This window comes from Salvelinus sp. IW2-2015, linkage group LG11 (assembly GCF_002910315.2).
Source record: "Salvelinus sp. IW2-2015 linkage group LG11, ASM291031v2, whole genome shotgun sequence".
Classification (NCBI taxonomy): Eukaryota; Metazoa; Chordata; class Actinopteri; order Salmoniformes; family Salmonidae; genus Salvelinus; species Salvelinus sp. IW2-2015.
The window spans coordinates 17,364,139-17,436,227 of NC_036851.1; the positions used below are offsets into that span (position 1 = coordinate 17,364,139).

At 40.5% G+C, this 72,089-nt stretch overlaps 1 protein-coding gene across 4 annotated transcripts; it reads left to right on the plus strand.

The window, feature by feature from the left end:
• Positions 1 to 23,802: 23,802 nt before the first annotated feature.
• LOC111969932 (NEDD8-activating enzyme E1 catalytic subunit) lies at positions 23,803 to 47,490 on the plus strand. Of its 4 annotated transcripts, XM_023996328.2 has the most exons (18): positions 23,830 to 23,885; positions 24,016 to 24,054; positions 24,709 to 24,829; positions 25,011 to 25,091; positions 25,368 to 25,450; positions 27,059 to 27,139; positions 27,480 to 27,523; positions 27,643 to 27,707; positions 27,918 to 28,073; positions 28,175 to 28,277; positions 30,255 to 30,368; positions 45,520 to 45,573; positions 45,733 to 45,769; positions 45,871 to 45,952; positions 46,071 to 46,171; positions 46,287 to 46,350; positions 46,474 to 46,528; positions 46,685 to 47,490. In XM_023996328.2, the coding sequence occupies exons 1-18, from the start codon at positions 23,866 to 23,868 to the stop codon at positions 46,771 to 46,773; spliced, it is 1,389 nt and encodes a 462-aa protein (XP_023852096.1). In that variant the 5' UTR covers positions 23,830 to 23,865; the 3' UTR covers positions 46,774 to 47,490. The 4 variants fall into 4 exon arrangements, with proteins under 4 accessions (XP_023852097.1, XP_023852096.1, XP_023852098.1 ...); XM_023996329.2 differs by lacking the exon at positions 24,016 to 24,054 and having other exon boundaries at positions 23,803 to 23,885; XM_023996330.2 differs by lacking the exon at positions 24,016 to 24,054 and having other exon boundaries at positions 23,839 to 23,885; positions 24,681 to 24,829.
• Positions 47,491 to 72,089: the final 24,599 nt, after the last annotated feature.

Consider the following 72,089-nt stretch of genomic DNA (forward strand, 5'->3'; position numbering starts at 1 on the left):
CCTAACCAAAATATAACGAAAACAGAGATATCTAAGGTCAGAGCGTGACAGTGGATGTGTTCTCGTTTATCTTTTACAATAAAGGGTCACATTTAGGAATAAAGTTGTGAGTACCTTTTATTTCCCATCAGTACAAAACATTGTTTAAATGCTTTTCAGACAACAATGCTGTTTAGAAGCATTTGTTGCATCATACGTTCTGTTTTTACTGTTCCAACCACATATTTGCGATGGTACGCTGCAGAGACATCTCAACAATGATCGCAAATATGTGTCAATTAAACTGTGCTTTGTGTTTTATGTTGTAAATGTGTCTGCACCTTTGTCTGCTGCTATTTAGGCCAGGTCTCTCTTGTAAAAGAGATTGTTAATCTCAGTGAGACTAAACTGGTCAAATAAAGGTAAAATAATTATAATAAATAAACTGTCCATAGTCAAATAAATTATTCCAGGTTCTTTGTTTTGCTCAGCAGATGAAATTCTGCAGGACTAGGGATAGGTTCTTATCTCTACAACGTAATCTCTTTCAGCATGGGAGCCAATGCTATTGGAGGAACACAAGACATGGAAGGACAGGAAGTATACTGAGGAGGACAGGAAATAAGAAGCACATGCAGGAATAAACGGGGTTGAAATAGCCAGAGAGGAAATTTCCGTTCCTCTGTTTGAAGGCTTTCTTGTAGTTATATTCCTGTTCTGTGTTTGAAAGACACAGCCGGTGCTTCCCTGTCAGATGCAGGTACTGATAGGAAGATCACATTCAAACATCCAATACAATGATACAGATCAGCACAGAGGAGACACCAAACCACTTCTCCCTGTCTAGAGGCACATAAGGACTGATAAACCTTTTTAGTGTGAAAATAATATACAGTGCCTTCAGAAAGTATTCACACCCCTTGACTTTTTCTACATTTTGTTGTGTGACAGCTTGAATTTTTACAAATTAATTTAAAATGAAAAGCTGAAATGTCTTGAGTCAATAAGTTTTCAACCCCTTTGTTATGGCAAGCCTAAATAAGTTCACGAGTAAAAATGTGCATAACAAGTCACATAATAAGTTGCATGGACTCACTCTGTGTGCATTAATAGTGTTTAAAAATATTTTTTTAATCTCTTAAATGTAAAGTCCCCATTATATATTTTTTAATTCAATTCAGTCTGTTATGAGAACTGTAGCCCCTATTTGCAAACCAGTGGTGGAAAAAGTACCCAATGTTCATACTTGAGTAAAAGTAAGGATACCTTAAAAGAAAATGACTCAAGTAAAAGTGAAAGTCACCCAGTAAAATACTACTTGAGTAAAAGTCTAAAAATACTTGGTTTTAAATATACTTAAGTATCAAAAGTAAAAGTATAAATCATTTAAATTGTCTTATATTAAGTAAACCAGACAACACAATTGTCTAAGTTTTTTAAAAACTTACAGATAGCCAGGGGCACAGTTCAACACTCAGCCAAAATTCACAAATGAAGCATTTGTGTTTAGTGAGTCTGCCAGATCAGAGGCATTAGGAATGACATGGGATGTTTTCTTGATAAGTGCATGAATTAGACAATTTTCCTGTCCTGCAAAGCATTCAAAATGTAACGAATACTTTTGAGTGTCAGGGAAAATGTAAGGAGTAAAAAGTACATTATTTTATTTAAGAATGTAGTGGAGTAAAAGTAAAAGTAGTCAAAAAATAGAAATAGTAAAGTAATACCCCAGATACCCCAAAAAACGATTTAAGTAGTACTTAAAAGTATTTTTACTTAACCTCTTATGGCTGGGGGCAGTATTGAGTAGCTTGGATGAATAAGGTGCCCAGAGTAAACTGCCTGCTCCTCAGTCTCAGTTGCTAATATATGCATATTATTAGTACATTTGGATAGAAAACACTCTGAGGTTTCTAAAACTGTTTGAATGATGTCTGTGACTATCACAGAACTCATATGGCAGGCAAAATCCTGAGAAAAAATCCAACCAGGAAGTGGGAAATCTGAGGTTGGTCGATTTTCAACTCAGCCCCTATTGAAGATACAGTGGGATATTGGTCATGTTGCACTTCCTAAGGCTTCCACTAGATGTCAACCGTCTTTAGAAACTTGTTTGAGGCTTCTACTGTAAAGGGGGGCTGAATGAGAGGGGATTGAGTCAGAGGTCTGGTAGATTGCCAGGAGCAGGTCACGCGCTTTCACATGAGAGGTAGCTCCCATTCCATTGGCTTTTTCTGAAGACAAAGGAATTCTCCGGTTGGAACATTATAGAAGATTTATGTTAAAAACATCCTAAAGATTGATTCTATACATCGTTTGACATGTTTCTACGGACGGTAACGGAACTTTTTGACATTTCGTCTGCAACTAGTGAACGCGCTTCGTGAATTTTGATTTGTTTACCGAACGCTATTTGGCTATTTGGACATAAATGATGGACATTATCGAACAAATAAAACATTTATTGTGGAACTGGGATTCCTGGGCGTGCATTCTGATGAAGATCATCAAAGGTAAGTGAATATTTATAATGTTATTTCTGACTTCTGTTGACTGCACAATATGGCGGATATCTTTTTGTCTTGATTGGGCTCTGAGCGCCGACCTCAGATTATTGCATGGTTTACTTTTTCCGTAAAGCTTTTTTGAAATCTGATGCAGCGGTTGCATTAAGGAGAAGTGTATCTAAAATTCCATGTATAACACTTGTATCTTTGATCAACGTTTATTATGAGTATTTCTGGAAATTGATGTGGCTCGCTGCAAAATCACCGGATGTTTTTGGAACTACTGAACATAACGCGCCAATGTATACTGAGATTTTTTTTATATAAATATGAACTTTACCGAACAAAACATACATGTATTGTGTAACATGAAGTCCTATGAGTGTCATCTGATGAAGCTCATCAAAGGTTAGTGATTAATTTTATCTCTATTTCTGCTTTTTGTGACTCCTGTCTTTGGCTGGATAAATGGCTGTGTTTTTCTGTGATTTGGCGGTGACCTAACATAATCGTTTGTGGTGCTTTCGATGTAAAGCCTTTTTGAAATCGTACACTGTGGTGGGATTAACAACAAGATTACCTTTAAAATGGTATAAGATACTTGTATGTTTGAGGAATTTTAATTATGAGATTTCTGTTGTTTGAATTTGGCGCCCTGCACTTTCACTGGCTGTTGTCATATCGATCAGCCATAGTACTTTACACCTCTGCTGCAAACGCAGGGTGTCTGCGGAAAGCTGAGTATCTTGGCTATTGATCTGTTCCTTAAATCTTTGGTGTGACCATATATGGGGATACGAATATATAAGGGAAGGTCGAGCAGATAACCTAATTTCAAGATGGCTGCTACCTGCATTTCAGATAGCGTTATGAAGCATAAACAAAATAAACACAGAATACACACTGAAAGCCAGAACTCCACAGATCATGAGGATATATTATTTGTCTGCCTGGGACCTACCATTATTGATCACCAGCCCCAGGAGTCAACATTTTTATTTTACACAATGTTTTCACCAAACAGCAAACATCTTACAAGGTAAGCTTCGATTTGGTCTGTGTTTGAGCTATAGGTATCAAATGAATCCTTAGGTTGTTAGGAACAAATCTAGCCTATTGCCAATGTTATCTGAAGATGTATGACTTAATGGAAACATCGAATGTCCATCGAGTGACTATATCTTTGCGCATCAAAAATATGATGTCGCCTGCTTACGTGCTGTAGGCATCCATTACACAGGGGATTGGCTACTAAAAAAGACAGCTATGAATAAGTATACCGACCAAGAATCTCGGGAATCAGGGGAGCGATTTGGACAACGAGGTTTTCGACTCGGCTGACGAAGATTGCTTTCTAGAAGGATTGGATCCACTTTTAGATCTGTAAGTAAATAGTTTTCATGACTTTATATTTCTAATTTACTATATGTATTTTTTGTTTTTTATAAGTTGTCTGCTTTTTGTGCTTTGGATTTAGTTTACATATGCCTATTTAACAAATCATTAAAATTGTATATAATTCTAACGTAGTTATTGTCTATGTTTCATATTAGTTCACTGTTTGCTGTTCTGTTTCATCCTTGAAACTTTGGAGAGGCCAATAAACTCTCATGGCCATTGTTTATTTGTTGTTCTCACCTCTGCCTTTGTCTCCGAAGTGTTACTGCATTGTGTGTGTGTGTGCTTCACACCTTCTATGTGAGTCACTGTACAGATACAGTTAACGTTTGGTGTTTTTACTTTACAGTAATGTTGTTTTGTAGATCTTGTCAACTGTAATTCTGTGTGTCTTACGACTTCACCCCCCACTGCTATATCAATCAGCCCGTCTGATGGTTCTACATCCATTTTTCATAGACCTCTTGAAAAAGAAAATAGGGGCTTGTGGCACCATTTGTCCTAACAGAACCGGTTTCTCCGAGACCAAGGTAAACAGCATGACAAAGACAGCGGAGAGGGGGACCATACGTTGGATCTGGACTAACAAGCTGCATTTTGTGAAATGGAAGGACACTAGGGAAGTAACCAAGCTCACCACACAGCATAAGGCATTCAATAACGACCATGTTTCAAGGAGGGTGAAAAATGCCAATGGGGCACGAGTGAGGAAGAATGTCCCCATTCCTGTTTCTGTGAAGGATTACAATGACAGCATGGGCGGTGTCAACCTATCTGATGCTCTGATAGGCTACTACCAGGTCCTCCACAAGACCAGGAAGTGGTATAAGACAAATTTTTTTACCACTTTGTGGACATTGCTACAGTAAATGCTTTCTTTCATTCTCCACAAGCAGATGGCCAAAGCAAAAGGTTAAACCCCTCTCTCCCAGTTGGCCTTCAGAGAGCAGCTGGTGTTGGAAATGGCTGAATTGGGGGCCCAAAGTAACTTCACAACCATCACAAGACCCCCCACTCAAAGTGAGCTCCACTATCCAACACACGTACAAAAAGACAAAAGGAAGAACTGCAAGCATTGCACAAAACACAAGGGGGGGAAAGGTGAAATGCCAGATCTTCTGTCTGAAATGCCAGTTTGCTTTTTGTTTCCTGGCAGAGGTGGACTGCTTCAAAGACTATCAGGACATGTACAAGCTATGGCGAAAGTTAAATATAATCATCTACACAACGGATGTAAAACAAACATGAATGCCATTTGTAAATAGTTTAGCTTATTTCTATTTTTGCACCTTTTTTAGTGAAGGACACGTGTGTAACCAAGTTTGTGTTTGGTAAGACATTTTATATAGACGCTCTGGATAAGAGCGTCTGCTAAATGACTTAAATGTATATATATTTTTAATATATCTCTGTTGCTTTTATATTATTTTTGTAAACAGTTCATTTTTATGTAGGACCAATACATTGGATATGCCTAGGTTAAATGTTAAGGCACTTTGGAGAGGTTGAAACAAAAACATGGATATCCCCTGTTTGGCCCCCAAAAGCACCACAATGTTTGAAAGAATTGGGTGTTGTATACATTTCTTTTTTATAGTGAACAATACCTTTTAGGCACATCCAGTGTGCTAAAACAGTGCAATTACCACATTCGGACACTTTGGAGAGGTTGAAAGGACAAATATGTAATAGCATTGGAATTATCTAATTTACAGACATATGCCACTTGGAGAGGTTTAGGGACACTTGGAAATGTCCCGTGACCACACCTGACACCACTTACTAAAACATCTGCCCGTTTCTAGTTGTTAGGTCTATCAATCCCATTTTCTTCTGATATTGTTCTCATGTTGTGGATGCTATCTGATGTGTTTTCAGCTCTGGTCATCAATAATTCACTTGTAGCTTATCAATGAAAGATGACTTTCAAAATAAAACAAAGTTATTTTGTGTGTGCTTGATCTTGTGTATTCTGAGCTATGTAATGCCTATCTGTCGTCTGATAATTTCCTCATAATCTCCCAGATGTCTTCTTTCCAAATATACCATGTTTTTGCATGTCAGAATCATGTAATTACACATGAATAGCAGTTACTTTTGGGTATGTCTACTTAGACGGAAATCTACATTTTGCCATTACATGTAAGAGGTTAATGACTACCACATCTCTGTACCCTACACATACAATTATATGTAAGGTCCCTCGGTCGAGCAGTGAATTTCAAACACAGATTCAACCACAAAGACCAGGGAGGTTTTCCAATGCATCGCAAGAAAGGGCACCTATTGGTAGAGGGGTCAAAATAAAAAAAAGCAGCCATTGAATATCCCTTTGAGGATGGTGAAGTTACTAATTACCCTTTGGATGGTGTATCAATACACCCAGTCATTATAAAGATATGAGCGTCCTTCCTAACTCAGTTGCCGATAGATCCATGGTGACTTTAAAACAGTTAAAGAGTTTAATGGCTGTGATAGGAGAAAACTGAGGTTCGATCAACAACAATACTAACGTAATTGACTGAGTGAAAAGAAGGAAGCCTGGACAGAATACCTGTTTGTAGCAAGGCACTAAAGTAATACTGCAAAAAAATGTGGCAAAGCAATTAGCTTTTTGTCCTGAATACAAAGAGTTATTTTTGGGGCAAATCCAATACAACACATTACTGAGTACCACTCCATATTTTCAAGCATAGTGGTGGCTTGTTATGGGTATGTTTGTAATCTTTAAGGACTGGGGAGTTTGTCAGGATAAAAAAGAAACCGAATAGAGCTAAGCACATGCAAAATCCTACTAAGCACAGGCAAAAACCTGGTTCAGTCTGCTTTCCACCTGACACTGGGAGATGAACAATGAGTTACAGTTTTGGCTTAAATCTGCATAAAAATCTATGGCAAGACTTTAAAATGGTTGTCTAGCAATGATCAATAACCAACTTGACAGAGCTTGAAGAATTTTCAAAATATTAATGGGCAAATATTGCACAATCCAGCTGTGCAAAGCTCTTAGAAATATACCCAGAAAGACTCTCAGCTGTAATCGCTGCCAAAGGTGTTTCTAACATGTATTGACTCAGGGGTGTGAATACATGTAAACAAGCTATTTCTGTATTTCCTTTTCAATCAATTTGTAGAAATGTCGAAAAACATGTTTTCACTTTGTCATTATGGGGTGTTGTGTGTAGACGGGTGAGAAAAAGCATATATTTAATCAATTTTGAATTTATGCTGTAACACAACAACATGTGAAATAAGTCAAGTGGTATGAATACATTCTGAAGGCACTGTATAATGCTTGCAGTATTATTAGCACGATTACAGGTCCCAAAAACAGATTTCAACTCAATTTGTTTAATATGCTTGGTGACTACTATAGTAAGCCTATGCCAAGTGTAAACATTGTTATATGACAGAAGAAATGGCCTTGCATTCCTAAAACAAAAAATCTAAGGTTGTCCTTTTGTCCATTGCATATTCAACGTGTGTGAAAATTTTATTTTTGGGCCATTAGAAACACTGGGATCAATGTAAATTCCACTATAGATGTGTTTCTGACTTAGCCTACTTCAGATTCAGCCAACATCACAGAGGCAGGGCCTTTCCTCCATCTTAGAAAAGCTCTTGGGGACAACAGCGGGAAAAAACATGCCAAGCAAGGTCAGTGCTAGCCCTCCACCCCTCCTGGCAGGAACTGCCGAGCACAAACTGCCTGTATGTGGGGGTCTGCCCATTAGAAACAGGAAGTACAAAGTGCAAACCAGCAATAACGCCCCACCCACCCCTCACACCAGGAAGACAGCAGAATCCAGAAGATGGACTACTGAACTCCCTTGTTGTTTTTTAAAGACTGATTTAGACTGGTCTATGTATTACAGCTTCACTGATACTCTTATGATTAAGACTTTTCCAATGCAGGCCCTGGGTCAGTTGTTAAAGGGAGGAATGGGGGGTCATCAAAACATTTTGGAGGTGAAAAGGTACACTTTGTACAGGTTGGAAGATGGAGATCTGAAAATGCATTGATATGTAGCCAAAGTTCTTGAAAGTGTATCCAGCATCTACACTCATTTGACATTAAATCATCCCCTAGTAGATTATGTATGTATTTACTTCCACCTTTCCATTCACGTCTAGGGACTCTATGCATTTGCTGCTATCTTGCTTCCTCCACTCTGTCAACCTGATGACATGAAGACAAACTGAAGCTCACAGATCTGAACCATTAAACGCACAACATGCATTTTCACAGCAGATAAGACATATTTACTACGCTTCTGGCACAATGACTACACCCAGGCAATTTCAGCTTAAAGTAAACACATCCATCACATTTTAAATAATTTAATAAGTGTGTAATGCGCATCAGGGGATGTTGTAACTTCTCAAAGGATATGTTCTGTGTTGGACTGTGACGTTATGCCTTTCATAGACTCCTGGTATGTCTGCACCCTAACAAAGGCCATTGTGTTCTAGAACTGTTGCTTGTATAAAATAACTTATGTAAATCAAATTTTATTTGTCACATGCGCCAAATAAAACAAGTGTAGACGGTACAGGGAAATGCTTACTTACAAGCCCTTAACCAACAACGCTTCAAGAAGTTTTAATGGGAAAAAAAAGTGTTAAGTAAAAAATGTAAAAATAAAAGTAGCAAATAATTAAACAGCAGCAGTAAAATAACAATAGTGAGGCTATATACAGGGGGTACCGGTACAGAGTCAATGTGCGGCGGCACCGGTTAATCAAGGTAATTGAGGTAATATGTATATGTAGGTAGAGTTAAAGTGACTATGCATAGATAATAAACAGAGAGTAGCAGCAGTGTAAAAGAGGGGTCTGGGTAGCCATTTGAATATCTGTTCTGTAGTCTTATGGCTTGGTGGTAGAAGCTGTTAAGAAGCTTTTTGACCTAGACTTGGCGCTCCAGTACTGCTTGCCATGCGGTAGCAGAGAGAACAGTCTATGACTAGGGTGGCTGGAGTCTTTGACAATTTTTACGGCCTTCCTCTGATACCGCCTGGTATAGAGGTCCTGGATGGCAGGAAACTTGGCCCCAGTGATGTACTGGGCCGTTCGCACTAGCCTCTGTAGTGCCTTGCGGCCGGAGGCTGAGCAGTTGCCATACCAGGCAGTGATGCAACCAGTCAGGATGCTCTCCATGGTGCAGCTGTAGAATCTTTTGAGGATCTGAGGACCAATGCCAAATCTTTTCAGTCTCCTGAGGGGGAATAGGCTTTGTTGTGCAGGGACAGGTTGAAAGTGTCAGTGAAGACACTTGCCAGTTGGTCAGCGCATGCTCGGAGTACACGTCCTGGTAATCCGTCTGGCCCTGCGGCCTTGTGTTTAAAGGTCTTACTCACATCGGCTACATACAGCGTGATCACACAGTCGTCCGGAGCAGCTGATGCTCTCATGCATGCTTCAGTGTTACTACGTAGCGAGCATAGAAGTAACGAGCATAGAAGTAATTTCGCTCATCTGGTAGGTTCCTGTCTCTGCGCAGCTCGCGGCTGTGCTTCCCTTTGTAGTSTGTAATAGTTTGCAAGCCCTGCCACATCCGACGAGCGTCGGAGTCAGTGTAGTATGATTAAATCTTAGTCCTGTATTGATGCTTTGTCTGTTTGATGGTTCGTCGGAGGGCAATATTTTTACCTCCCACTATATAAGGGCCATTTTACTCTTGGACTTCTTCCCTGTGAAATCAGAGATAGATCTCCCTCACAGCTGCTTGATTAAAGATGTTTATGTTATACAATTAAATAGTCTCTGCCTAAATCTTTGGTTAGAGTTTTCCACAATACTGCTTTAATACGCAATTGTTGATGGAGGGAGTACATTTCCTAATTTATTCAGACGCACTTGGCAAGCTACAAGATTTATATTATAGCAAGGAGATTCACACACACGCAAATGCACCCACGTGCACAAGCCAGTCGACACGGTGTTTTTCTTGAGTGCGTATATGGATAGTATAATCATGTTCTGAATAACATAGATAAATCACAGGAGCCTCAATCAAACCACTAAGGCGGAGAGAGTAATGAATCACTCACAGCGCAATAACAATCTGGGTAGTGTCCCTCTATCCCCTGACAGCACCGCTCACTGCCCTCCATGGAAGACAATAGTGACACATCATCATTACTACTATCACCACTGTAGACTTAGCATACTCTAAATGTACAGTATGGCAATGGGACTCATGTTAGAATAACCTTTCCCCCACAAAATACAATCTATATAAAATGAATGGACACAAATGCTAATGTTGTGTTTCATTGACTTTAAAATTGTACATTTCAGTGCAAGGAAGATAATGCCATAAACTGATGTAAGGTTCTAGTGAGAGTCCCCACGCTCACTAACAAAGAGAGGCTGCTGCCTACATACAGACTTGAAATCATTGGCCACTTTAATAAATGGATCACTAGTCACTTTAATAATGCCACTTTAATAATGTTTACATATCTTGCATTCCTCATCTCATATGTATATACTGTATTTTATACCATCTATTGCATCTTGCCTATGTCGCTCGGTCATCACTCATCCATTACTTAGATTTGTGTGTATTAGGTAGTTGTTGTGGAATTGTTAGATTACTGTTAGACATTATTGCACTGTCGGAACTAAACTCAGCAAAAAAAGAAACGGCCCTTTTTCAGGACCCTGTTTTTCAAAGATAAATCATAAAAATCCAAATAACTTCACAGATCTTCATTGTAAAGGGTTTAAACACCGTTTCCCATGCTTGTTCAATTAACCATAAACAATGAATGAACATGCACCTGTGGAATGGTCATTAAGACACTAACAGCTTACATACGGTAGGCAATTAAGGTCACAGTTATGAAAACCTAGGACACTAAAGAGGCCTTTCCACTGACTCTGAAAAACACCAAAAGAAAGATGCCCAGGGTCCCTGCTCATCTGCGTGAAAGTGCCTTAGGCATGCTGCAAGGAGGCATGAGAACTGCAGATGTGGCCAGCGCAACAAATTGCAATGTCCGTACTGTGGATGCCTAAGACAGCGATACGGTGAGACTAGGCAGACAGCTGATCGTCCTCGCAGTGGCAGACCACGTGTAACAACATCTGCACAGGATCGGTACATCCGAACATCACACCTGCGGGACAGGTACAGGATGGCAACAACAACTGCCCGGGTAACACCAGGAACGCACAATCCCTCCATCTGTGCTCAGACTGTCTGCAATAGGCTGAGAGAGACTGGACTGAGGGCTTGTAGGCCTGTTGTAAGGCAGGTCCTCACCAGACATCACCGGCAACAACGTCYCCTATGGGCACAAACCCACCGTCGCTGGACTAGACAGAACTGGCAAAAAGTGCTCTTCACTGACGAGTCGCGGTTTTGTCACACCAGGGGAGATGGTCGGATTCACGTTTATTGTCGAAGGAATGAACGTTACACCGAGGCCTGTACTCTGGAGCGGGATCGATTTGGAGGTGGGGGGTTCATCATGGTCTGGGGTGGTGTGTCACAGCATCATCGGGCTGAGCTTGTTGTCAATGCAGGCAATCTCAATGCTGTGCGTTACAGGGAAGACATCCTCCTCCCTCATGTGGTACCCTTCCTGCAGGCTCATCCTGAGACGACCCTCCAACATGACAATGCCACCAGCCATACTGCTCGTTCTGTGCGTGATTTCCTGCAAGACAGGAATGTTAGTGTTCTGCCATGGCCAGCGAAGAGCCCAGATCGCAATCCCATTGAGCACGTCTGGGACCTGTTGGAACGGAGGGTGAGGGCTAGGGCCATTCCCCCCAGAAATGTCCGGGAACTTGCAGGTGCCTTGGTGGAAGAGTGGGGTAACATCTCACAGCAAGAACTGGCAAATCTGGTGCAGTCTATGAGGAGGAGATGCACTTCAGTACTTAATGCAACTGGTGGCCACAATATATACTGACTTTACTTTTGATTTTGACCCCCCCCTTTGTTCAGGGACACATTATTTAATTTCTGTTAGTCACATGTCTGTGGAACTTGTTCAGTTTATGTCGCAGTTGTTGAATCTTGTTATGTTCATACAATTATTTACACATGTTAAGTTTGCTGAAAATAAATGCAGTTGACAGTGAGAGGACGTTTATTTTTTTGCTGAGTATATAAGCACAAGCATTTCGCTACACTCGCAATAACATCTGCTAACCATGTGTATGTGACAAATGAAATGTGATTTGATTTGATTTGACCACAGACTGACTATCCCATGATGATTGAGTGTTGGGCTAGGATTCCTCTGGTCACTACAGTCCCTCCCTGGTTACAACAGTAACTGTACTATGATGGATAACAGAAAGTTCGAACAGGTCAAAGGAGAACCTGTGACATTCAGAATGTTCTTGAAAAGAGAGAATTGACAGATGACGTGGTGTTCTCACTTCCTCAAAACGCCTCAAGTATCCTCATCTCGAGAGGAATCTCACACGAGAGGGCAGGTATGGATACCGGAGGAGTGTTTTTCACTGTAATGTGTAGCTAGGCTATCACTGCCTTATGTAAGCTGTAGCCTATCATGTGGCATGTTATTACACTAATATGAGATAATTTATCTTCTATTATGAAGACATCTGCTCATTTCTTCAATTAGGCTACACAAGGTATCTTATCACAGTTGTATTGACCATCAGGACTTGATTAGGAAAATCCTGAATGATGGTGCCACTTTGATCAATATCCATAGGAATCAGATAACTTCTTCAACAGATACGAAGACGATGACGGATTCTTTATAAAACCCAGACAAAAAAAGACCATGACTCTCAAGAAATGCAGTTCATAGAATTGTCCTTTGGAGGAAGGATTATTGACATAAATTTCACATGTATATCTAAAAGCATAATTGAGAAATGATTTTTAAATATTTATTACATTTTGGCCTTACCCAGGTCTCCTTTAAGACTTGACAGGGTTTCATCCGTAGGTGCTACAAAGCAAACAGTGGTGTCAATCAATCACTCCTAAAAGATTAAGAATTTGTTATAAAATACTACTCATTTTGTGTGATTTTTTTTTCTTCAACATAATGTGGGATCAACTGATGCTCAGGTTATCTGGGACACTTTCAAAAGTGTGTTCAGACACCAATCAGTGAAGTGGTCATCATGGGAGGGTATATGTTAGGAGGGAAAATGAATTAACTGAGGATATAAATGACTTAAATAAACAAATTGATGCAGTAATAGAACCTCCGATTGAAATACTTATTCTGATCAAGAGTAGACAACATGAGCTTGAGAGCCTTTATGCAGAAAGGGTTAATGGTATTATTTACAGATCAAAAGCAGCTTGGATGGAAAAAGTGGAAAAGTGTTACAAGCTTTTTTTGTAGGTTGAACCAAAGGAATCAACATAAGAAAACTGTCACAAAACTGCTTTCCTCTGAAGGGCTTAATTTATTATCACCCAACCAGATATTACAGGAGAAAGTACAATATTTCAGTCACATTTTTTCTTTCAAGGAGCAGCTAACCCCATTAATAGAACTTGACCGTAACTCTTCCCTGAAGACGATGGGAACCAGTTAATAGAAATACAAAAAGCATCCTGTGAGGGGTTGATTGCTGACGATGAACTACTAATGTAAATTAACTCTTTCAAAACTGGTAAATCTCCTGGCTTGTAAAGGTACACTAATTGAGGTGTACAGGGTCTTTTTTTTACAGAATTCAAAGAACCTTTGCCCACCTGCTTAAATGTTTCCTTTGAACAGGGAGAATTATCAACAACCCAAAGAGAGAGACTGATTACATTACTATTGAAGCAGGAGGCAAATGGCCAGTAAAAAATCCCTGAACACCTCAAAAACTAGAGACCCGTAGTGTGCTGTGACACCCATATTGTATTAAATCATTGGAATAAAGAAAGTAATAAGCAAAATGACTCAGTGAGCAATGTGGCTTTCTTGAGGGTCACTACATTGGTAACAATATTCTTTATTTTCTGGAAACTATGGAACATTATGTAAAAGAAGAAAAGATAGGTTTGGTGTTCATTGCAGATTTTTAGAAGGATTTTGATAAGATAAGATGGGATTTAATTCATAGATGCCTTCAGTATTAAAATGTTGTTAAGTTGCTTATTCAGTGGTTTAAATTTTATATCAGAAAGCAGAGAGTAAAGTAGGGAATAATGGGTATTTATCTGAGAACTATTTAGAGAGGTCTGACACGGGGATCCAGTTTCGCCTAATTTTTTCTTATTGGCTATTGAGATGCTGGCCATCAGAATCAGGAACAATTCCAATATACCAGGTCTGAGTATCAATGGTCTTGAAACCAATATGTCCTTATCCAGAGGATACAACATTTCCCATTCAGCTTATAAAGTCTTAAACCAAATTATGAGATATTGACCATTTTTCGAGTGGGTTCCTTAAAAAAAGTCCAACTATCTTTTGCCATGTTGCGTACTAATTAAGTGGAGAAATGGGCCAATGGACATGTTTGGCATACACAAGAATGAAGGATCTTGTAAAGGATAACTTTGATTTGAAACTAGCCAAAATTGGCAAAATACTATTGCCGTGGAAATGTAAAGCTTTGTCTTTATATGGCAGAGTGACATTGATAAACACCTTCATTGTCTCTCAGTTTATCTATCTTTTCCTGTCACTTCCATCCCCAGATTAGGTTTTCTTTAATCAGTTTGAAGCCAAGATCATTCCGTTTATATGGAATAGTAAACCAGAAAAGGTCAAACGGAAATATATTTATATTACGTATGACAATGGAGGGCTGTACTTAAAGAATATTGAAGCCTTAAATCAATTTCTGAAAGCCTCATGGATTCAAAAACTATTTGTAAATATGAGTTGGATCTCATGTAAAATCTGAGGAAAGACAAATCCACGTTTCAATTCCAAAATATTAATTTTTATACAAATTAAGTCTTTGCACTTTACTTGGTTCCTGAAGGATTTCTTAATGGACATTCCCTTTGTGCTGTTTTTGTTGTGTGGAAGTGGAGGATTTGTTACATATTTTTTGGCATTGCCATGTAGTTGCTAACTTTTGGGCAAAAGTACAAGAGTGGTTACTTCCTGTTTTACAAGATTTTGTTATCTCTCAACAAACAGTTAAATTGGGTGACTTAAGGGACAGATGCAACAAGATATACAATCTCTTGACTCTGCTGGGGAAGGTTCTCACTTTTAAAAATCAGAAAACAATTATGTTAGTATTGGATTATTTCAATATAAAAGTAAAACACTATTATACACTAGAAGGTTTGAATGTGGGAGGTCCCAAGATTTGACTGATAAGTGCGACCAAATAACATGTCAAGAGGGATGGGCCTGATTTCATATACAAAGGGAAGGTGCTCCAGTCTTATGACAATTCTAGTTGTTTTTGTTTTTGTTTCTTGAGGTGCATTTATTGTTTTATTTGGTTGTATGTAATTCCTGTTTATGTCCTTTTGTAGCTTTAGTAATTGCTTGTTTGTTTGTTTTTTGTGTGTCCACCACATCACATCAAGGTAGTGGGCTGAATAAGGGGGGGGGGGGGGGTTGTTGGTGTGTCTGGGGGACCATGAACCTTTAGCTCCCACTTCCCTATTGTGCCATTGTAAAAAAAGTGTCCCACAAATGTGTGGGGTGGAGGTGCGGAAAAAAATAAGGGGGGGAAAGTGTCATTGCCGCTTGATCTGTAATATGAACAGTATTTTGATTGCAATATTTTTTACATTAATTTCTGAATTTTTAACAAAATAATCATGAATATTGAAAATATCAAAACAATTATCTGGGAAATGTTTCATATAATTGTGAACATTATATACTCTCTCGGCAAATCAGAAGTTCCTGAGTGGGTCTCTGCTACTATTGGAGTTATGATCCAATTTGAAAGCGTTACCAACTGAGAGAATGTGTCAATTAATTCAAAGTGGTCGCCCTCTACTGGTGATTTGCAGGATGTGCAATAATAGAAGTAAAAGGAGGACTGTGATCTGTTACAGTTGAAGTTGGAAGTTTACATACACTTAGGTTGGAAGTCCATTAACTCGTTTTTCACCAACTCCACAAATTTCTTGTTAACAAACTATAGTTTTGGCAAGTCGGTTAGGACATCTAACTTGTGCAAGACACAAGTAATTTTTCAACAATTGTTTACAAAGATTAATTCACTTAGAACTCACTGTATCACAATTCCAGTGGGTCAGAAGTTTACATACACTAATGACTGTGCCTTTAACAGCTTGGAAAATTCCGGAAATTATGTCATGGCTTTAGAAGCTTCTGATAGGCTAATACATCATTTGAGTCAATTGGAGGTGCACCTGTGGATGTAATTCAAGGCCTACCTGTCAAAATCAGATCCCTTTTGTGCTTGACATCATGGGAAAATCAAAAGAAATCAGCCAAGACTCAGAAAAAATTTGTAAACCTCCACAAGTCTGGTTCATCCTTGGGATAATTCCAAACGCCTGAACACGTTCATCTGTACAAACAATGTTGCAAGTATAACACCATGGGGACCACGCAGCCGTCATACCGTCAGAAGGAGACACGTTCTGTCTCCTAGAAATGAACGTACTTTGTGCGAAAGTGCAAATCAATCCCGAAACAACAGCAAAGGACCTTGTGAAGAAGGAGGAAACAGGTACAAAGTATCTATATCCACAGTAAAACGAGTCATATATCGACATAACCTGAAAGGCCGCTCAGCAAGGAAGAAGCCACTGCTCCAAAACGGTTTGCAACTGCACATGGGGACAAAGATCGTATTTTTTTGAGAAATGTCCTCTGGTCTGATGAAACAAAAATAGAACTGTTTGGTCATAATGACCATCGTTATGTTTGGAGGAAAAAGGGGGAGGCTTGCAAGCCGAAGAAAACCATCCCAACCGTGAAGCACGGGGGTGGCAGCATCATGTTGTGGGGGTGCTTTGCTGCAGAAGGGACTGGTGCACTTCACAAAATAGATGGCATTATGAGGCAGGAAAATGTTGTGGATAAATTGAAGCAACATCTCAAGACATCAGTCAGGAAGTTAAAGCTTGGTTGCAAATGGTTCTTCCAAATGGACAATGACCCCAAGCATAGTTCTAAAGTTGTGGCAAAATGGCTTAAGGACAACAAAGTCAAGGTATTGTCGTGGCCATCACAAAGCCCTGACCTCAATCCTATAGAAAATTTGTGGGCAGAATTGAAAAGGCGTGTGCGAGCAAGGAGGCCTACAAACCTGACTCATTTACACTAGCTCTGTCAGGAGGAATGGGCCAAGATTTACCCAACTTGTTGTGGGAAGCTTGTAGAAGGCTACCTGTAATGTTTGACCCAAGTTAAACAATTTAAAGGCAATGCTACCAAATACTAATTGAGTGTATGTAAACGTCTGACCCACTGGGAATGTGATGAAAGAAATAAAAGCTGAAATAAATCATTCTCCCTACAATTATTCTGACATTTCACATTATTAAAATAAAGTGTTGATCCTAACTGACCTAAGCCAGGGAATTTTTACTAGGATTAAATGTCAGGAATTGTGAACAACTGAGTTTAAATGTATTTGGCTAAGGTTTCCGTAAACATCCGTCTTCAGCTGTACTTGGCCTATTATGCCAATTTATCTGTATAAATCTGAGATCCCACACTGGAACTTTGATATGCCCATAGAGTATATTATATTCCACAATATATTAAAACATTTGCCAAATCAAAAAAGATACGTTTTCAATATTCATGTTTATATTTTTCAATATTCATAAATATTTTATTGAGATCAAAATACTCCTCATATTACAGAGCAAGTGCTAAAGCTTCATGCCACCAATTTTTGCGTTGTAACATCTCCAGATAAAACATTATGGAGTCTTAAAGGTATTCTACGGAACTTTAGCGACTACTAAGTATTGGGCTGGAAGTGTCCAATATGTACTGTAGTTAATACATGCATAATCTATGAGCAAAATTACTGTTTTACATCAATTGGCCACAAAATACCTAGTTTGAAAGCGACTGTTTTTCTGGAAGGTGTGCTGCGCCATTTTCCATGCATCTTCCCCCACATGGGCCAGGCCTCTAGCAATTTGAGTTCTAGCCAATGAGCTTCAGCCCCCCGCCATTTGAGTGACAGCTAGCAAGATACACACACAGCAGAACGAGAGAGCAATGATGTGGTGCACATATCTGCACATATGTGACGTAGTATGCAATTCTTAGCGACCACTTTTGGCTTGTGAGTGCTACTTTCCGAACTACTGGCTAAAAAGTATACAAAGTACTGGGGAATCACTCCAATGTCAAAAACCTTCCACCAATGATATCCCAATAAGAGATCAAATTGCATATTCCACATGGAACTTTTTCATGTTTTCAAATGAGATTCTTCCACGGTGATTAAGCTCTTTTGATAGAATTCTAATCGGATTGCTCTGTTGTCTGCCTTGTTGACATCATTGATGAGAGAGAGACAAAGAGAGGGAGTTTATAATAATGTCAGTTAGTCAGCTATGAAGGACATCTCTGGGTTAACATGATTATTAGTCATCAGATGTCGGAGGCTGTCACATGGAACAAAAATCTCATTATGAAAAAAAAACTTGAATGTTCTCTTCAGATAGAACCCAGAGAGCACTTTATATTGCATGAATACACAATATATATGATTTGCATACACAAGCACAGAGAGACTCACACACCAAGCTGATGTTTTTAACAAATCCCAGAATTATATCTGCATCAAACTGCAGGGAGCTCCATGATGTAATTGCATACATTAGGCAGATTTTGGTGACCTCCACGGAAGGTAATGGTTGCAAATGTGCTTTAATGTGGGTGGGTGTGGGTGGGCAGATTAATGACATTAATGTGCTCCCAGGCATGTCTCTTAAAATACGTTGAGGCACATCTAAGGTTTATTAATCATTCTGTGATGAGATTAACCTCCCAGTGTCATTAGTGTAATCTGGGTAGACTTTATCACTTAGATAGGCCTACTGGTGAGAAGCAGAGGAGTAGAGACTGAAAGTCATATCCAATGGAGTCATATCATGTGTCTCTCTACACCCACCCTGCTATAGCATTATCTTAAAAGTAGGGTAAATCTACAGGCTATGCCTAGTATGTAAAACACAAACATTACTCCAAGTTAAGTTTATAAAGTGGCAAGAAAAAGTATGTGAACCCTTTGGAATTACATGTATTTCTGCATAATTTGGTCATCAAAATGTATCTGATCTTAATCTACGTCACAACAATAGAAAAACATAGTGTGCTAATAACACACAAATTAATGTATTTTTCTTGTCTATATTGAATACATCATTTAAACATTCACAGTTTAGGTTGGAAGAAGTATGTGAACCCCTAGGCTAATGACTTCTCCAAAAGCTAATTGGAGTCATGAGTCAGCTAACCTGGAGTCCAATCAATGAGACGAGATTGGAGATGTTGGTTAGAGCTGCCTTGCCCTATATAAAACACAAAAAAATGTAGTTTGCTATTCACATGAAGCATTGCCTGATGTGAACCATGCCTCGAACAAAAGAAATCTCAGAAGACCTAAGATTAAGAATTGTTGACTTGCATAAAGCTGGAAAGGGTTACAAAAGTATCTCTAAAAGCCTTGATGTTCATCAGTCCACGGTAAGACAAATTATTTATAAATTGAGAAAGTTCAGCACTGTTTCTACTCTCCCTAGGAGTGGCCATCCAGCAAAGATGACTGCAAGAGCACAGCGCAGAACTCTCAATGAGGTTAAGAAGAATCCTAAAGTGTCAGCTAAAGAAATCTCTGGAACATGCTAACATCTTTGTTGACGAGTCTACGATACGTAAAACACAAAACAAGAATGGTGTTCATGTGAGGACACCATGGAAGAAGCCACTGCTGTCCAAAAAAAACATTGCTGAATGTCTGAAGTTTGCAAAAGTGCACTTGGATATTCCACAGCGCTACTGGCAAAATATTCTATGGACAGATGAAACTACAGGTGAGTTGTTTTGAATGAACACACAACACTATGTGTGGAGAAAAAAAGACACAGCACACCTACATCAAAACCTCATCCCAACTGTAAATTATGGTGGAGGGAGCATCATGGTTTTGGGCTGCTTTGATGCCTCAGGGCCTGGGCAGCTTGCTATCATCAACGGAAAAATGAATTCCCATGTATATCAAGACATTTTGCAGGAGAATATCAGGCTATCTGTCCGCCAATTGAAACTCAACAGAAGTTGGGTGATGCAACAGGACAACGATCCAAAACACAGAAGTAAATCGACAACAGAATGGCTTCAACAGAAGAAAATACACCTTCTGTAGTGGCCCAGTCAGAGTCCTGACCACAACCCGATTGAGATGCTGTGGCCTGACCTCAATAGAGCACGTCACACCAGACATCCCAAGAATATTGCTGAACTGAAACAGTTTTGTAAAGAGGAATGGTCCAAAATGATTGTGCAGATCTGATCCACAACTACAGAAAACGTTTGGTTGAGGTTATTGCTGCCAAAGGAGGGTCAACCAGTTATTAAATCCAAGGGTTCACATACTTTTCCCACCCTGCACTGTGAATTTTTACACGTTGTGTTCAATAAAGACATGAAAACGTATAATTGTTTGTGTGTTATTAGTTTAAGCAGACTGTGTTTGTCTATTGTTGTGATCAAGATGAAGATCAGATCAAATTTGATGACCAATTTATGCAGAAATCCAGGTATTTCCAAAGGGTTTACATACTTTTTCTTGCCACTGTATATTCTTAATTCCATTTCTTTACTTAGATTTGTGTTATTAGGTATTTGTTGTGAAATTGTTAGTTATTACTTAATAGATATTGCTGCACTGTCAGAACTAGAAGCACAAGCATTTCGCTACACCCGCAATAACATCTGCTAAACGTGTATGTGACCAATACAATTTGATTTGATTTGACACATGCTGAGCACTTGTTGGCTGCTTTTCCTTCACTCTGCGGTTCAACTCATCCCAAACCATCTCAATTGGGTTGAGGTCGGGTGATTGTGGAGGCCAGGTCATCTGATGCAGCACTCCATCACTCTGCTTCTTGGTCATATAGCCCTTACACAGCCTGGAGGTGTGTTCTGGGTAATTTTCCTGTTGAAAAACAAATGATTGTCCCACTAAGCGCAAACCAGATGGGATGGGGTATTGCTACAGAATGCTGTGGTAGACAAGCTGGTTAAGTGTGCCTTGAATTCTAAATAAATCACAGACAGTGTCACCAGCATAGCACCCCCACACCATCACACCACATCCTCCATGCTTCACGGTGGGAACCACACATGCAGAGATCATCCGTTCACCATGTCTGCATCTCACAAAGATGTGGCGGTTGGAACCAAAAATCGCAAATTTGGACTCATCAGACAAAAGGACAGATTTCCACCGGTCTAATGTCCATTGCTCGTGTTTCTTGGCCCAAGTGAGTCTTTTCTTTGCAGCAATTTGACCATGAAGGCCTGATTCACACAGTCTCCTCTAAACAGTTGATGTTTAGATGTGTCTGTTACTTGAACTCTGTGAAGCATTTATTTGGGCTGCAATTTCTGAGGTTGGTAACTCTAATAAACGTATCCTCTGCAGCAGAGGTAACTCTGGCTCGTCCATTCCTGTGGCGATCCTCATGAGAGCCAGTTTCATCATAGCGCCTGATGGTTTTTGTGACTGCACTCCAGTAAATTTTCCGTATTGACTGACCTTCATGTCTTAAAGTAATGATGGACTGTTGTTTCTCTTTGCTTATTTGAGCTGTTCTTGCCATAATATGGACTTGGTCTTTTTCCAAATGGGGCTATCTTCTGTATACCATCCCTACCTTATCACATCACAACTGATTGGTTCAAACGCATTAAAAAGGAAAGAAATTCCACAAATTTACTTTTCAGAAGGCACACCTGTTAATTGAAATGCATTCCAGGTGACTACCTCATGAAGTTGGTTGAGAGAATGCCAAGCGTGTGCGAAGCTGTCAAGGCAAAAGGTGGCTACTTTGAAGAATCTTAAATATAAATTACATTTTGATTTGTTTAACACTTTTTTGGTAACTACATGATTCCATATGTGTTGTTTCATAGTTTTGATGTCTTCACTATTATTCTACAATGTAGAACATATTAAAAATAAAGAAAAACTATTGAATTAGGTGTGTCCAAACTTTTGACTGGTACTGTATATCATTTTATTTTGTGGATTTTGGAAATTCTCCCAAGACCCCATTTTCTTATCAGGCGAAACCACATGGGGCCGTGAACCCTAGTTTGGGAACCACTGGTGTAAATAGATAGCCCTACATCTAAAAAAATAACACCCAAGAGAAGAGTGATGTAAATATATGCCAAGGCAGTCCTGAATAATTGATTGTGCTGCAGATTGCATCCAGGCCAATAAGGACAACTGACATTAATTGCCACTCTCAAGGACTATTTCTTCTTGAACAGAAATGTACTTCAGACAGGCTATTTTCCCATCCCGTCTGAGACTGTTAACTGGTTTTATGGGTAATTGCTAATCTTAAAGAGCTGTTCCCTCAGAAGTGTAATTATCAAGTAATTACCAATGAGTCACATTCACCTTCTTTGCCATTATTAAACCACCATCCATCCAACACGTGGAACCAAATAAAACGTAGTTACAAAAGAACCACAATTAGAAGTAAAACGTTACATAGACCATGTGAAAGAGAACGGCAAGCAGGGTACCTGAAATACACTGCATGTTTGCTTTTTGTGTACTCGGCCTACCCTTATTCAATATGTTTGACCCTCCACGAGTTTATCTCTGTCATTTCATAGTATATACTACCACCTACTGGTATCATTGTGAATAAAGGCTTTCCCAAGGGGTTCTAGTCTAGATCTCGGTTTCCAAATCTCGGTCTTGGGCGCCCCCTCCACCCTTGGTGAACTTTTTAGTTTTACACAGATGAAAGGCCTACTATTGGTTTCTCGATACTGATGACCAGACTTTACATAACAGGTTAGGAGAACTAACGTAGTAGGTTTGAATAATTAAAGTAGCAGGCTAGGAGAATTAACGTTGAACGTAGGTTAATGTTAGTTTAAGGGTTAGGCTCAGCTAAAATGCTACAGTTGTCCCTGACGCAATTCGAACGTGCACGTTTTGGTCCGTACTCTATATTCTAGCCAGTAGACACAAACGTGTCAGCAGTGGTGGAAAAAGTACCCAAATTTCATACTTGAGTAAAAGTAAAGATACCTTAAAAGAAAATTACTCAAAGTAAAAGTGAAAGTCACCCAGTAAAATACTACTTGAGTAATAGTCTAAACGTAGTTGGTTTTAAATGTAACGTTACTTAAACCAAAAAGTATAAATCATTTAGAATTTCTTATATTAAGCAAACCAGACGACACGATTTATTTTATTTTAATTGACGGATAGCCAGGGGCACAGTTCAACACTCAGACATAATTTACAAACAAAGCATTCGTGTTTAGTGAGTGCCAGATAAGAGGTAATAGGGATGACAAGGGATGTTCCCTTAATAAGTGTGCGAATTAGACCATTTTCGTGTCCTGCTAAGCATTCAAAATGTAACGAGTACTTTCTAACCGTAACCCTTACCCATTTTACATTTCTATGGGGTAAAGACGTCCCAAGGATTCTGAATAGCACGGACTGTGTGGTGATGTTTTTTCTGAACTGATGGACAGTGGTGTAAAGTTCTTAAGTAAAAATACTTTTAAGTACTACTTAAGTCGTTTTTTTGGGTATCTGTACTTTACTATTTATATTTTTGACAACGTTTACTTTTACTCCACTACATTCCTAAAGAAAATAATGTACTTTTTACTCCATACATTTTCCCTGACACCCAAAAGTAGGGTAGGGTAGGGGTTAATGTTAGAGGTTAAGAGTTTAAGGTTAGGGTTTATGGTAGGGACGTACCAAGGATCTCGGATTGCATTGTGCATACCACACCGGTGTCTGTGCAATGCATTGTGGGTAGCTATTTGTCTTCCTGGGCACGAAAATGGCGGATACAGACGAGCCGTAAGTAGCTGCAGAAGTAAACAAGCAAGACATAGCCGTTAACTGCCCGAACGATGCTTTCACATCCCATTAACTGGTTACCCGCTGAAAGCAAAGCATGAATGAACCTTCTTTTATTCTCTCTTTTTAGGGAGAAGAAAAGAAGGAGAGTAGTGGAGCTGACTGAGAAGTTAGTAATGAATTGCTAGAACTGGCAGCAGGTTTGAGAGGGTGAATAGAGCAGGGATTAAAACGCTGTCTCGAATAACTCAGACGGCAGCTAAATCCAAATAAATATATAGCTACGCTAGCTAGTTCTAACTAGCCTACAGTAAATAGTTCCTGTTGTTGTTGGTCTATAACATAGTATCCCTACAAATGGCTGCTTTGAAACCGATTCAATCATGGAATGATTCCGAGTGGCCCAGCTGTCTAAGGCACTGCATCTCAGTGCTAGAGGCGCTGAGACAGTTACTGTAGTGTAGGCTTGTTGGCTAGCTAGCTATCCACTTACTGTCTGTCAATAAGGTACTGTGCTTCTTCCATAGCATGGCACCCTAGGTGCAGCGATACACGTTTAAACCATCACAGAGTTATAAACAAAAAACATATGAGACAATAATATATGTCATAAGGTTGCTGCTAGGTAATCATGACTGTACTTTCTACATATTATTGTTTATAAAATAACAATGTGCTTCTCTGCTATTTGCATGTCTGCTATAAACATGTATGGCAGCTGTTTCTAATTAATAAAACATTTATTAGATAATGACGTTTTATATTCCTCAAATGTTTCCCCACTGACATATTTAGCTGGACTCCTGTCCTGTGTTCTCTCCAGGATGGTGGTGGATGGGGGCAGCAGAGACGGGGGCGAATGGGACGGACGATGGAACCACATCAATAGATTTCTGGAAAGACCAGGACCTTTCACTCACCCTGACTTTGAGCCGAGCACAGAGGTAATCATCACAGTGCATACTCAAAGTTTGTAAATAAAACAAGGAACAGCACTGAATGGGTTGCAAATAATTTCATACTTAAAGCCATGGTTCATGTCATATCAGAGCTCAGTTGCACATCTGAATACTTTTGATTGTGCTGTGATGTTCTCCTTTATTACTGTTGCTTATTTCCTTACAGTCGCTCCAGTTTTTGTTAGACACCTGCAAAATACTTGTTATTGGAGCAGGTGGCCTTGGATGTGAACTTCTCAAAGATCTGGTATGATTTCATCTCTTGAATGCACATGCTACTCTACAACATTCCCTTTGCAATGAGTGGCAATGTGAGAGATAGACCTGCACACACTGTTCTGCTAGTAACCGTCAGTTTGCGTATCATATCTTTCATGGAAATGTAGAATAGCCTATTTCTTGAGGAGAAAGATACCCAGTGTAGTCTTACTTAAGTAGTTTAATTAGGACACTTACAACAACATTGGTTCTGATAGATATTCACTCTGTCATTTTCCCATCTTTTGGGGATGCTGTGGACCAGGCCTTGTCAGGTTTTCGTCACATACACGTTGTTGACATGGATACCATTGACATTTCCAACCTCAACAGACAGTTCCTCTTTAGGTGAGATCATTTGCCTTTTACTTTTTTCTACTCATCCCTTGTCATTATTGGTGTTGTTGATTTTGCACATACAGTGCATTCGGGAAAGTATTCAGACCACTTCACTTTTTCCACATTTTGTTACGTTACAGCCTTATTCTAAAATATATATTTTTTAAATCCCTCATCAATCTACACACAATACCCTTTAATGACAAAGCGAAAACAGGTTTTTAGAAATGTTTTAAAAACGGAAAATACCTTATTTACATGAGTATTCAGACCCTTTGCAATGAGACTCGAAATTGAGCTCAGGTGCATCCTGTTTCCATTGCTTATCCTTAAGATGTTTCTACAACTTGATTGGAGTCCACATGTGGTAAGTTCAATTGATTGGACATGATTTGGTAAGGCAAACACCTGTCTATATAAGCAAATACCAAGCCATGAGGTCAAAGGAATTGTCCGTAGTGCTCAGAGGCAGGATTGTGTCAAGGCACAGATCTGAGGAAGGGTACCAAAACATTTCCGCAGCATTGAAGGTCCCCAAGAACACAGTGGCCTCTATCATTCTTAAATGGAAGAAGTTTGGAACTACCAAGACTCTTCCTAAAGCTGGCTGCCCGGCTAAACTGAGCAATCGGGGGAGAAGGGCCTTGGTTAGGGAGGTGACCAAGAACCTGATGGTAACTCTGAAAGAGCTCCAGAGTTCCTCTGTGGAGATGGGAGAACCTTTCAGGAGGGCAACCATATCTGTAGCACTCAATCAGTCCAGATGGAAGCCACTCCTCAGTAAAAAGGCACATGACAACCCGCTTGGAGTTTTCCAAAAGGCACCTAAAGGACTCTCAGACCATGAGAAACAACATTGGTACGCAAACTGGTCTGATGAAACCAAGATTGAACTCTTTGGCCTGAATGCCAAGCGTCATGTCTGGAGGAAACCTGGCACCAGCAGGTTTGGAAGCATGGTGGTGGTAGCAGCATCATGCTGTGGGGTTGTTTTTCAGCGACAGGGACTAGGAGACTAGTCAAGATCGAGGGAAAGATGAACGGAGCAAAGTACAGAGAGATCCTTGATGAAAAGCGCTGCTCCAGAGTGTTCAGGACCTCAGACTGGGGTGAAGGTTCACCTTCCAACAGGACAATGACCCTAAGCACACAGCCAAGACAACGCAGGAGTGGCTTCGGGACAAGTCTCTGAATGTCCTTGAGTGGCCCAGCCAGAGCCCGGACTTGAACCTGATCAAACATCTCTTGAGAGACCTGAAAATAGCTGTGCAGCGACACTCCCCATCCAACCTGACAGCTTGAGAGGATCTGCAGAGAAGAATGGAAGCCACTCCTGAAATACAGGTATGACAAGCTTGTAGCATCATAAACAAGATGACTCGAGAGGCTGCAATCGCTGCCTAAGGTGTGTCAACAAAGTACTAAGTAAAGGGTCTGAATACTTTTTGCTTTGTCATTGTGGGGTATTATGTGTAGATTGATGAGGGAAAAAAGATGTAATCAATTTTAGAATAGAATAAGGCTGTAACGTAACAAAATGTAGAAAAAGTCAAGGGGTCTGCATACTCTCTGAATGCACTGTACTTTTTCTAATGGATGGTATGTGTTTCTCTGAAGGCTGAAGGATGTGGGTCGGCCAAAGGCAGACATTGCAGCGGATTTTATCAATGGCCGCATTCCAGGATGCAACGTGGTCCCGTATCCTTTGGAGATGAAGGAAAATGGATGATTTGGGAGTTGATTTATAATAATACTAATAATATATAATACATTATTATTATTATAGCCCAGGTTAATAAAAAAAAAGTGTAATTGTCACATACACCCGGATAGCTGTTGTTTTACAGGATCAGCCATAGTAGTACTGTGCCCCTGGAGCAAATTTGGTTTAAGTGCCTTGCTCAAGGGCACATTGACAAATGTTTCACCTTTTCGGCTCGGGTATTCAAATCAGGGCCCTTTCAGTTACTGGCCCAACACTGTAACCGCTAGGCTACCTGCTGGCCTAATCTACTGATATCCTTATAAAATTGCACAGCCATTTCAAGAAAATACAAGACTTTGATGAGTCGTTTTACAGACGTAAGTCCTGGGATTCTTCTATCCTCGTCCTCTTCCAGATTACTCATTATGGGAAATATCAAATTAGCTGTATGTTTTGTTTCATTTGAAATAATTACTGCTTTGTCTCCCTCACACAGAATTCCACATAATAGTTTGTGGACTCGACTCCATAATCGCCCGGAGATGGATGAATGGCATGTTGGTATGTTATTACAAAATGTATTCTAAGTTAAATATAGATCAAGTCGAATGCAATCTAGTGCTCACTTGTTCGAGTACCCTTATGTCCTGCACAGATTTCCATGATCAATCTATAAAAAGCCAGTCCATAAAAAAACTGATTGTTAAACAGAGATCAGTGTGGTCTGCCTTTTTCACAATTTACCCTATGTGATTTTCCATTCCTCTCTAGCTGTCTCTGCTGGTTTATGAAGACGGGGTGCTGGACCCCAGCTCCATCATCCCGCTGATTGACGGGGGGACAGAGGGCTTCAAGGGAAACGCTCGGGTCATCTTTCCTGGCATGACTGCCTGTATCGACTGCACCCTGGAGCTCTACCCACCACAGGTGTGCTAGCTTTTGTTTTACGTACAGATGTATCAGGATGGCTATCCTTTTTATTCCGGGATCTAATGTGTTGCTTCCTCTAAATATATTTATTTTCTCAGATTAACTTCCCCATGTGTACGATAGCCTCCATGCCCCGGTTACCAGAACATTGTGTTGAGTATGTCCGCATGCTGCTGTGGCCTAAAGAGAAACCCTTCGGAGGTATGTAACCAACCAGCTTGTTAACATGCTTATTTGATCAGGTATTACTGTGCCTTCGATATCTCATAAATTATTTTTTGATTCAAATATTGTAATACTCCATAAGGAGTGACGGATTTATTTCAATGGTAGTACCAGCCATAGGTACAGTGGCAAGAAAAAATATGTGAACCCTTTGGAATTACCTGGATTTCCTCATAAATTGGTCATACAATTTGATCTGATCTTCATCTAAGTCACAACAATAGACAAACACAGTCTGCTTAAACTAATAGCACACAAACAATTATACGTTTTCATGTCTTTATTGAACACACCGTGTAAACATTCACAGTGCAGGGTGGGGAAAGTATGTGAAGCCTTGGATTTAATAACTGGTTGACCCTCCTTTGGCAGCAATAACCTCAACCAAACGTTTTCTGTAGTTGCGTATTAGACCTGCACAACGTTCAGAAGGAATTTTGGACCCTTCCTCTTTACAAAACTGTTTCAGTTCAGCAATATTCTTGGGATGTCTGGTGTGAACCGCTCTCGAGTTCATGCCACAGCATCTCAATCGGGTTGTGGTCAGGACTCTGACTGGGCCATTCCAGAAGGTGTATTTTCTTCTGTTGAAGCCATTCTGTTGTTGATTTACTTCTGTGTTTTGGGTTGTTGTCCTTTTGCATCACCCAACTTCTGTTGAGCTTCAATTGGCGGACAGATATAATTTTTTTAAAAAGGAAAAAAAATTACCTTTATTTAACTAGGCAAGTCAGTTAAGAACAAATTCTTATTTTCAATGACGGCCTGGATTAACTGCCTTGTTCAGGGGCAGAACGACAGAATTTTACCTTGTCAGCTCAGGGATTTGATCTTGCAACCTTTCGGTTACTAGTCCAACGCTCTAACCACTAGGCTACCTGCCTCCCCAGATAGCCTTACATTCTCCTGCAAAATGTCTTGATAAACATGGGAATTCATTTTCCCGTAGATGATACTGTAGCAAGCTGTCCAGGCCCTGAGGCAGCAAAGCAGCCCCAAACCATGATGCTCCCTCCACCATATTTTACAGTAGAGATGAGGTTTTGATGTTTGTGTGCTGTGCCTTTTTTTCTCCACACATAGTGTTGTGTGTTCCTTCCTTCCAATCAACTCAACTTTAGTTTCATCTGTCCACACAATATTTTGCCAGTAGCACTGTGGAACATTCAGGTGCTCTTTTGCAAACTTCAGATGTGCAGCAATGTTTTTTTTGGAGAGCAGTGGCTTCTTCCATGGTGTCCTCCCATGAACACCATTCTTGTTTTGTGTTTTACGTATCGTAAACTCGTCAACAGAGATGTTAGCATGTTCCAGAGATTTCTTTAGCTGACACTCTAGGATTCTTCTTAACCTCATTGAGAGTTCTGTGTTGTGCTCTTGCAGTCATCTTTGCTGGACGGCCACTCCTAGGGAGAGTAGCAACAGTGCTGAACTTTCTCCATTTATAGACTATTTGTCCTACCATGGACTGATGAACATCAAGGCCTTTATAGATACATTTGTAACCCTTTCCAGCTTTATGGAAGTCAACAATTCTTAATCTTAGGTCTTCTGAGATCTCTTTTGTTCGAGGCATGGTTCACATCAGGCAATGCTTCATGTGAATAACGAACTCACATTTTGTGAGTGTTTTTTATATCGCAGGGCAGCTCTAACCAACATCTCCAATCTCGTCTCATTGATTGGACTAGTTTATCGGAGTCCTGGCTCCAATTAGCTTTTGGAGAAGTCATTAGCCTAGGGGTTCAAATACATTTTCCAACCTACACGGTGAATGTTTAAATTATTTAAATTATGTAAATTATGTATGTGACTTAGAGGAAGATCAGATCACATTTTGATGACCAATTTATGTAGAAATCCAGGTAATTCCAAAGGGTTCACATACTTTTTTTGCAACTGTACATGAAGATCCCTTAACATTTCTATCATGATTGTGTGTTGTATTGTCAGATGGTGTGGGGCTGGACGCAGATGACCCGGAGCACATCCAGTGGGTGTACCAGAAGTCTCAGGAGCGGGCAGCAGAGTTCAGCATCACAGGAGTCACCTACAGACTCACCCAGGGTGAGAACACACTGTTAAGTTCATGTTTTAAGTATCCCTATATTTCTGTTATTATGGGGCTATCACTCAGTCAAGAGTGCGCCTGCGCAGGGAGTCTTGTTGTTGATGGACCTAGCCTGGAGTGGAATGGCTACCCTGTAGTGTGTTCATATAGTATAGTAAATTTTGTTAAACTGGAACCTTGTCGTTGTGTCATTTCGAGTTAACATTGGTAGAAGATGATGGTTAATAACTACAATGTGCCACCTCGCTTCGACGAGAAGAGGTCGTACGAAATTTGGAAAAATTTACTTGGAATCTGGACACGGGTTACTAATCTGGACGTGAAAAAGCAAGCACTTGCGGTGGTATTATCGCTCGAGGGAAGAGCGAGAGATACAGCACTGGAAATATCCGTTGAGGATTTGAACAAGGATGACGGTATGGTGAATTTGATCAGAGCACTGGATTCTGTATTTCTTAAAGAGAAAGACCATGCCTACGAGGCATATTCAAACTTTGACAGTGTTACGAGAGATATTTCGGTTGCAATGACGGGACTACATCATTGATTTCGAACAGAGGTACAATAGGATGTGCAAATACGACATGGTTCTCCCGGATGCAGTGTTAGCTTTCAAGTTGCTAGATACTGCCTGTCTAGATGGTAGGGAGAAACAGTTGGCTTTGACTGCTTGTACTGTGCTGACTTTTGCATCAATGAAGTCGGCACTAAAAATAATTTTTGGTGATAAGACGTCTGTCGCGCCAATAACAGATGGAATGCAAGTGAGTGACGCAGCATATTACACTGAGCAGCAGAGAAAAGGCGCCAACAAGTCACGTTCTCAAGGCAGCCAGAAGAGGGCGCCATTTCCCAGTACAAATCCACTGGACAAATATGGAAGGAGATCAAAATATGCTATTTGTCAAAGCACTTACCATTTGGGTTACAGACTGTCCTCATAAAAATGAACAAGTTAAACTAACAGAGGAAAATGTAAACACAGATAGAGCAGTGTAACATTACACTGTTTTAAAATGAATCTGCTTCTGATACTGAGATTTTTATAGTTGAGTCCTTAGGATCTGCTGTGATTGATACTGCATGTACATGGACAGTGTGTGGTGCAAAATGGCTTGATAGCTATGTCAGTGAACTAAGTATGAAAGAAGTACAAAATATGATTGACACACCAAGCAACAGAGCTTTCAAATTTGGAGACGGGAGAATTGTCCATTCTACCAAGAGAGTTAAGATACCAGCAAAAATTGGTCAGACTAAGTGTCACATTGAAACAGAGGTGGTCCCTACAGATATCCCCTTACTATTAAGCAAAGCTTCCCTCAAGAAGGCAGYGGCTGTARTAGARATAAAAAATGACAAGGCAGMGATGTTTAAACAACCAGTGACTCTTGAACTTACTACCTCAGGCCACTATTGTGTAAACATTTTAGACAAAGACATCACACAGTCCATGCAAAAATGAGATTCTGACTGACACAGAGAACATGAACACAAAAGAAAAACACAAAGTATTGTTAAAGCTTCACAAACAGTTTGGACATGCTACAGTTGACAGACTTCAGAAGTTACTCAGTAGTTCAGGGAATAATGATGGTGAGAAGTACGAAACTGGAAACAAAGTGTACTACAAACGAGTTGACTGTCAAGTGGAAAGGACCGGGAGTAGTCATTGGTTAAGATGGTGTGGTGATATTTGTGAGGCACAGAGGCATCATTGTCAGGGTGCATCACTCAAGATTGCGGAAAGTAAATGATCAACAAGATAGAGGGGCTGTTGCTGAGAATCAGTCTCCTAATGAAAATGACAAAAAGGAAATAGTAACATGCTGACCAGACCAGACACGTCGCGTGCGCGAGCGTCTCAAAATAAATTTAGAAATACATGTTTTTCAATTATTGCACCCACACTGCTCACGCGCGCCAATGAGCATCTGCGACGCCAAGGGCTAAAATAGAAGTCGTTCCTATTTCTGATGCAGATCGCGCTGAAAGTCATCTCCTCATTGGTTTATAGAAGCAGGTACCCACGTGCCATCTCTTAATTGGTTATACCCACGTGGGTGATTGAAAGACGAACTGTTTTGCCGGTTGTCGTGGTAACACTATGACAGTTTAGATGTGATCACCATATAAGTTCAAAGATGAAAAAGCCTGGAAGGAGGAGAGATGACTAGAAACGATTCGGTTGGCCGTTTTATGTGTGGATTAATTGTCTGAGTAGAGGTCCTTGTGCATTTCAGGTAATATAACAACTCAATGTTTATATCCCAGGAGAAATTAGCTAGCAACAGCAAGCTAGCTAAATAGGACAAATTAACGTTAACTAGCAAGTGCAAGCTAGCTAGCTAAATTGCCATACATGTTTAATGCTTTTCGACCTGTCCCCAAATGAATGTCATTGGTTCAGAGTTTGTTTTGATACTTTAACCTGGGTGTCGTGATCGCGTTTGGTGTGGGGGGACAAAATACATTTATGCACGATGGCGCAGCCGGTTTGGGTTCTGTGTAACAGACACAAACCTACCAAATGTCGGATCCAATGATATGGACACTGAAACTGACACTGAAACTGACACAGGAAATGGAGCAGAGACCTTCAACCATGCCACAGGTAATACTGTTGAGCGTTCAAATGAGGAAAACATTCAACAACAGCCACATGTGTTAAGAGAACATGGTTGTTCCAATCTGAAAACTGGACAAACTGTTAAATACATGGACAGAGAAAGTGGTATTCCACATACAGCAACCGTCATTGGACGAGCAGGAAAAGCCAAAGGAAAACACCAGAACTGGTACAACTTGCAGTACTCTAAACCAGCTACACTTTCTGGTACAACAGGGTCAGCTGACCTGTCACTTGTAGATAATATCAGAATTGAACCAATGGAAAATCGAGAAAAACAGAATGACATTCAAAATAATTATGTACTTGAAACAAAGGACGTGTCATTTGACTCAGCTAAGCTAGATGAGCTCAGTAATTGGAGGAAAAAATTGAGTGTTTGAGGAAGTCAAAGACATTGGCTAAAAATGTGTCTCAACAAGGTGGGTGTGTACCCTTAAAGAATCCTTAACTGGAATAGTGCCTAAAGCTCGTCTAGTGGCTAGAGGTTTTGAAGAGCTGGCTGCTAAAGAACTCCCAAAAGACTCACCGACATGTGCCTCAGAGTCACTCAGATTGCTGATGTCAGTGATCTGCCAGAAAAAATGTAAACGTAATTCCATAAACATCAAATCTGCATTTTTGCAGGGAACAGAGCTGTCAAGGGACATTCACATCCGACCTTCGCCCGAAGCTAAAAGCGAAGGAACACTGTGGAAACTAAAAAATTGGTTGTTTGTACTGGCAAATGCATCACTCTACTGGTACAACAAAGTCAAGGCAACAATGCTGAATACAGGTGGAAAAATGTCACAAATGGATCCTGCAGTCTTCTATTGGCTTGATCAAGACTGCAATGTGACTGGAGTACTTGCCTGTCATGTTGATGACTTTATCTGGGGTGGCTCACAGACCTTTGCTCCAACTGTGATTCCACACCTCAAAGCTGTTTTCAAGGTCGGCCGTGAGGAGCATGATCATTTTTGTTATGTTGGCATAGAGTTTATTACAGTTGATGGAAAAATACTGATGCAACAGGAGAGCTATATCAAGAATCTTCAACCCATRCAKKTGGATTCTTCAAGAGCCGTACAAAGGAATTRCCCTCTATGTGGAATTGAAGCTGYTCAATTGAGGTCAAAGATAGAACACATTTTATGGGTTGCTAGACAGAGTAGACCTGATGTAATGTTTGATGGTTGCAACTTGGCATCTAACACAAAACACGCCACTGTACAAACCATTCATGAGGCGAACAAAGTTGTTCYTAAACTGAAATCACAACAAGTGACTTTAAAGTTTCAGCATGTTGGAAAAGATGACTCTTTGAAGCTAGTTGTCTTCAGTGATGCTTCGCTAGGGAACCTTACAGATGGAGGCACACAAGGTGGACATCTAATCGTGTTAATGGGTGAAGGAGGAAGATTCTCACCTATCTGTTGGCAGTCAAAAAGGATCAGAATGGTTGTCCGAAGGACACTTGCTGGAGAAACCCTTGCTCTTGCAGATGGAATTGACAATGCTATCTTTCTTGCAATTCTGTTCTCAGAGCTTACCACTGGTGAGACAAAACGTCTCTTTCTACTTGTAGTTTGTGTCACTGACAACTACTCATTAGTTGATGCTGTGAAGTCAACCAAGTCTGTCACAGAGAAAAGACTTCGTCTTGAGATTAGCAGCTACAAGGAACTTATTCAAGCACAGAGAATCCAGCGGACGCTGTGGTCGACCACAAAGGAACAGCTTGCTGACTGTCTGACTAAAAAAGGAGCATCTGGTCTTGTGCTCCTACGGGCTCTCAGTAATGGAAAGTGGCAGCTTGAGTAATACAAATAAAAACTGTCTCACAACCCATTTGTAATGGGGATCTTGAATAATACTTGGACATTTAATTATGTTGTTAATGTTTTATTTGACTTTAAAGAAAAGGGGGAGATTGTTAAGTTCATGTTTTAAGTATCCCTATATTTCTGTTATTACGGGGCTATCACTCAGTCAAGAGTGCGCCTGCGCAGGGAGTCTTGATGGACCTAGCCTGGAGTGGAATGGCTACCTTGTAGTGTGTTCATATAGTATAGTAAACTTTGTTAAACTGGAACCTTGTCATTTCGAGTTATCACACACATTCTGCAATACTGAATTGTCCTCCTAATCTTGGACCTCCATAAGGATCTGACTAGTGTTGAATACCGGGAAACAGGTTACTGAGATTTCCTGCTTAAACCCACTCCTTATCTTTCTCTTAATGAATTCCATTCAAATTGCATTCAAAATAGATCATCCTGTTCAAGATTGTTATATCTCTCTCAATGTCCTAGCCTACCTCTTTCAGGTAATAAATTCAATAGAGTATTAGCCGTATATTTAGCTAAGGAATGATGGGTTATGCATAAGTTTCAAACTTATAGCCTCTGTCTCTTGTGCAATACTCACCTGCGCTCCCCTGGCCTCTCTCCTTTAAAAAACACCCCTTAGCTCTTGGAGTCCCACGAAAAGCTTAATCGGGGCGGGGGGGCATTTCTTATACTAATAGCTTTTTCAAAGACTTTAACATGTAATGTTAAATAAAGCAGCCAATTGAACGCACAGGGAGTTTGAATCAAGAGAGAACGCGCGATGGCGGTAGGCTATGACATTTTTTTAAAACTCAGATCTGTACACCCATATCCATTCAATCTTCATGAAGAGAAGTGAAAGCCGTCTACATCTTATTTTAGTCCTATATTATTCAAGCATGCCATTACAATGATTAAGATAAGGAAAACAAAACGTTTCATTTCAGAAAGAAAACACTGCTTAGAAATATGCTCATCCATTTATTCAGCAATGAATAATGCATGTCTTGGCGATATAGGCTCTGCTCCTTCAGGGTAACTCACTGCCCGAGTAAAGCGGCCATATGAAATATAGCCTACGAGCAGTAAGTGCGGTAAGCTATACCAATCCCCCTAACAGGAACAGGGAACCTAACAGGTGGAGGCTGGGGTGGGAGCAAGAATACTGCACAAACTCATGTATGTTTCACAAGCTCAGAATCAATACATTGTAGCAGCAGAGGATCAGAGTGAAGCTGGGATCAATTGAGAACCAGTAGCGGCGCCGATGCAGAATTGGACGGCCTATAACTCAGAGCTATCCCTCAGTGCTGACGAAGGAACCAGAACCGTGATGAGTTCCAGTATCTTGTCATTGGTTGCCAGCATCAATGTTGAACAGAGGTTCGCCAGGTGCTGCCCGGGCTCAGCATGCAGGCAGCACAACATGAGAGGACAAAGCAGTGTTAGTTCTGATGATGACGACAATGTTCCACATGTGAGACTCCGTAATGCAAACAGAACTTAAGAGATCATGCAAGATTAAAGGAAAGGAACATTTAGTGTAATCAGACTGAAGAACCCCTAAAGCCATCATACGGACCGCCTCTGGAAAAGCATAATGTAAACCCAACACCGTTGCCTTAACGTGAACTCAAACTTGTCCTACTGAGAGAGAGGAGATATACTGATATGCATGTTCGTTGCCTCTCCGTAGTCCATGAAGAGTAGGCAGACAGATGGATTCTTGAGCAGACTACATGCTGAAAGGTACTAACGCTCAATATGAACTGAATCCCTGCTATTGGAACATAAGGCGCATTTGCCCTCCTGAAATTGGAATAGAAAAGGCATACGTGGTTAAATAACAGAAGACATTGTACAGATCGAAGACCATACAGTAGACTGCTGCAGAGCGGCACAGCTCAGCCATGACATACAGTACCATTACATAGCATAACATACAGTATTACTAACGAACCCCCAAAACCACAACTAACATTGGCGACGTACCCACCTTATCTAAATAGCCTAATGTCCTACTGAAATTGTTCAGCAGTAGTTGATGCATCTGCAGCATGCACAGTGAGACTGACCTGATAATCAAAACCTAGACCTACAAATAGTCTACTTGAGCTAAAGGCTAATGTCTAACAGTATATTCTGGTAAGCCAAAAGAGAAGAATAAATGACCTGATAACAAGAGAAATAGATTACTAGATCATAAGCCTGTATATAGTGCACTTCAGCCACGCTCAAGGTACTAAATGATATCATAACCGGCATCGATAAAAGACAGTACTGTGCTGCCGTCTTCATCGACCTGGCAAAGGCTTTCGACTCTGTCAATCACCATATTCTTATCGGCAGACTCAGTAGCCTCGGTTTTTCTAATGACTGCCTTGCCTGGTTCACCAACTACTTTGCAGACAGAGTTCAGTGCGTCAAATCGGAAGGCATGCTGTCCGGTCCTCTGGCAGTCTCTATGGGGGTACCACAGGGTTCAATTCTCGGGCCGACTCTTTTCTCTGTATATATCAGTGATGTTGCTCTTGCTGCGGGCGATTCCCTGATCCACCTCTACGCAGACGACACCATTCTGTATACTTCTGGCCCTTCTTTGGACACTGTGATAACCAACCTCCAAACGAGCTTCAATGCCATTCAACACTCCTTCCGTGGCCTCCAACTGCTCTTAAACGCTAGTAAAACCAAATGCATGCTCTTCAACCGTTCGCTGCCTGCACCCGCACGCCCGACTAGCATCACCACCCTGGACGGTTCTGACCTAGAATATGTGGACATCTATAAGTCCTAGGTGCTGGCTAGACTGCAAACTCTCCTTCCAGACTCATATCACACATCTCCAATCCAAAATCAGATCTAGAGTCGGCTTTCTATTTCGCAACAGAGCCTCCTCACTCACGCCGCCAAACTCACCCTAGTGAAACTGACTATCCTACCGATCCTCGACTTCGGCGATGTCATCTACAAAATGGCTTCCAATACTCTACTCAGCAAACTGGATGCAGTTTATCACAGTGCCATCCGTTTTGTTACTAAAGCACCTTATTCGACCCACCACTGCGACCTGTATGCCCTAGTCGGCTGGCCCTCGCTACATGTTTCGCCGTCAGACCCACTGGCTCCAGGTCATCTACAAGGCTAATGCTAGGTAAAGTGCGCCTTATCTCAGTTCACTGGTCACGATGGCTACACCCACCCGTAGCACGCGCTCTAGCAGGTGTATCTCACTGATCATCCCTAAAGCCAAAACCTCATTTGGACGCCTTTCCTTCCAGTTCTCTGCTGCCTGCGACTGGAACGAATTGCAAAAATCTCTGAAGTTGGAGACTTTTATCTCCCTCAACAACTTTAAACATCTGCTATCCGAGCAGCTAACCGATCGCTGCAGCTGTACATAGTCCATCGGTATATAGCCCACCCAATTTACCTACCTCACCCTCCCCATACTGCTTTTATTTCCTTTTCTGCTTTTTTTGCACACCAGTATCTCTACTTGCACATGATCATCTGATGATTTACCACTCCAGTGTTAATCTGCTAAATTGTAATTATCTGATTTATTGCCTACCTCCTCATGCCTTTTGCACACATTGTATATAGATTCTCTTTTTTTCTTTTTTTCTACCATGTTATTGACTTGTTTATTGTTTACTCCATGTGTAACTGTGTTGTTGTCTGTTCACACTGCTATGCTTTATCTTGGCCAGGTCGCAGTTGCAAATGAGAACTTGTTCTCAACTAGCCTACCTGGTTAAATAAAGGTGAAATAAAAAAATAAAAATATACAGTGCATTCGGAAAGTATTCAAACCCCTTGACTTTTTCCACATTTTGTTATGCTACAGCCTTCTTCTAAAATAGATTAAATAATTCCCCCCCTCAATCTACACACAATACCCCATAATGACAAATTAAAAACAGGTTTAGAATTTTTTTGCAAATAAATACAAATAAATACCTTATTTACATAAGTATTCAGACCCTTTACTCAGTACTTTGTTGAAGCACCTTTGGCAGCGATTACAGCCTCGAGTCTTCTTGGGTATGACGCTAAAAGCTCGGCACACCTGTATTTGGGGAGTTTCTCCCATTCTTCTCTGCAGATCCTCTTAAGGGCTGTCAGGTTGGATGGGGAGCATCGCTGCACAGCTATTTTCAGGTCTCTCCACAGATGTTAGATCGGGTTCATGTCCGGGCTCTGGCTGGGCCACTCAAGAACATTCAGAGACTTGTCCCGAAGCCACATGGCCTTGGCTGTGTGCTTTGGGTCATTGTACTGTTGGAAGGTGAACCGTCGCCCCAGTCTGAGGTCCTGAGCACTCTGGAGCAGGTTTTCATCAAGGATCTCTCTGTACTTTGCTCTGTTCCCTCAATCCTGACTAGTCTCCCAGTCCCTGCTGCTGAAAAACATCCCCACAGCATAATGCTGACACCACCATGCTTCACCGTAGGGATGGTGCCAGGTTTCCTCCAGACGTGACGTTTGGCATTCAGACCAAAGAATCTTGTTTCTTCAGACCAGAGAATCTTGTTTCTCATGGTCTGAGAGTCCTTTAGGAGCCTTTTGGCAGACTCCAAGTGGGCTGTCATGTGTCTTTTACTGAGGAGTGGCTTCTGTCTGGCCACTCTACCAAAAGGCCTGATTGGTGGAATGCTGCATAGATGGTTGTCCTTCTGGAAGGTTCTCCCATCTCCACAGAGGAACTCTGGAGGTTCTTGGTCACCTCCCTGACCAAGGCCCTTCTTCCCCGATTGCTCAGTTTGGCCGGGCGGCCAGCTCTAGCAAGAATCTTGGTGGTTCAAGAACTTCTTCCATGTAAGAACGATGGAGGCCACTGTGTTCTTGGGGACCTTCAATGCTGCAGAAATGTTGTTGTACCCTTCCCCAGATTTGTGCCTCAACACAATTCAGTCTCAGAGTTCTACGGGCAATTCCATCAACCTTGTGGCATGGTTTTTGCTCAGTCATGCACTGTCAACTGTGAGACCTTATATAGACAGGGGTGTGCCTTTCCAAATCATGTCCAATCAATTGTATTTACCACAGGTGGACTCCAATAAAGTTCTAGAAACATCTCAAGGATGATCAATGGAAAAAGAATGTAGCGTCTCATAGCAAAGGGTATTTGGTATTTTATTAGGATCCCCATTAGCTGTTGCAATAGCAGCAGCTACTCTTCCTGCGGTCCACACAAAACATGAAACATAATACAGAATGACATAATACAGAACATAATTCGACAAGAACAGCTCAAGGACAGAACTATAGTTGAAGTCTGAAGTTTTCATACCCCTTAGCCAAATACATTTAAACTCAGTTTTTCACAATTCCTGACATTAATCCTAGTAAAAATTCCCTGTCTTAGGTCAGTTAGGACCTAAGACAGGGAATTTTATTTTAAGTATGTGAAATGTCAGAATAATAATAGAGAGAAGGATTTATTTCAGCTTTTATTTCTTTCATCACATTCCCAGTGGGTTAGAAGTTTACAAACACTCAATTAGTATTTGGTAGCATTGCCTTTAAATTGTTTAACTTGGAACCTTTCGGTTACTAGTCCAACGCTCTAACCACTAGGCTACCTGCCGTCCTTGTTCAACAGCCACACCATTCATTACCAGATTCTGCTGAGGTCTAGCACTTAAGGAATGCTTTGTACCAAATACAATGCTCTTAGTTTTAGATATGTTTGAGTTTATTACTGGCCACCCATTCCAAAACAGACTGCAACTCTTTGTTAAGGGTTTCAGTGACTTCATTAGCTGTGGTTGCTGATGCGTATATGGTTGAATCATCAGCATACATGGACACACATGCTTTGTTTAATGCTAGTGGCAGGTCATTGGTAAATATAGAAAAGAGTAGAGATCCTAGAGAGCTGTTACAGTGGTTCCCAAACTTTGTATAGTCCCGTACCCCTTCAAACATTCAACATCCAGCTGCGTACCCTTTCTAGCACCAGGGTCAGCGCACTCTCAAATGTTGTTTTTTGCCATCATTGTAAGCCTGCCACACACACACACACACACACTATATGATACATTTGTTAAACATAAGAATGAGTGTGAGTTTTTGTCAGAACAGTGACAAAGAGCTCTTATAGCATTTTCTGCACACAGTCTGTGCTTGTATTTAGTTTTCATGCTAGTGAGGGCCGAGAATCCACTCTCACATAGGTACGTGGTTGCAAAGGGCATCAGTGTCTTAACAGCGCGATTTGCCAAGGCAGGATAATCTGAGCGCAGCCCAATCCAGAAATCTGGCAGTGGCTTCTGATTAAATTACATTTTTACAGAACCACTTGTTGCAATTTCGATGAAGCTGCCTTGTTCAGATATCTGTAAGTGGACTCGAGGCAGGGCATGAAAGCGATAACAAATCCAGTTGTTTGTTTAATCTGTTTCGGGAAAGTACCTGCGTAATTGCGCACGCAACTCACTCAGGTGCTTCGCTATATCACATTTGACATTGCCCGTAAGCTTGAGTTCATTTGCACACAAACAATCATACACTGATGGAAAGACCTGTGTGTTGTCCTTGTGAATGCAGACTGAGAAGAGCTCTAACTTCTTAATCATAGCCTCAATTTTGTCCCACACATTGAGTATAGTTGTTGAGAGTCCCTGTAATCCTAGATTCAGGTCATTCAGGTGAGAAAAAACATCACCCAGATAGGCCAGTCGTGTGAGAAACTCGTCATCATGCAAGCAGTCAGACAAGTGAAAATTATGGTCAGTAAAGAAAACTTTAAGCTCGTCTCTCAATTCAAAAAAACGTGTCAATGCATTGCACCTTGATAAGCAGTATGTTGTAAAAGCATTACATGGTCGCTGCCCATATCATCATATCAGAAAATACATGAGTGTTCAGGGGCCTTGCTTTAACAAAGTTAACTATTTTCACTGTAGTGTCCAAAACATATTTCAAGCTGTCAGGCATTCCCTTGGCAGCAAGAGCCTCTCGTGGATGCTGCAGTGTACCCAAGTGGCGTCGGGAGCAACTGCTTGCGCGCGCATTTCCACTCCACTATGTCTCCCTGTCATGGCTTTTGCGCCATCAGTACAGATACCAACACATCTTGACCACAAGTCCATTTGATGTCACAAAGCTGTCCAGTACTTTACAAATATCCTCTCCTTGTCACGCCCTGACCTTAGTTTTCTATATTTTCTGTATTATTTTGGTCAGGTCAGGGTGTGACGAGAGTGGGTATGTGTGTTTTTGTCTAGGGTTTTTGTTTCCCTATGGGGATTTGTAAGTCTAGGTAATGTAGGGTTATGGTGGCCTGAATTGGTTCCCAATCAGAGGCAGCTGTTTATCGTTGTCTCTGATTGGGGATCCTATTCCATTTAGGTTTTGTGGGTAGTTGTCGATGTGGAGTTGCATGTCAGCACTCGTTCTATTTAGCTTCACTTTCGTTTTTGTTAGTTTGTTCTGTGTTCTTCCGTTATTAAAAGAAGAATGTATTCATATCACGCTGCGCCTTGGTCTCCTCAATACGACGAACGTGACACTCCTGTTGTCATGGTTTCCAGTGGTTTGCAGAAGAGGATGTCTTCCTTAATTGACCCCCCATAAATGTAACAGACATATACCAGGAGCTGCGCCAGGCCCGACACGTCTTGACTCATCCAGCTGTAACGCATAGAATTCACTGGCTTGTATGTGAAGCAGTATTTGTTTCAAAACATCTCCTGCCATGTCACTGATGCGTCGTGAAACTGTGTTATTTGATGAAGTTATTGTCTGTCTAGTTTTTTTGGCTTTTTCCCCCAGTATTGTCCCAGCCATATCCGCGACAGCAGGAAAAATTAAGTCCTCCACAATAGTATGGGGCTTGCCTGTCCTAGCCACTTGGTAGCTCACCATATAAGACGCTTCTAGCCCCTTCTTATTAATGGTATCTGTTGCTTTTATACATGTCTTACTACTCGAAAGGCATCTTAATTCTTAATCAAAAACTCCCATGGCTTATTTTTCAAATTGGCATGTTTTGTTTCTAAATGTCTGTACAAGAGTGAAGGTTTCATTGAGTTGTTAGATAGTACTTTTGCACATATAATACACTGTGGCTGAGGAAAGGCACTACTCCCAATATAAGTGAACCTCAAATCAATGTAGTTCTCATCATATTTACGCCTCTTCGATGGTCCAACGTCCCTGTCAGTTGTTCGGTGCTGTCACCGGGTAAGGGGGCAGTAGCTCTTCGGCTGCATCAGATTCACAACTGTCAGTGTCCATGCTAGCTGGGCCAACAGCAAATGTAGAATTACTGATGCTAGCATTGGATGTGCTCTTGGAAGCAGAACAACTTGTGTCATCGACAGGTGCAGGTGTAGTACTGCTAGTAGAAGCAGTACTACCAGTACAGCTGGTATGTGTCTCTATGGACGCAGGCCTTACTAAATGCCTGTTTGAAAATATGAAGAACATTAAAAAAATATAATAATATGTGTATATTTTTTTAAATGTGAGTCACATTTGTATTTGGCGTACCCCCGACGGCATTGCGCGTACCCCAGTTTGGGAATACCTGCTGTATTGGATAACGGACCAATCATTTGGAATTTTTGGGGCTTGGGCTCATAAAATGTCTTTAACGTATGGCTTATCAGGCTCAGGCAACATCAGGCTTGAATTTTAAAACTAATAATCAAATACAGACATGTTTATATGCCTTATATGCTTTAGAATGACACTTCCGCAGTCTGGGTAGCCATTTGACTAGATGTTCAGGAGTCTTATGGCTTGGGGGTAGAAGCTGTTTAGAAGCCTCTTGGACCTAGGCATGGCGCTCCGGTACCGCTTGCCGAGCGGTAGCAGAGAGAACAGTCTATGTCTAGGGTGGCTGGAGTCTTTGAAAATTATTAGGGCCTTCTTCTGACACCACCTGGTATAGAGGTCCTGGATGGCAGGAAGCTTGGCCCCAGTGATGTACTGGGCCGTTCGCACTACCCTCTGTAGTGCCTTGCTGGGAACATTTGTAAAATACCGGGAAAATATTAAATCCTGAAAAAGAACCAAGCTTTTAAACTGTTAATAATATTTGGGCGTATCTACAATACCCCATTTACAATATATTATAATTTTTTAATTACTTCCTTTGCAATTTTAGCCAGAATGTACACTACCGGTTGAAAGTTTTGGAACACCTACTCATTCAAGGGTTTATCTTTATTTTTTACTATTTTCTACTTTGTAGAATAGTAGTGAAGACATCAAAACTATGAAATAACACATATGGAATCATGTAGTAACCAAAAAAAAGTGTTAAACAAATAAAACATCTATTTTATATTTGAGATTCTTCAAATAGCCACCCTTTGCCTTGATGACAGCTTTGCACACTCTTGGCATTATTTCAAACAGCTTAATGAGGTAGTCACCTGGAATGCATTTCAATTAATAGGTGTGTCTTCTTAAAAGTTCATTTGTGGAATTTCTTTCCTTAATACGTTAGAGCCAATCAGTTGTGTTGTGACAAGGTAGGGGGGTATACAGAAGATAGCCCTATTTGGTAAAAGACCAAGTACATATTATGGCAAGAACACCTCAAATAAGCAAAGAGAAATGACAGTCCATCATTACTTCAAGACATGAAGGTCAGTCAATACGGAAAATTTACTGGAGTGCAGTTGCAAAAACCATCAAGCGCTATGATGAAACTGGCTCTCATGAGGATCGCCACAGGAATGGACGACCCAGAGTTACCTCTGCTGCAGAGGATAAGTTCATTAGAGTTACCAGTCTCAGAAATTGCAGCCCAAATAAATGCTTCAGAGTTCAAGTAACAGACACATATCAACTGTTTAGAGGAGACTGTGTGAATCAGGCCTTCATGGTCGATTTTTTGCAAAGAAAACACTATACTAAAGGACACCAATAATAAGAAGAGACTTGCTTGGGCCAAGAAACTCAAGCAATGGACATTAGACCGGTGAAAATCTGTCCTTTGGTCTGGAGTCCTAATTTGAGATTTTTGGTTCCAACCGCCATGTCTTTGAGAGCCACGGTGTGGGTGAACGGATGATCTCTGCATGTCACCGTAAAGCATGGAAGAGGTGTTATGGTGTGAGGGGGTGACACAGTCTGTGATTTATTTAGAATTCAAGGAAAATTTAACCAGTATGGCTACCACAGCATTCTGCAGCGATACGCCATCCCATCTGGTTTGCGCTTAGTGGGACTATCATTTGTTTTTCAACAGGACAATGACTCAACACACCTCCAGGCTGAGTGAGGGCTATTTGACGAAGAAGAAGAGTGATTGAGTGCTGCAACAGATGACCTGGCCTCTACAATCCCCCGACCTCAACCAAATTGAGATGGTTTGGGAAGAGTCGGACCACAGGGTGAAGGAAAAGCAGCCAACAAGTGCTCAGCATATTTTTTTACTCCTTCAAGACGGTTGGAAAAGCATTCCATGTGAAGCTGGTTGAGAGATTGCCAAGAGTGTGCAAAGCTGTCATCAAGGCAAAGAAGAATCTCAAATATAAAATATATTTTGATTTGTTTACCAATTTTTTGGTTACTACATGATTCCATATGTGTTATTTCATGGTTTTGATGTTTTCACTGTTATTCTGCAATGTAGAAAATAGTAAATACATTAAGAAAAACCCTTGAATGAGTAGGTGTTCTAAAAATGTTGACAGGTAGTATTGTCACAGTGAATGTTTTTTTGTTCACGTGCTACAGGTGTTGTTAAGAGGATCATCCCGGCTGTGGCGTCCACAAATGCAGTCATTGCTGGTAAATGAGTACACACTAAAGGAAATGTGAACGTTTATTTGTGCATAAAGGGTTTTACGAGCTAGATTAAACATTCAGCAGCATTGTGATAGGACTTTCTGTATTTACTATTCGTAAATAGAAATGTCTTTAGCTAACTACTTTTTGACCCCACTTTAGCTGCTTGTGCCACGGAGGTCTTCAAAATAGCATCAAGGTGAGTTTTCAATTGCTGATTTACTACTAAACCAGTCCATAAGTACATGGAAGTGCATATGCATTTCACAACAGCTTCATGACTTTCCGCTTTGTCTGCAGTGCCTACATTCCTCTGAACAACTACATGGTGTTCAATGACGTTGATGGTCTGTACACCTATACGTTTGAGGCAGAGCGAAAGGTGGGTTTTCTGTGTACTGGGATTTCTGTGTACAGCTCTCAGGTTAACAATGGTATGATGAAAGGTAACTGGTAATACATTTTTGTCTTAATACCTCTATATTTGTTTGAAACGTCAGGAGAACTGTTCATCCTGCAGCCAAGTCCCCCAGGACCTGCACTTCTCTCCCTCAGCTAAGCTCCAGGAGGTGCTCGATTACCTGACTGAAAACGCTTCTCTGTAAGTTCACCTACCACGTAGGTTTTATGTTTCCTGAATTCTGTGACCCCAATGTGATATTATAGTTTGGACTGCGTCTTGGTCATAATGACACTCACAACTGTACATTTTTCAGACAAATGAAATCTCCAGCCATCACTGCGACATTGGAAGGAAAAAATAAAACATTGTATTTACAGGTGAATTTTCACATTTTGATATGCAATATGCAACGTTTTTTGTTCTGATCATGGTGAAAAGAATAGTCTTGAGCAGGCATACAAGTGGTTGGCTGGCTATTGACTCATATTTTGTTTTGACAGACTGTCGCGTCAATTGAACAGAGGACACGCCCCAATCTGAGCAAGTCACTGAAAGGTGAGTAATATAATATGCCGTGTAGGTTTGATACAGGTTTAATAGTGTTTCATATTGATGACATTATGCTTACCCAGTCTTCATTACTGTCTATAGTGTGGGCTTCTAGTCCTCTTTGTGGTTGGACTCATTCTTGTAATTAACTTTTTTTTACAGAGCTGGGTCTGTTAGATGGGCAGGAGCTGGCCGTAGCTGATGTCACCACTCCCCAGACTGTGCTCTTCAAACTCAGCTTTACCTCTTAGGACCAGCATGTTCTCCCCAACATCAAACACCAGACGTCGTTGTTATTACTTTTCTAACAGAGTACCGGGTATTTGAAACGGCAAATAAACTACAAGTTTTACAGTGTATTTAAGTGAATATGTAAATAAATGTATTTCATATCCAGTTCTCTGACATACTTGTAGACTCAAGTCTATGAATGCATTTGGTTGTGGAAAGCCAAACTACTCCACTGTCATATTTGATCATATCAGCAACTGTTGTGATGTATTTGCGTTATATATTTACGTTATATGCACTGCAACCTCTCAAGCTCTCTTACACTGGAGAAAAGAACAGTACCATATTTAAATTGATTTCTCTTACAGTTTCTTGTGAGTTTAATTTCTTTTCATTTCGTTGCAGTAACTCCTTCATGGGGTTTTGCACACACAGACACAACCGGAATATATGTTTTCCTGGACAATACATGTCTTCTGTGTTACTGATGACTGAGACTTCAGGCTGAGTGGGCAAATTGTTTTCCTTGTTGTATATCCATTATGTTCTTGTGCAAATATTGTAGTGTTAATGAATGTGCTGACTCTGCAATTTACACAGAACATTTTTTGTTAACATCCAAATAATGTCTACCCAGTAATAATTATACTTCCAAGTTGTTTAATTGGTGCATGCACAGTTTTAAGGTTTAATGTGAAGAAGGTACTACTCCAATAAAGATACGTGTATTTTCTGAATATTTGCCAGACCCCCCCACTGCAGGTATTGGCACTAGAAAGTAGGTCAGGACACAGACAGCATCATGACATCACATGTGGGCAGTGTTGAAATGTTTGGTTTTTCTGAAAGAATGCTACTTAGAACCCGATTTCGATGGTGATAATGTTTTTGGCGGTGGGTTGCGGTCTATTTCTAATGCCCCGTGTACACGAGTTGCAACGCAGCCGCCGTTTCTCTTAAAAATATATATATTTCACTGTGACCTGCTGCTGACTGTCAGGCAGTGAGGCAGGTTGTTGCTGAGTGAGTGGTTGTGTGTGTGTGTGCCTCGACACAATCCTGTCTCGGCGCTCTATGGACAATTCCTTCGTCCTTAATTCCTTCGTTTTTGCTCTGACCTACTGTCAACTGTGTGAACTTATATAGACAGGTGTGTGCCTTTCCAAATCATGGCCAGTCAATTGAATTTACCACAGGTCGACTCCAATCAAGTTGTAGAAACATGCTTTAAACAACTCCAGTGGACGCTTGGCATTGCGCATGGTGATCTTACGTTTGTGTGCGGCTACTCAGCCATGGAAACCCATTTCATGAAGCTCCCGACAAACTGTTCTTGTGCTGACGTTGCTTCCAGAGGCAGTTTGGAACTTAGTAGTGAGTGTTGCAACTGAGGACAGACGATTTTTACGCGCTACACGCTTCAGCACTTAGTGGTCCCTTTTCTGTGAGCTTGTGTGGCCTACCACTATGCGGCTGAGCCGTTATTGCTCCTAGCCGTGTCCACTTCACAATAACAGCACATGCAGTTGACCAGGGTAGCTCTAGCAGGGCAGAAATTTGACGAACTGACTTGTTGGAAAGGTGGCATTCTATGACGGTACCACAGTGAAAGTGACTGAGCTCTTCAGTAAGTCCATTCTACTGCCAATGTTTGTCTATGGACAGCCACACATGTCAGCAACGGGTGTGGCTGAAATAGCCAAATCCACTAATTTCAAGGGGTGTCAACATACTTTTGTAAATATAGTGTATGTTATGATTTCTAGCTAGGTGGCTAGGTAGCTAACGTTAGCTAGCTGGCTTCGCTAGGCTAGGGTTAGGGGTTTGGGTTAAGTTTAGGAGTTAGGTTAAAGGGTTAAGTTAGGGAAAGGGTTAGGGTTAGCTAACATGCTAAGTAGTTGCAAAGCAGCTAAAAAGTAGTAAGTAGTTAAAGTTGCTAATTAACAAAACATTTCTGTGATGATTTGAACTCGCAACGATTGGATTCACATTATATGCCTACCCGTCCACCCCAATCAACCACCCTACTTTTTTTTTGCCCTAGGTAACCATCTATCTTATGAATTCATACCAAACGTAACATATACTAATTTGAGTATGCCGGATTTACTTGTACTATGTTACGTCTAGTCTATGAGACCAGGCTGGTCACGAATGTTGTCGGGAGAAGGAGAGGAGGACCAAGGTGCAGCGTGGTAAGTGTTCATTATTTTAATAAAACAACTGAACAAAACAACAAAACAACTGAACAAAACAACAAAAAAACAGTCCTGTAAGTGACTAAAAAACACTAAACAGAAAATAATCACCCACAACTCAAAATAGGAAAACAGGCTACCTAAGTATAGCTCCTAATCAGAGACAACGATAGACAGCTGCCTCTGATTGGGAACCACACCAGGCCAAACACATAGAAACACAACAACATAGAAAAAAGAACATAGACTGCCCACCCTAGTCACACCCTGGCCTAACCAAAATAGAGAATAAAAAGCCTCTCTAATGCCAGGGTGTGACAGCTGGCTATATCCCCCAAGTGTACTTTTCTTAGGAAGTAATCTAATTCTATCACTATCAACTGATTAAGCTATTCACTTTCTGTACAATATGTTTAAACCCAGACAGCTCTTAGGGAAACACCTATGTAAATGTTTTTTATTTTTAACAAATTTGCAAAGATTTCTAAAAACCTGTTTTTGCTGTGTCATTCTGGGGTATTGTAGGTGGATTGATGTGGAATACTTTCTGAATGCACTGTATATCATCGTGTACATGATCAAGTGCACAGGTCTGTCTCCTCTATCCTATCAAGGGACACAGACCTTGTCATCCTGATTCAGACTCACACCTGTTTCTTGTGCTACAGTGCACAACATATTCTAGAATTGTAAAATATTTTTAATGCTCTCACCTATGCAGACTTAAAGTCATCAGTATTGACAATCTGATATGTGCTTTCTTGGATATAAACAATGATTCTGGGGGTTCTTATCAACATTTTAGAAAAATGCATTTTTAATTAAATGGATGAGGCAAGTGGAAGTAGGAAAAATTAAGAATTTATCTGTCGACCCTGGATTATAGACCAAAATTGTGATAAATAAAAAGGTATATCAGTCTAATTTAAGGACCCCAAAAATTGACAGCTGCAAAATATAGGTCGCAAAATAGTTGGGAAGAGATTTTTGATGTACCGATTCCATAGCACAATTTCTCAATTTAAATTATTATAAACAATTCTTGCAACCAATGGAATGTTATATAAACTCAGCAAAAAAGAAATGTCCTCTCACTGTCAACTGCGTTTATTTTCAGCAAACTTAACATGTGTAAATATTTGTATGAACATAACAAGATTCAACAACTGAGACATAAACTGAACAAGTTCCACAGACATGTGACTAACAGAAATGGAATAATGTGTCCCTGAACAAACGGGGGTCAAAATCAAAGTAACAGTCAGTATCTGGTGTGGCCACCAGCTGCATTAAGTACTGCAGTGCATCTCCTCCTCATGGACTGCACAGATTTGCCAGTTCTTGCTGTGAGATGTTACCCCACTCTTTCACCAAGGCACCTGCAAGTTCCCAGACATTTCTGGGGGGAATGGCCCTAGCCCTCACCCTCCGATCCAACAGGTTCCAGACGTGCTCAATGGGATTGAGATCCGGGCTTCACTGGCCATGGCAAAACACTGACATTCCTGTCTTGCAGGAAATCACGCACAGAACGAGCAGTATGGCTGGTGGTATCGTCATGCCAAAACCGCAAATTGTCAGTGAAGAGCACTCCTTTGCCAGTTCCGGGTGGGTTCGCGAAGGTGGGTTTTGTGCCATAGTCCGACGCTGTTGCCGGTGATGTCTGGTGAGGACCTGCCTTACACAAGACTACAAGCCCTCAGTCCAGCCATTGCGGACAGTCGTGAGCACTGATGGAGGGATGTTGCGTTCCTGGTGTAACTCGGGCAGTTGTTGCCATCTGTACCTGTCCCGCAGGTGTGATGTTCGGATGTACGATCCTGTGCAGGTGTTGTTAACATGGTCTGCCACTGGGAGGACGATCAGCGTCCTCCTGTCTTCCTGTAAGCGCTGTCTTAGGCATCCACAGTACGGACATTGCAATTTTATTGCCCTGGCCACATTGCAGTCCTCATGCCTCCTTGCAGCATGCCCAAGGCACGTTCACGCAAGATGAGCAAGGGACCCTGGGCATCTTTCTTTTGGTGTTTTTCAGAGTAAGTAGAAAGGCCTCTTTAGTGTCCTAGGTTTCATAACTTGTGATCTTAATTGCTACTGTCTGTAAGCTGTTAATGTCTTAACAACCGTTCCACAGTGCATGTTCATGAATTGTTTATGGTTCATTGAACAAGCATGGGAAATAGGTTTTAAACCCTTTACAAAGAAGATCTTGTGAAGTTCGAGTTATCTTTGAAAGACAGGGTCTGAAAAAGGGACATTCTTTTTTTTGCTGAGTTTACATTGTCTAAAGCCAAGAGTGCTTGTTTTGTGCATTGTACATCTCTCTTACTGGCACATTTTATATCACTGTAAAGCCTTTACTGTCATGACCAAACAAGAAGAAAGGGGGAGGAGGGAGTCAGGTAGACAGACTGTCCATGCCAGACTTGGAACAGCTAACGCAAACAGTATTCCTCACTCCTGCTGATAGCAAAGAATGCCTCTTCTATCCTCTATCGAATTGTTTGTGGTATCACATTGAAGGGGGGAAGTAAATTGCATGTATAAAAGCAGACAGTCATCTCATTGTCTGCCTGCATTACCAAGTCGCATCAACATTAAGCTCTCTTGATTTTGTTGTTCGTTTAAATATTTATATGTGTAGTATGGTAGCAGAATTATATTATTATTTTTTTACATTTTACAATTTTTCTTATAGCAGACGCTCTTATCCAGCTTCTGGTAAATTGTGTCTAATAAATCAACTACTGTGATGCAATGCACATTGTGACTGAACCATAAAGGATGAAGACTGTCATGCAGAATGGTCCATTGCACACCACAGATTATAAGGCTGTAATTAAATTAATGAAATTACGCAAAAGTAAGCAAGAAATGAATGACACAACTTTATCTTCATCATATTGAGGAAATGGAGGATAGTTAGGATTGTTCAGAGAACATTAAAAATAAAATAAAATTAACATGAAACGCACAGTATTTTCTTTAATTTTTGAATAAATATTTAGATTATAAGAGTCAACAATAGTAGTTTGACCTATTAATGAACTATGTTACTTTAAAATAGTTAGCTCCTTAATTAACATTTGTAAACCTCCTGTCTCAGCCTCCGTAATTTATGCACAGTAGTTTGTGTCGGGGGTCTGTTATATCTGGAACTTCTCCTGTCTATCCGGTGTCCTGTTGGATTTAAGTATGCTCTCTCTAATTCTCTCTCTCGGAGACTAGAGCCTAGGACCATGCCTCAGGACTACCTGGCATGATGACTCCTTGCTGTCCCAGTCCACCTGGCCGTGGTGCTGATCCAGTTTCAACTGTTCTGCCTGCGGCTATGAAACCCTGACTGTTTCACCGGACGTGCTACCTGTCCCAGACCTGCCTTTTTCAACTCCTATAGGACGCAGGAGCGTAGAGATACTCTTAATGATCGGCTATGAAAAGCAACCTACATTACTCCTGAGTGCTGACTTGTTGCACCCTCGACAACTACTGTGATTATATTGTTATTTGACATGCTGTCATTTATGAACATTTGAACATTTGCCTGTTCTGCTATAATCTCCACCCGGCACAGCCAGAAGAGGACATGCACCCCTCAATAGCCTGGTTCCTCTCTAGGTTTCGGCCTTTCTAAGGAGTTTTTCCTACCACGTGCTTCTACACCTGCATGCTGCTGTTTGGGTTTAGCTGGATTTCTGTACAGACTTTGAGATATCAGCTGATGTAAGAAGAGCTATATAGATACATTTGATTCGATTGGATTGTAGACAAGAATCCTTCACAGGTCCAAACGTTAGACCTGACTGAAATGGACCTGGGTCTTTCCCATCCGGACCCAATATGCATCAATTATTTTCTAAAAAGCAGAGACCCAAGGACAACTAGACCCATTCTGTATAGACCTGGTCAGATCTAGACCTGGTCCGATCCAAGTGAGCGAAGCAGCAGTAAAGTCCATTTTGAATCCTTCCTAAGCATATTTGGGTAGAGGACTGAAGGTTCCTCCCCTCAGACCTCCTCGGATGTCCTTTTGAAAGAGAGGCAAGGAATGGAGGAAACAAGGACAAAGTTTTAACCATTGCTTTAAAAAAGATGATCTATTTATTTCACGTGATTAGTGATTAAGGTCAATCCTGTTGCATGAACTTAAATCTCATTTTAATATGGTGACTCTCCATTTACATTATTTTAAAAAATAAATCATTTTACATCTAATATTGAAGTCAGTGTAAAAGCATGGTTTTACTCCTTTTTGGCAATTTTCTGGTGGAAACTGAGCGGGTCGAGCATAACACATCAACCTTGTTACCCATAGATGGGCAGAAAATGTTTTCACAATTTACATTTTGCATTCAATTGCCATCCCTGTTTCACAACAAGCTTCCATTCTCCATGTCACAAGGGTGCTATGATGATTAAGATAAAACGTCAACCCTGTTAATTGCCACCTCTGTGGTATTTTTCTTAATTTAACCTCAGAGATTGGAAAACAAGTGTTTTATTAACTTGAACATGTGCACTTAATGACAGAATTTAAAACTTAAGTGAACTAGTGTATATATAAATATTTTTCAAAATTAAATGGAATGACCCAACCCTGCAAATTACATTACCCAAAAGGTACCTATTGGTGAAACGGCATGCCTATTGTTATACTGGCTTGTGTTTAGAGATTGTGGTCCTTCTGTAAGAGGTAACTGGGGATCTAGCGGTTGCAGTGGCGGTGGTCCAGTTTAGAGGAAGGATTTTCTGTAAAAACTTTGGACAGGCCGCCTAAGTGTTTTTTCAGAGTCCAATGAGTGTAAAAAAAAATTATAAATAAAAAAATATATATGATTTTCTTCTTCCAAAGCTTGCTTATAGAGATCAGCATGTACTGATTCTCATTCCTTTATCGCTCTTCGGAAGGTACTGTATGCACTGACATGAACACAATGGAGAGGTTGGGAACAGTTGGAGAGAGCCGAAAACATTCCTGTTTCGATTGCATCCCATGGATTCTCTACTGTTAACAAACAGTTGAAGTGTCTGACAAAAGTCTGTTCTTTGTGGGAAACTGTTGAGTCATTATAAACAAACAGGAAAAAAACATGATTAACATGTGACTCTCCCCTAAGACCTGACACAAAGGGAGTAAAGACAAGATTCTGTTCTCAAAGACTGAAAACCCCTTAAGAAGGAAGATCCATTGGTATCTTCCTCATTCCTTTGTCCAAGATCAAGTTCTGTCTATGAGGAAAATGGGCTTTTTAGAGGTGTGTCAATAACAGCAGACTGACTGAAACTTCTCTTAAACTAAACTTCATAAGCAATGTTGATTTCTGTACACCCTCCTTGCACCTTATACATTAGTGTAAATTCCAAGAGTGCTTGTTTGGGTGTTGTGTATCTTTTCCTGGCTGGCACATTTTATATCACTGTAAAGCCTTTACTGTCATGACCAAACAGAGAAGAAAGGGGAGGGAGGGAGTCAGGTAGACAACTGTCCATGCCAGACTTGGAACAGCTAACACAAACAGTATGCCTCACTCCTGCTGAAGCAACTGTTCATGCTGACAGAAAATGCCTTCTTTATCCTCTATTGAATTGTTTGTGGTATCACATTGAAGGGGGGAAGTAAATTGCATGTATAAAAGCAGACAGTCATCTCATTGTCTGCCTGCATTACCAAGTCGCATCAACATAAGCTCCTCTTGATTTTGTTGTTCGTTTATATGTGTAGTAGGTGGCAGGATTTTTTTTTACATTTGACAATTTTGTCATTTAGCAGACGCTTTTATCCAGCTTCTGGTAAATTGTATCTAATAAATCAACTACTGGTGATGCAATGCACATTGTGACTTAACCATAAAGGATGAAGGACCTGTCAAGCAGAGTGGTCCATTGGCACGCCACAGATCATAAGGCTGTAGTTAAATTAATGGAAATTAAGCATATCAAAATAATATGCAACAATAATGATAAAATTAACAAAGAAAATGCTCTGTATGACACAGAAAATCAGCCAAAGAATTTTTATCCAAATGTCACTGTCACAGTGACAGACAAAACCACTCAGACTTCATTAAATAGTACCCCCAAAACACCAGTCTCAATGTCAACAGTGAAGAGGCGACTCTGGGATGCTGGCATTCTAGGCGGCGTTCCTCTATCCAGTGTCTGTGTTCTTTTGCCCATCTTAATTTTGTCTTTTTATTGGCCAATCTGAGATATGGCTTTTTCTTTGCCACTCTGCCTAGAAAGCCAGCATCCCGGAGTAACCTCTTCACTGTTGACATTGAGACTGGTGTTTTGCGGGTACTATTTAATGAAGCTGCCAGTTGAGGACTTGTGAGGCGTCTGTTTCTCAAACTAGACACTCTAATGTACTTATCCTCTTGCTCAGTTGTGCACCGGGGCCTCCCACTCCTCTTTCTATTCTGGTTACAGCCAGTTTGTGCTGTTCTGTGAAGGGATTAGTACACAGCGTTGTACGAGATCTTCAGTTTCTTGGCAATGGAATACATGGAATAGCCTTCATTTCTCAGAACAAGAATAGACTGACGAGTTTCAGAAGAAACTGCTTTGTTTCTGGCCATTTTGAGCATGTAATCGAACCCACAAATGCTGATGCTCCAGATCCTCAACTAGTCTAAAGAAGGCCAGTTTTATTACTTCTTTAATCAGAACAACAGTTTTCAGCTGTGCTAACATAATTGCAAAAGGGTTTTCTAATGATCAATTAGCTAGTCCAAGTTTATCATTTTAAAAGGCTAACACAACGTGCCTTTGGAACACAGGAGTGATAGTTGCTGATAATGGGCCTCTGTACGCCTCTGTAGATATTCCATAAAAAATCTGCCATTTCCAGCTACAATAGTCATTTATAACATTAACAATGTCTACACTGTATTCTGATCAATTTGATGTTATTAATGTACCAAAAATGTGCTTTTCTTTAAAAAACAAGGACATTTCCAAGTGACCCCAACTTTTGAATAGTAGTTTATATATTTTCCTTTATTATTTTCCCCTAACTCTACCACCCTGGAGTAAAGTAATGGACATCAAAATTTAGGCTTCTACTTCCAGCTTTATACATACTATATAAATATTATGGACACGGTATATTTTACAATAGTTATCTTTTGTTTGTTTAACCATTCTTCAGCTACCCTCAACCCCTCCCATCTATCTCTGAAGACCATCCAGTTTGATTTCTATTTGCCATATATTTTTAACTGTGCTGTGATGTTTCACAAAAGTTCTGAACCTATATACATTTTACGGACACAGTATATTTTACATTAGTTATCTTGTTGTTTTTAGTTCCACCCTTCAGTTCCACTCAACCCCTGCCATCTATCTCTTAAAAAACGTATTCTTAATAGGGGGGCGCTGTTTTCACTTTGGAAAAAATTGTGCCCAAATTAAACGGCCTCGTACTCTGTTCTAGATCATACAATATGCATATTATTATTACTATTGGATAGAAAACACTCTGACGTTTCTAAAACTGTTTGAATTATATCTGTGAGTAAAACAGAACTCATTTGGCAGCAAACTTCCATACAGGAAGTGAAAATTCAGAAAATGAGGCTCTGTGTCAGGGCCTGCCTATTCAACTGGCTTTTATTTATGGATCTGTATGCACTTCATACGCCTTCCACTAGATGTCAACAGGCAGTGGAAGGTTGAATGGGGTGTCTAGCTTGATGTGAGGCCGAATAAGAGCTTTTGGAGTGACAGGTCCGCTCTTTTGTCAGTTTTCAACTGCGCGCCGGGGAACCTCACATTGTCTTCTGAAAAGCGTTCGGTATACACGACGAATTGCTCCGGCTCTGAATTTATTGGATACATATGAGAAGAACATCATAAAGTAGGATTTTCAACCGAGTTTGACCAGTTTATTCAACGTTTATTGGGAATTTTGGAATTTTTCATTCCAGGCGCCAAGAGTTGATGGGCATGTTCGCGCCACAATGCTAGCAAAAGTTGCTAATTCGACAGAAGAAATGGACACTCTAAAACCAAACAACGATTTATTCTGGACCTAGGACTCCTTGCACAACATTCTGATGGAAGATCCGCAAAAGTAAGAGAATATTTATGATGTTATTTTGTATTTTTGTGTAATATGTTGGCTCCAACACGGCGGAGAATAGGTGAGCGCTGTCTCACAATAATGCATGCTGTATGTTGTAGTAAAGTTATTTTTAAAAATCTAACACAGCGGTTGCATTAAGAACCAGTGTATCTTTCATTTGCTGTACAACATGTATTTTTTTGTAAAGTTTATGATGAGTTCTTTGGTTAGATTAGGTGACTGTCCAAAATATCTCCGGACATTTTGGTGAATTGTTGCTACGTATTCACAATGTATAACCACGATTTGCAGCTCTAAATATGCACATTTTCGAACAAAAAATAAATGTATTGTATAACATGATGTTATAAGACTGTCATCTGATGAAGTTGTCCAAAGGTTAGTGATTAATTTTATCTCTATTGCTGGTTTTTGTGAAAGCTATTTTGGCGGTGAATAAATGGCGTTGTGTGTTTGGCTATTGTGGTGAGCTAATAGAAATATATATTGTGTTTTCGCTGTAAAAGACTTAAAAAAAAATGAAATATTGGCTGGATTCACAAGATGTTTATCTTTCATTTTCTGTACACCATGTATTTTTCATAAATGTTTTATGATGAGTATTTATGTATTTCACGTTGCTCTCTGTAATTATTCTGGCTGCTTTGGTGCTTTTTGTGATGGTGGCTGCAATGTAAAACTACGATTTATACCTCAAATATGCACATTTTCGAACAGAACATAAATGTATTGTATAACATGATGTTATAAGACTGTCATCTGATGAAGTTGTTCAAGGTTAGTGATTTAATTTTATCTCTATTTCTGGTTTTGTGAAAGCTACCTATCGCGTGGAAACATGGTGAAAACATGGCGTTGTGTGTTGGCTATTGTGGTTAGCTAATATAAATACATATTGTGTTTTCGCTGTAAAACATTAAAAAAATCGGAAATGATGGCTGGATTCACAAGATTTTATCTTTCATTTGCTGTATTGGACTTGTGATTTCATGAAATTATATTATATGAAATCCCTGTCCGTTAGGCTAGGCTATGCTAGTCAGCTTTTTTGATGAGGATGCTCCCGGATCCGGGATGGGTAGCCCTGAAAGGTTTTAAACAACATACCTTTTTTATTTCTATTTGCTATTATATTTGCAACTGTGTTGTAATGTTTCACAAAAGTTCTGAACCTTTCTTTTCTCATAGTTTATACAAATTGTAAATTAAAGATAAACATTTTTGCTAAAAGTATTATATTATTTGATCGATTGACTATGACTTTTCAAATCACTTAGCAGTGCTATCTGCAGGGTTAGCGGCAGGTAAATTCTTCAGCCATTCCTGGAACTGCGACCAAAAACAAGCTACATATGGACAGTACCAAAACAAATGATCTAATGATTCCGTCTCTTTACAGCCAAATATGCAGAGCTGGGATGGTTTTATCCCCATATACTCAGAAAAAAAAGAAACGTCCCTTTTTCAGGACCCTGTCTTTCAAAGATATGTCGTAAAAATCCAAATAACTTCACAGATCTTCTTTGTAAAGGGTTTAAACACTGTTTCCCATGCTTGTTCAATGAACCATAAACAATTCATGAACATGCACCTGTGGAACGGTTGTTAAGACATTAACAGCTTACAGACGGTAGGCAATTAAGGTCACAATTATGAAAACTTAGGACACTAAAGAGGCCTTTCTACTGACTCTGTAAAACACCAAAAGAAAGATGCCCAGGGTCCCTGTTCATCTGCGTGAACATGCCTTAGGCATGCTGCAAGGAGGCATGAGGACTGCAGATGTGGCCAGGGCAATAAATTGCAATGTCCGTACTGTGAGACGCCTAAGACAGCGTTACAGGGAGACAGGACGGACAGCTGATCGTCATCGCAGTGGCAGACCACATGTAACAACACCTGCACCGGATCGTTACATCCGAACATCACACCTGCGGGACAGGTACAGGATGGCAACAACAACTGCCCGAGTTACACCAGGAACACACAATCCCTCCATCAGTGCTCAGACTGTCCGCAATAGGCTGAGAGGCTGGACTGAGGGCTTGTAGGCCTCTTGTAAGGCAGGTCCTCACCAGACCTCACCGGCAACAGTGATGTTGGGCACAAACCCACCGTCGCTGTACCAGACAGGACTGGCAAAAAGTGCTCTTCACTGACGAGTCGCGGTTTTGTCTCACCAGGGTTGATAGTCGGATTCGTGTTTATCGCCGAAGGAATAAGCGTTACACCGAGGCCTGTACTCTGGAGCGGGATCGATTTGGAGGTGGAGGGTCCGTCATGGTCTGGGGCGGTGTGTCACAGCATCATCGGACTGAGCTTGTTGTCATTGCAGGCAATCTCAACACCGTGCGATACAGGGAAGACATCCTCCTCCCTCGTGTGGTACCCTTCCTGCAGGCTCATCTGACATGACGCTCCAGCATGACAATGCCACCAGTCACACTGCTTGTTCTGTGTGTGATTTCCTGCAAAACAGGAATGTCAGTGTTCTGACATGGCCAGCGAAGAGCCCGGATCTCAATCCCATTGAGCATGTCTGGGACCTTTTGGATCGGAGGTTGAGGGCTAGGGCAATTCCCCCCAGAAATGTCAGGGAACTTGCAGGTGCCTTGGTGGAAGAGTGGGGTAACATCTCACAGCAAGAACCGGCAAATCTGGTGCAGGAGATGCACTGCAGTACTTACTGCAGCTGGTGGCCACACCAGAAATGACTGTTACTTTTGATTTTGACACCCCCTTTGTTCAGGAACACATTATTCCATTTCTGTTAGTCACATGTCTTTGGAACTTGTTAAGTTTATGTCTCAGTTGTTGAATCTTGTTATGTTCATACAAATATTTACAAATGTTAAGTTTGCTGAAAATAAACGCAGTTGACAGTGAGAGGACGTTTCTTTTTTTTGCTGAGTTTACAAGGTAAAAGGATGGTGTTTACAAATCAAACATTGCTTATGAAATTTAGTTTAGAGAAGTTTCAGTCAGTCTGCTTTTTTTGACACACCTCTAAAAAGCCAATTTCTTCTATAGACAGAACTTGATCTTGGACAAAGGAATGAGGAAGATACCAATGGATCTCTCTTCTCTAAGGGGGTTTTCAGTCTTTGAGAACAGAAATCTTGTCTTTACTCCCTTTGTGTCAGGTCTTAGGGGAGAGTCACATGTTAATCATGTTTTTTTCCTGTTTGTTTATAATGACTCAACAGTTTCCCACAAAGAACAGACTTTTGTCAGACACTTCAACTGTTTGTTAACAGTAGAGAATCCATGGGATGCAATCGAAACAGGAATGTTTTCGGCTCTCTCCAACCTGTCTCAACCTCTCCATTGTGTTCATGTCAGTGCATACAGCACCTTCCGAATGCGATGCAGGACTGAGAATCAATACATGCTGATCTCTATAAGCAAGCTATGGAAAAAAAAATCATTTTTTTTTTTTTACACTCATTGGACTCAGGCAGCCTGAAAAAACACTTAGGTGGACTGTCCAAAAGTTTTTACAGAAAAAACCCTTCCTCTAACTGACCGCAACCGCTAGATCCCCCAGTTACCTCTTACAGAAGGACCACAATCTCTAAACACAAGCCAGTATAACAATAGGCATGCCGTTTCACCAATAGGGTACCTTTTGGGTAGTGTAATTTGCAGGGTTGGGGTCAATTCCAATTTAATTTTGAAATTCCAATGAAATTCTTATATTCACTCATGAAGTGGAGAATTTGTTAAATTGAATTAATGGAATTGGAAATGAATTCGAATTAGGCTGTCTGAATTTTAAACACAAACATCTTTCGAACTGAATTACAATTTCCCAGGTAATGGAATTAATGCACTTGGTATAAAAATTGACTGCAGGATTTGTTTTAAAACCTCTACAGGATTTGTGTCCCCCCCGTGGGATGTTTGAGCTGACGTGCGCTAATGTGATTAGCATGAGGTTGTAAGTAACAAGAACATAACAAGAACATGAGCTACAGGCAGTTAGACTTGGGTATGTCATTTTAGGTGAAAATTGAAAAAAAAGGGTCCGATCCTTAAGAGGTTGTTCTGTATTATGTCATGTTTTGTGTGGACCCCAGGAAGAGTAGCTGCTGCTTTCACAATAGCTAATGGGGATCCTAATAAAAAAATATATAAAAAAATAAAGAAACACACCAGAGGGATAATGTTCATATCAATCTTTTAAATAACAAAGATCTATCTATATTTTTGGCCTAATGGCTATAGTCTGCCAGTGCAAGTCAGGCCATTACCCGAGAAGCGAGTGAGTGAGAGAGAGAGACATTGCAGTACCAAGGTCATTTTTTCAATCAACACAAAAATGTTGCATACCGTGCATCGCTACTGTACATGTGCTCCTGATAAGTGTGTGCGCCTCCACTACACACTTATCGGGGGCACGTGTACAGTAGTGTTGCATGGTATATGGAAACTTCAGTAGTATCACAATACCATCATTTACACACGAGGTGGACACACACAAGGACGAGTACAGGCTTCAGCCACTTAAACCTGCTGCAACCTTGCTTAAATAATTTCAACTTGTATTTCTAGGCTGTCTAAATAGTGACATTATCAGCTTCAAAGCTTGTGGGAATTGAATTTGAATTTGTGGAATTGTTGAGGATAATATTGAATTCGTAGAATTGACCTAACATTGGAATCGGGAGGAATTTAATCGTCTCTGAATTCAAAGACTGCTGTGGAAATTGAATTACATGGAATTTACAGGGTAAGGGAATTTAATTCTAACTGAATTTGTGGAATTAACCCCAACCCTGGTAATGTAAAAAATATTTATATATACACTAGTTCACTTAAGTTTTAAATTCTGTCATTAAGTGCACATGTTCAAGTTAATAAAACACTTGTTTTCCAATCTCTGAGGTTAAATTAAGAAAAAATACCACAAGAGTTGGCAATTAACAGGGTTGACGTTTTCATCTTAATCAGTCATAGCACCCRTGTGACATGGGGAATGGAAGCTTGTTGTGAAACAGGGATGGGCAATTGAATGCAAAATGTAAATTGTGAAAACATTTCTTGCCCATCTATGGGTAACAAGGTTGATGTGTTATGCTCGACCCGCTCAGTTTTCCACCAGAAAATTGCCAAAAAGGAGTAAAACCATGCTTTTACACTGACTTCAATATTAGATGTAAAATGATTTATTTTTTAAAATAATGTAAATGGAGTAGTCACCATATTAAAATGAGATTTAAGTTCATGCAACAGGATTGACCTTAATCACTAATCACGTGAAATAAATAGATCATCTTTTTTAAAGCAATGGTTAAAACTTTGTCCTTGTTTCCTCCATTCCTTGCCTCTCTTTCAAAAGGACATCCGAGGAGGTCTGAGGGGAGGAACCTTCAGTCCTCTACCCAAATATGCTTAGGAAGGATTCAAAATGGACTTTACTGCTGCTTCGCTCACTTGGATCGGACCAGGTCTAGATCTGACCAGGTCTATACAGAATGGGTCTAGTTGTCCTTGGGTCTCTGCATTTTTAGAAAAATAATTGATGCATATTGGGTCCGGATGGGAAAGACCCAGGTCCATTTCAGTCAGGTCTAACGTTTTGGACCTGTGAAGGATTCTTGTCTACAATCCAATCGAATCAAATGTATCTATATAGCTCTTCTTACATCAGCTGATATCTCAAAGTGCTGTACAGAAATCCAGCCTAAAACCCCAAACGGCAAGCAATGCAGGTGTAGAAGCACGGTGGCTAGGAAAAACTCCCTAGAAAGGCCGAAACCTAGAGAGGAACCAGGCTATGAGGGGTGGCCAGTCCTCTTCTGGCTGTGCCGGGTGGAGATTATAGCAGAACATGGCCAAGATGTTCAAATGTTCATAAATMACCAGCATGGTCAAATAACAATAATAATCACAGTAGTTGTCGAGGGTGCAACAAGTCAGCACCTCAGGAGTAAATGTCAGTTGGCTTTTCATAGCCGATCATTAAGAGTATCTCTACCGCTCCTGCTGTCTATAGAGAGTTGAAAACAGCAGGTCTGGGACAGGTAGCACGTCCGGTGAACAGGTCAGGGTTCCATAGCCGCAGGCAGAACAGTTGAAACTGGAGCAGCACCACGGCCAGGTGGACTGGGGACAGCAAGGAGTCATCGTGCCAGGTAGTCCTGAGGCATGGTCCTAGGGCTCAGGTCCTCCGAGAGAGAGAATTAGAGAGAGCATACTTAAATCCACACAGGACATCGGATAAGACAGGAGAAGTACTCCAGATATAACAGACCCCCGACACAAACTACTGTTGCATAAATACTGGAGGCTGAGACAGGAGGTTTACAAATGGTTAACTAAGGAGCTAACTATTTTAAAGTAACATCAGTTCATTAATAGGTCAAACACTACTATTGTTGACTCTTATAATCTAAAATATTTATATTCAAAAATTAAAGGAAAATACTGTGCGTTCTCATGTTAATGTTTTTATTTTATTTTTAATGTTCTCTGAACAATCCTAACTATCCTCCCATTTCCTCATATGACTCTGAAGATAAAGTTGTGTCATTCATTTCTTGCTTACTTTTGCGTAATTTCCATTAATTTAATTACAGCCTTATAATCTGTGGTGTGCCAATGGACCACTCTGCWTGACAGGTCCTTCATCCTTTATGGTTCAGTCACAATGTGCATTGCATCACCAGTAGTTGATTTATTAGACACAATTTACCAGAAGCTGGATAAGAGCGTCTGCTAAATGACAAAATTGTAAAATGTAAAAAAAAAAAACCTCCTGCCACCTACTACACATATAAACGAACAACAAAATCAAGAGGAGCTTATGTTGATGCGACTTGGTAATGCAGGCAGACAATGAGATGACTGTCTGCTTTTATACATGCAATTTACTTCTCCCCTTCAATGTGATACCATAAACAATTCAATAGAGTATAAAGAAGTCATTTTCTGGCAGCATGAACAGTTGCTATCAGCAGGAGTGAGGAATACTGTTTGTGTTAGCTGTGCCAAGTCTGGGCATGGACAGTCTACCTGACTCCCTCCCTCCCCCTTTCTTCTCTGTTTGGTCATGACAGWAAAGGCTTTACAGTGATATAAAATGTGCCAGCCAGGAAAAGATACACAACACCCAAAACAAGCACTCTTGGCATTTACACTAATGTATAAGGTGCAAGGAGGGTGTACAGAAATCAAACATTGCTTATGAAAGTTTAGTTTAGAGTTGTTTCAGTCAGTCTGCTGTTAATGACACACCTCTAAAAAGCCAATTTTCCTCCATAGACAGAACTTGACCGTGGACAAAGGAATGAGGAAGATACCAATGGATCTGTAACGGGTGTCGTGGTCTGAAGAGGAAGAATCGGACCAAAGCGCAGCGTGGTAAGTGTTCATGACTTATTTCAACTGAACACAAGAACAAGATAACGAAGTGGAAACCGAAACAGTCCTGTCAGGTGCAGAAAACACTAAACCGAAAATAACTACCCACAAAACACAGGTGGGAAAATGCTACCTAAGTATGTTTCCAATCAGAGACAACGATAGACAGCTGTCCCTGATTGAGAAACATACCCGGCCAAAACAAAGAAATACCAAAACATAGAAAAATTAACATAGAATGCCCACCCAAATCACACCCTGACCAAACCAAAATAGAGACATAAAAAGTTCTCTAAGGTCAGGGCGTGACAGGATCTCTCTTCTCTAAGGGGGTTTTCAGTCTTTGAGAACAGAAATCTTGTCCTTACGCCCTTTGTGTCAGGTCTCAGAGGATAGTCATATGTTAATCATGGTTTTTTCCTGTTTGTTTATAATGACTGAACAGTTTCCCAAAAAGAACAGTCTTTTGTCAAACACTTTAAATGTTTGTTAACAGTAGAGAATCCATGGGATGCAATCGAAACAGGAATGTTTTCGGCTCTCTCCAACCTGTTCCCAACCTCTCCATTGTGTTCATGTCAGTGCATACAGCACCTTCCGAATGCGATGCAGGACTGAGAATCAGTACATGCTGATCTCTATAAGCAAGCTATGGAAGAAAAAAATCTATAATTTTTTTTTACACTGTTTGGACTCAGGCAGCCTGTCCAAAAGTTTTCTTTACAGAAAAATCCTTCCTCTAACTGACCACTGACCACCTCCCCCAGCAACCGCTAGATCCCCAATTTATCTCTTACAGAAGGACCACAATCTCTAAACACAAGCCAGTATAACAATAGGCATGCCGTTTCACCAATAGGGTACCTTTTGGGTAGTTTAATTTGCAGGGTTGGGGTCAATTCCAATTTAATTTTGAAATTCCAATGAAATTCTTATATTCACTCATGAAGTGGAGAATTTGTTAAATGTAATTAAATTGGAAATGAATTGGAATTAGGCTGTCTGAATTATAAACACAAAAATATTTGAAATTGAATTGCAATGAAATATTTGTGTATTTCTCAGGTAATATAATTAATGCACTTAGTATAACAAATTTACTGCAGGATTTGTTTTAAATTTCAACTTGTATTTCTAGTCTGTCTAAATAGTGACATTATCAGCTTCAAAGCCTGTGGGAATTGAATTTGAATTTGTGGAATTATTGAGAACAATAATGAATTGGGAGGAATTGAATCATCTCTGAATTTAAAGACTGGTGTGGAATTTTAATTGAATTACATGGAATTTACATGGTAAGGGAATGTAATTATATCTGCATCTCTACATCAACTGTTCAGAGGAGTGTGTGAATCAGGCCTTCATGGTTGAATTGCTGCAAAGAAACCACTACTAAAGGAGACCAATAATAAGAAGAGACTTGCTTTGGCCAAGAAACACAAGCAATGGACATTAGACCGATGGAAATCTGTCCTTTGGTCTTGAGTCCAAATTTGAGATTTTTGGTTCTAACCGCCGTGTCTTTGTGAGATGCAGAGTAGGTGAACAGATGATCTCCGCATGTGTGGTTCCCACCATCAAGCATGGAGGAGGTGTGATGGTGTGGGGGTGCTTTGTTGGTGACACTGTCAGTGAATTATTTAGAATTCAAGGCACACTACAGCATTCTGCAGCGATACGCCATCCCGGCTGGTTTGCGCTTAGTGGGCCTATCGTTTTTTTCCCAACAGAACAATGACCCAACACACCTCCAGGCTGTGTAAGGGCTATTTGACCAAGGAGAGTAATATAGTGCTGCATCAGATGACCTGGCCTCCACAAACACACAACCTCAACCCAATTGAGATGGTTTGGGATGAGTTGGATCGCAGAGCAACGTAAAAGCAGCCAACAAGTGCTCAGCATATTTGGGAACTCCTTCAAGATTGTTGAAAAGCATTCCAGGTGAAGCTGGTTGAGAGAATGCCTAGAGTGTGCAAAGGTGTCATCAAGGAAAATGGTGCCTACTTTGAAGAATCTAAAATATATTTGTATTTGTTTAACACTTTTTTTGGTTAATACATGATTCCATATGTGTTATTTCATAGTTTTGATGTATTTACTATTATTCTACAATGTAGAAAATAGTAATAATAACGAGCAATCCTTGAATGAGTAGGTGTGTCCAAACTTTGACTGGTACTGTAAGTATTCACACCCTTTTACTATGACACTCCAAATTGAGCTCAGGTCTATTCAATTTCCTTTGATCATCCTTGAGATGACACTGAGATGATCATCCTTGAGTTCACCTGTGGCCAAGTCAATTGTTTGGACATGATTTGGAAAGAAACACACTTGTCTATATAAAGTCCCACAGTTGACAGTGCATCAGAGCCGAATCTATACCATGAAGTCCAAGGAACTGTCCATAGATCTCTAAGATATAATTGTGATGAGACATATCTCTGGGAAGGCTATAAAACAATTTCTAAGCTGTTGGTAAGTTTCCAAGAGCACAGTGGTCTCATCATTGGGAAATTGAAAAAATATGCATCTACTGAGACTGCCTAGAGCTGGCCGCCCGACCAAACTGGGCAAGAAGGACTTTGGTTAGGAAGGTGACCAAAAACCCAATGACAACTCTGACAGAGTTAATTGGCTGAGAACATATTTGGATTTGTTTAACACCTTATTGGTTATTACATGATTCATATGTGTTATTTCATAGTTTTGATGTCTTCACTATTCTACAATGTAGAAAATAGTAAAAAAATTCAGAAAAACCCTTTAATGAGTAGGTGTGTCGTAACTTTTGACTGGTACTGTATTTGTACATTTCACTGGCCTGAACTACAATGGATTTTGTAACAAGTTACACTCTTTCAAAATGCAAAATACCTTTCTATACCTTTTTTTTTTTTATAGCGGTTCACAATTTTGTGGCCTCTTATCAACACAAATGTACTGCATTGTAGATGAGGCTGGTGGGAGGGACTATAGGAGGATGGGATCATTGTATAAACTGGAATGGAATACATGGAACAGTATCAAACAGTATCAAACACATGGAAACCACGTTTGACTCAGTTCCATTTATTCCAATCCAGCCATTACAACGAGCCCATCCTCTTGAAACTCCTCCTACCATCCTCTGCTGCATTCGTGTCAAAAGTATAATGGCACCATGGTGTGATAAATGACCAAAATGTAAATGTGAAAATGCACACTGGGTATTATTCTAGCTCTGCTCCCAAACAAGACCACATTTTATTAAAATACAAATAATTTGGGGCTGAACCCATTAGAATAATACCCAATGTTCTTTGCAAGTGTACATTTTTACATTTACAGTACATGTTGGTGATTTAAAACAACCACATATCACAGACATAGCAAGTAAAATGCTTCTGAAACCTTTGTGGTGGATATACACCATAGGTGCGTCTCTCCTGTGTGCTCTTCAAACTCCCACGATTGGAGAACTCTTTGTTCTCTTGTTGAAATGTTTGCTGTTGCTTTCACATGTTTAAATGCATACATGGTAAATCTATATTCCATATTATACTGCAATAGTTGCTAGCGTTTCACTCTTCCATTCCCCTACCGTTTATTGCAACATTTAAGATATTTCTGATTCATGTTTGATACAGACTACAAGTTTTCATTTGCCTTTTTTTACCTTTCTTACCCTCTTATAGTCTCAACTTACTCTTGAGAGTAAGAATAGTAGAATACACCAGGTGCAATTTAGAAATTTGGTTGCGCATTGGCAATTTTACACCAACTCATCCACCCCAACCAACCAGCCTCCTTTCGTTTTGCCTTAAGTAACCATCTGTCTTATGTAACCATACGAAACCTAACATACACTAAATGGAGTGTCTCGGATTTACATAAACAATAATACGAAATGCTCTGATACCAGGCTGCTGCCTGAGGTATCCCCTGTCCTGCTGTCCTCTTCTGGGGCCTCATTTATAAACAAGTACATTTTACATTAAATATCCGTGTGCACCATTTCTGAAAAGACTACGTATGCACAAAAATATTGAGATCAGACCTGTCATAAAACTGTGCTTGCGTGAATGAGCATTGTAACCTGAAAAACGTCCATCATTCATCTTTTATGGTGACAATAACGCCCTTATTTGCTTAATACTTTGGAAGTATTGGAATTAGGCCAAGACCGTATCTAAAGGAAATAGCAATGGTGATCTTGATCAAATGTCTTTGAAGGTGTTGGCAGAATGTTTTCTTTTACAGTGACATTTGCTTTATCTGACCGTTTCTGAAAGACAAAATAATTGCAAATTGTTGTGGACCTGTAAACAGATCTTTTAAATTCAATAATGTTTTGCATTTAATTTTTCTCTAACCTAAATATGATGCACTGCCCTCGAATTCTAAAACATTGTCTACTGGGGAAAAAAATGAAAGCTACAGTATAGGCCTACTTACAGTGAGTGGTAGCCTACACACATCAATGCAAAATATTTTTGGGTTATACTCAACATGACCCTCAGTCATAAGAACCAACAATACACTGTCATGACATAGCAGATGAACTGTGTTAGTGTACAGTTGTACTTAGCAGATTTGGACTGTTAGGTGACCGTTTGATGACAGACTTATTTGGGTGTTTTGACATGACAGCTGAGGAGAACTTTCATTGAGTCCGGCAAGTTGTGATGTAGTGGAGGACTTAGTGGACTGCATTTTGAACAGTTGATCATGTAATTTGTGCATAGACCGATATGATTTATTGCGTTTCAGCCTCAAAAGGTTAGTAGTTAAAGGTAATGGAGCATCCACCATGTTGTGTTTAGGTCTTGTTTGTTGTGTTGACATGGTGGTCATTAGCATTGTGAGTGTACAACACACACAATTCAGAGGTGACATTGACACTGTGTGTTCGTGTAAATGTACATATACTGTGTATAAGTACATATAGTTACTGTACATGTGGGAGTGTGTTTTCAATGCATATGTTAGAGAAAATGCATAGCATTGGTGAGTGTTGCAGGCAGAAGCAGACTTCCATATGTACTGGAAATAAATATAAATGCAACATGTGACGTGTTGGTCAAATGTTTCATGAGCTGAAATAAATGTACAAAAAGCTTATTTCTCGCTGATTTTGTGCACAAATTTGTTCACATCCTTGTTAGTGAGCATTTCTTTTTTGCAAAGATAATCCATCCACCTGACAGGTGTGGCATATCAAGAAGCTGATTAAACAGCATGATTACACCTTGTGTTGGGGACAATAAAAGGCCACAGTTTTGTACACAACACCACAAACGTCTCAAGTTTTGAGGGAGCGTGTAATTGGCATGCTGACTGCAGGAATGTTCACCAGAGCTGTTGCCAAGGAATTTAATGTTAATTTCTCTACCATAAGCCGCTTCCAATATCATTTTAGAGAATTCGGTATTACGTCCAACCGGCCTCACAATTGCAGACCATGTGTAACCACACAAGCCCAGGATCTCCACATCCGTCTTTGTCACCTGCGGGATCGTCTGAGACCAGCCAACCGGACAGCTGAGGAAACTGTGGGTTTGCACAACCGAAGAATTTCTGCACAAACTGTCAGAAACCGTCTCAGGGAAGCTCATCTGCATGCTCGTCGTCCTTACCAGAGTCTTGAGCTGACTGCAGTTCTGCGATGTAACTGACTTTAGTGGGAAAATTCTCACCTTCGATGGCCACTGGCACGCTGGAGAAGTGTGCTCTTCACGGATGAATCCTGGTTTCAACTGTACCTGGCAGATGGCAGACCGAATGTATGGCGTTGTGTGGGCGAGCGATTTGCTGATGACAATGTTGTGAACAGAGTGCCCCGTGGTGGGGTTGTGGTATGGGCAGGCATAAGCTACGGACAACAAACAGAATTGCATTTTATCGATGGCAATTTCAATGTAGAGATACCGTGACGAGATACTGAGGCCCATTGTCATGCCATTCATCTGCCGCCATCACCTCATGTTTCAGCATGATAATGCATGGCTGCGTGTCGCAAGGATCTGTGCACAATTCTTGGATGCTGAAAATGTCCCAGTTCTTCCATGGCCTGCATACTCATCATACATGTCACCCATTGAAAATGTTTGGGATGATCTGGATTGTCGTGTTCCAGTACCTGCCAATATCCAGCAACTTCGCACAGCCATTGAAGAGGAGCAGGACAACATTCCACAGGCCACAATCTACAGCCTGATCAACTCTATGCGAAGGAGATATGTCGCGCTGCAAGAGGCAAATGGTAGTCACACCAGATACTGACTGGTTTTCTGATCCACGCCCCTACTTTTCTTTCTAAATATCTGTGACCAACAGATACATATCCGTATTCCAAGCACAGGAGATTGGTGGCGCATTAATTGGGGAGGACAACATGGTAATAGCTGGAGCGGAATAGGTGGAATGGTATCAAATACATGGTTTCCATGTGTTTGATGCCATTCCATTCGCTCTGTTCCAGCCATTATTATGAGCCGTTCTACCCTCAACTGCTTCCAATGATTCCCAGTCATGGGAAATCCATAGATTAGGGCCTATTGAATTCATTTAAATCGACCGATTTCCTTATATGAACTTTAACTGAGTAAAAACTTTGAAATTGTTGCATATTGTGCTTATATTCTTGCTCTGTGTAGATTTACAGTGCATTTGGAAAGTATTCAGGTCCCTTCACTTTTTCCACATTTTGTTACGTTAGTCTTATTATAAAGGGATTAAATAAGTGTTTTCCCTCATCAATCTACACACAACGCCCCATAATGACAAAGCGAAAAACAGGTTTGTAGATATTTTTGCTAATTTATAAAAAAACAAACAGAAATACATTATTTACATAACTATTCCCTTTGCTATGAGACTCGAAATTGAGCTCAGGTGCATCCTGTTTCCATTCATCATTATTGAGATGTTTATACAACTTGATTGGAGTCTCCTGTGGTAAATTAATTGGACATGATTTGGAAAGGCACACAGCTGTCTATATAAGGTCCCACAGTTGACAGTACATATCAGAGCGAAAACCAAGCCATGAGGTCAAAGGAATTGTCCGTGGAGCTCTGAGACAGGATTGTGTCGAGACACAGATCTGGGGAAGGGTAACAAAACATTTCTGCAGCATTGAATGTCCCCAAGAACAAAGTGGCCTCCATCATTCTTAAATGGAAGAAGTTCTTGAACCACCAAGACTCTTCTTAGAGCTGGCCACACAGCCAAACTGAACAATCGGGGGAGAAGGGCCTTGGTCAGGGAGGTGACCAAGAACCCGATGGTCACTCTGACAGAGCTCAAGAGTTCCTCTGTGGAGATGGGAGAAGGTTCCAGAAGGACAACCATCTCTGCAGCGCTCCAACAATCAGGCCTTCATGGTAGAGTGGCCAGACAGATGCCACTCCTCAGTAAAAGGCACATGACAGCCTGATTGGAGTTTGCCAAAAGGCACCTAAAGGACTCTGACCATGAGAAACAAGATTCTCTGGTCTGATGAATCCAAGATTGAACTCTTTGGCCTGAATGCCAAATGTCACATCTAGAGGAAACCAGGCAACATCTCTACGGTGAAGCATGGAGGTGCCAGCATCATGCTGTGGGGATGTTTTTCAGCGGCAGGGACTCGTAGACTAGTCAGGATCGAGGGAAAGATGAATGGAGCAAAGTACAGAGTGATCATTGATAAAAACCTGCT

Coding starts and splice junctions, on each gene's coding strand:
- LOC111969932 (XM_070445571.1), top strand. CDS start 23,987: ATGAACCTTCTTTTATTCTCTCTTTTTAGGGAGAAGAAAAGAAGGAGA. Junction 45,574..45,732: donor CACAAATGCAGTCATTGCTG/GTAAATGAGTAC, acceptor ACCCCACTTTAG/CTGCTTGTGCCACGGAGGTC. Junction 45,953..46,070: donor CGTTTGAGGCAGAGCGAAAG/GTGGGTTTTCTG, acceptor TTGAAACGTCAG/GAGAACTGTTCATCCTGCAG.